We start from the raw sequence: 64,387 nt of genomic DNA, 5'->3' as shown, positions 1-64,387 counted from the left end.
AATAGTTGGATAGTGTCCAGAGGAAGGCCACAAAAAAATATCAGGAGGCTGGAGCACCTCTCCTACGAAGACAGGCTGAGAGAGTTGGGATTGTTCAGCCTGGAGAAGAGAAGCCTTCAGGGGAGACCTTATGGAGTCTTTCCAGTACTTGAAGAGAGCCTACAAGAAAGCTGGGGAGGGACTGTTTACAAGGGTTTGTTATGACAAGACAAAGGGCAATGGTTTTAAACTCTAAAAGAGTCATTTAGATTGGACATCAGGTAGTGGAACACAAACAGGTTGCCCAGGAAGGTGGTTGAGGTCCCATCCCTGCAGACATTCAAGGTCAGACTTGATGGGGCTCTACCTGGGGATGTCCCTGCTTACTGCAGGGTGTTGGACTAGATGACCTTGACAGGATCCCTTCCAACACAAACCATTTGATGATTCACTGACAGAACTGGCTCTGAGAGTGTCATTGCTATGATGGAGCTGCAATAAGTGAAGAATTACAAATCCAGTTCTTGAGGACTCTTTTTATTGACTGATAATTTTCTGTTTTTAAATACTATGTCAAAACAGAATAGAATAGAATAGAATAGAATAGAATAGAATAGAATAGAATAGAATAGAACAGAATAGAACAGAACAGAACAGGTTGGAAGAGACCTTTGAGATCATTGTGTCCAACACCATCTAATCAACTAAACCATGGCACCAAGCGCCACGTCCAATCCCCTCATGAACACCTCTAAGGATGGTGACTCCACCACCTCCTTGGGCAGCTCATTCCAACGGCTAACAACTCTCTCTGTGAAGAACTTTCTCCTCCCCTCAAGCCTAAACTTCCCCTGGTGCAGCTTGAGACTGTGTCCTCTTGTTCTGGTGCTGGGTGCCTGGGAGAAGAGACCAGCCCCCTCCTGGCTACAACCTCCCTTCAGGTAGTTGTAGACAGCAATAAGGTCTCCCCCGTGCCTCCCCTTCTCCAGGCTAAGCAACCCCAGCTCCCTCACCTTCTCCTCATAGGGCTGTGCTCCAAACCTCTCCCCAGCTTTCTTGCCCTTCTCTGGACACGTTCCAGCAAGTCAACATCTTTCCTAAACTGAGGGGCCCAGAACTGGACACAGGACTCGAGGTGCGGCCTAACCAGTGCCATGTACAGGGGCAGAATGCCCTCCCTGCTCCTGCTGGCCATACTGTTCCTGATACAGGCCATGATGCCATTGGCCTTCTTGGCCACCTGGGCACACTGCTGGCTCATGTTCAGCCTACTGTCAACCAGTACCCCCAGGTCCCTTTCTGTGTTATACTTGGAATATAAATCACTCTATGGGATTATAATTTCAACAGACCTCCAGAATAAAGTTTTGCTGGTAGGCAAGAGCAAGTCTACCAGGGAGAAATAAACAACTTCTTAAGCTCAGTGCTACCATTTGTATTGTCAGGGAATTCCCTGTATCCTTATATCATAAAAACATAGAGCAACGTAGCCCAGGAGTTAGACCAAGGATCTGTTAAATCATCCAATTTACCACAGCATTGTGTTTGGTTCAGTCTAGAGGTTTCTTTCTTTTCTCTTAGAAGATCATTTGAACTAAAATAATCTGGAGTCAAAAAATAGTACTAGCCTGTATGCTGCAGTTTATCCCATCTGTCTCTAATCTAATCATACTCATTAGCTGAACTATCATAAATATCATATTTTCCTTCTGTCATCGCTGTTCACATTCTCTGTATTTATCTGCAGATGCCATGAGCACTTATTTGTTCTTGGTGCATGGTAAACATTGTTATGTCAGGAACTCTGCTGTGATACAGCTGCTCTTAACAAACAGCCACCCTAAGGCAAAAAGCAGCACCCGCTGCACCCTAACAAGTGGCAACAGGCTATCAGGTGGCAACAAACACTCAAAGATTTACATCTAAGAGTTTGTCATATGTTAGCAGTTCAAAGCAAAGATTTTCAGGGGCCTGAGACTAATCTCAACTCCTCAGTTTAACTCTGTGTTATCTATTATGCACGGAGAAATTGTAGACCTTTATCTTTCAAGCTAATGTGATTAGATGTGGTACCATTCGGCCACCAGGTAGAAATGAATAGTGCCCCCAACCTCTTAGGAACACAGACAGGAGGTGCAGCAGATCAAAGAGAAGGAACTAGATGATCCTTGTGGTCCCTTCCAACCCTGAATGAATGATACTAAGAGCAAGAGCACTCTTAAAGTTGTGCTTAAAGTTGGAAATACTTGGGAATATCCTCCAAAACACAGTTTGTTGCCATTGCTTCTACACAACTCTTGTCTTGTAGATGTGATTTGTTTGGATGCAGCAGTCACAAAGTTTAGCTTGAAAAATGTTGCAGGAAAACATTTAAATTGCTTTGGTTTTCTTTGTTTCTTGTTTCTCTATTGATAGTCCATAAGATACAATCTGGTTGTGCTTTTTAAGGCTGCCTTTATCATAAATAGATAATGGAATAATTGAAATCAAATGTTCAGTGTCACATTTTGAGTTTTCATGCAATCCAGCTCTAATCCAGGTCATGGATTTCAAAGATACATTTTTTCCTATAAAAAAGTACATTTTGTATAATTCTGAAGTTTTACACAGAACTCAGATGGATAAAGATGTATAAATCAAAGGCAACTGATACCCTGGAGGGCAAAGCAGACAAAACAGCCCATCAGCAACTCAACCACATGAAAGACCACAAAGAAACTCCAAAGCCACCCACACAGCTGCCTAGAGGAGTCTGTCAAAGAAGGAGAGGCTCTTGTTCAGCTCATGTTGCTGCTGGAAATGTGTTTGAAGAGCTTGGCAATACATCTGGACTTTATGAGTGGCACACAAGGATGAGAAAAATGAAATGGGATTGGATTATGTGCTGCAGCACACTGGTGGTGTCACATCTCAGCTACTAGTATGAAATTGAATTTACAAGATAATGGAAGAATCTCCTGCATTCCTTCCTTCCAGAGGGCCAGCTGACAAACACATCCACAGAGCAAGTACAGACTGAACTAGATAGTCACCTGAAAGGCAAAGAAGATAGGATTCTTCTCACAGTATCTTAAACTATGTTTATTTTTTAAAGATATCTTGAAAGCCTCTGATTCTGAAAGCCTCTGATTCTGGAAGACTGACTGAATACTCACCCCTTGAACATCAAAGATGTCTAAAACCAGACCAGGTATTTCTACACCCTTCAGAAACTAACAGTACTTACTGGTAGAGTAGCAGAATAATGCATTTGTTATGTCAATGTTACTGCTTTCTGTTTGTTTCATATGAAGCTGACAGGAATGCCCCACCTTACTGTCTTTCCCCTTGCAAACCCAAAGACATCCCTTCTCGAGATTGCTTTGAAATATGACAAGAGAATTGCACGTTCAAAACCTTTGTCAGTAAAGGTTTAAAACAACCCATCTTAATTTTTCTTCTCTACTACAGCAGTGAAGCCCAGCTAGCTGCACTGAAAAGTGAAGAGTGTTTTCGATGAGAAAACACTCACAGTACATTTCAGACAAATTATTTTTGGATGCCTTCAAATTGCTGTGGGGAGTAGAAGGGAGAATGAGGAAAAACCTGGAACACTGAAGACACTTGTCTGCAGCACTTGTTAAATGCTCCCTTGTTTTGTTCATTTTGTGAATCTGTAGTAAAATGAACAGCATCTTAAATACAGATGGTGAAGGCTGTGAACTCCTTATTCAGTCTGTTTAATCTTCTACAACACTTTTTGTTTAACTTTGTGAGTGACTCATAGCAGTGGCTTCAGCCAAGCTTAGCACAGACAGACTTTGTGCATGCCCACACAAATACTGATGAGTCTATTCCCACTGTTGGCTTGTAAGATTCCCACTATCACTATCTCAAGCTTTTTTGAGGAGAGATTGTTCTTTGCATAGGGTTCTGCCAAAGTATCTGATGTTCTGGTGATGGGAATAGTCAGAGACAAAAGACTCTATATACCCATTTTCATTTATGACCTAACATAGCAGATTAGTTTTTGCATTACTTAAAATGAAATATTTGCCCTATGAATTATACTTTTATAGGTCCCTGTATAATGGTCTTTTCTTTACAGTTAAAAATCTCTCTAGGCAGTACCTTATATATATATATATAAATAAGAATATACTTAAATGCCATTGCTCATGGTTCCACACAGACAGGAGCAAAAAATTAGATTTGACCATGCGAATTAAAGTCTTAAATCCTCTTTCAGATGGGAATTCTCTTCCTCATGCAAATTTCCAGCACATGACAAGCATGTTTTGTACTGTGGTTGACTGTCCATTCCTGCAATAATTAAACAGCACACTTGTTCAGTATGTAGATCTTCTGTTCAAAAAGCAGGGAGGATGAGATTATCCTTACTATAGAAGGTCCAGCCTAGGGATCATTACTGTGCTACAATGATCTATGTTTTAAAAGAAAGGGTTCTACCCCACCCACTCTTCTGAGATTGATTCCTTTCTTCTGGTGACACAGTTTTTAGCCAGATCCATTCTATCATTTGGCATATTTCCTGGCTGATCATATGTCAATGTCAAGCCTCAGGGGGAGGCTGTGGAAATGCACACCTTGGGGCAGAGTAGGATCTCCCATTTTGGCACTGCCTCTCATCTTAGGTTGGTGTAAATGACCCTGGCACCATACCTCAGGGTTCTGGGTGGCCTATTATTAAGTGCAGCAGCAGCGATGAAGTGTAGCAGGGTTTAGTTGTTCTTGGAGTTTTACAGCAGTTCAGCAGAGTGCTCTGAAAATTCTCTTGCATACAGGGGCCTAAGAGCCAATCAGTTCCAACTGCTGGCTCTCAGGCCTTTAAGCATGCAAGTGTGTTTCATATGTGTTATATACTCTACTGAGGCAACAGGGAGATGTGTACTCTCTAGGATTAGGATAGGGTTGAATACATGAAATTTGACATCAAAATTGAGGTTGGAATGTCACCCTAAGAGCTTTTACATTGATTTGGATGCAAACCCTGCACATAGTATCATAATATCATTCAGGGTTGAAAGAGACCACAAGGATCATTTAGTTCCAACCCCCCTGCCATGGGCAGGGACACCCCACACTAGATCAGGCTGCCCAGAGCCTCATCCAGCCTGGGCTTAAACACCTCCAGGGATGGGGCCTCAACCACCTCCCGGGACAACCCATTCCAGGGCTTCACCACTCTCATGGTGAAGAACTTCCTCCTCACATCCATCCTGAATCTCCCCACCTCCAGCTTCATTCCATTCCCCCTAGTCCTATCACTCCCTGAGATCCTGAGCAGTCCTTCCCCAGCCTTCCTGTAGCCCCCTTCAGATACTGGAAGGCCACAATTAGGTCACCTGGGAGCCTTCTCTTCTGCAGACTGAACAGCCCCAACTCCTTCAGTCTGTCCTCATAGAAGAGGTGCTCCAGCCCTCTGATCATCCTTGTGGCCCTTCTCTGGACATGTTCCAGCACCTCCACATCCCTCTTGTAATAGGGGCTCCAGAACTGGACACAGTACTCCAGGTGGGTACTTCAGTGGGCTCCTACTGCACTGAAACATACCTGACAGTGTCTGTGTTACGGGTTCAAACCACCACAGTCTGACAACAGGCTGCTTCCAGCTCGTGATCTGGCTCATGGTGAAAAGCATGCTTGTGAAGCTTGTACTCAAGGAATGAATTAAAGCTGGGTGTTTTCCTGAAGAAACTTGCTGGCAACAGCTCTGATTTCAAGCTGCACATTTCAGGAATTTTCCTTGGCATTTATGCAGGTAGACTAAGGCTTTCTTTGTCTGTAAGGAGTCTGTTGTTACATCTGGGTCTCATAATGCACCTGTAGCACTGAAGATGTTCTGTCTTTATAGCCAAGATCTCAAGCAGATAAATTGTGAATTGATGAACCCTAAGTTTTGGTCCTCACTTCAGCTCTTTAAAGAAGGTTTTTGTTTCTCAAGCTTCACACAGGACAATTATAAATTCTCCTTTTTCATCCAAGCCACTCTAGTTAAACTTTACTCACAATTTTTAATTGAACCCCTTACCCTTTGGTTTCCCAATCAACTTAGGCTGATCTAATACTTCTGTGCACACAGCTGGAAGACTCCACAGTACCAAGAGGTGCACTTACAATTGACCAGCAAATTAAGATCTTTGAGCATACAGTGGCATGCACTAGGTCAGTCCAGACCTCAGGGCAGCAAATGACTCATTTCTCTTCTGATTATATCATCCTTTTTCCCGTTTTCAAAACTCTTTCTACAACAATTTGACTGAGAAATTGATTAAAATGTAGGGGAACTTGCTGTTATATGAGCACACTTAAATACTATACAGCATAACATATCTTACAGGAAGTGACAGTGGAAGAAGTATCTAGAAAATCTTCTGAGTTCCTGTCATTACTGTGTTTTGTTGTACAACACTGACTTGCAAAACAAAAGCTGGAAGATACTACTGCCCAGTGATGGAAATATTTCTTCTGTTCACACCCTGGTATACTCCAGCAAACACCAGGCTAGAACTATAATTTAGATGCCTTACACTGACAGCTACATCCCGTGATGGTAACCCAAGTAGTAAATAATTAGCCAGTTGCTTTTCTAGGTGTTTCTGAAATAAATGATGGTACAGATACTTAAACAAATCCATCTATGCATTTAGCTAAAGTTTTGCTGCAATCTGACAGCTTGCACATTCAAGCATCCTTCAGGCTTTCAAGAAGGCCAGAAGAAGTTCATAAAACTGCTTGCTGCTCATGCTATACCATGGAACAAGCTCTGGGCTTTGCATCAGTCACAAAGTCTCATCACAACAATGGAGCATAGTGAAAGAAGAAGGAAGTTGTTTCAGATACTGGTTGGGTTCACATCACCTGAATGGCTACCAGATGGGGCTCTGAGCTGCCTGGAGATTCCACCTGGGGGGTTAGAGTTGCCCATGCACTCTGAAGTAGGATGAATGGGTTCTCTGTGTGACCACTACCCTGAGTCTGAAAAACATCTGGTGAGAGTCCAGAGGTAGGCCACTGGAGCAGACATCCATAGGGAAGAGAGAAAAGCTGAGAGTGCTTCCTAAATTGCCCAGAAGCGATTAGGCACTAAATTTCTGCAGCTAGAGAGAGAAGGACCTTTTCAGAAGCTGCATGGATTTTAATGCCATCCTACCAGCCAAGGCTGGGGAAGCCTTCAAATGTTCTTTCTCAGTCAGAGGTCAGGAGTTACAATAAAGGGAATATGAAAAGAAAAAGATGACTGAAATCTAAATATTTAGGTTTCTATTAATCAAAATATAAAACACTAATACAAAAGCACACCAGGTGACCAATCTGCAATGCAGGGGATTTTAAGAGGAGTTCTCACATTTTTATTTTGGTGGATCAGCTTTAGCTGTGTGTCATAGAGCTAATATTATAGCTCATTTCCTGAGACTTGAAACATTTATTCTCGGGGCTGGCAAATGGATGTTTACCTGTAGTGAACTCAAAAATCAGACATACATTAGGCTAAATAAAATCCATAAAGCTTACTCAGTGCAGTTCATGTATTAGTCATCTATCAGAGACAATGTATCTCAAAGCACTTGAAAAAAGGAAAACTTAAAGCTACTATCCACACACAGGCTTTCTGTGTGAAAGCAGCTGTTCTAATAAGCTACTGCATTTAGAAATGAAAATTACTTGGGTATTATTGTACAATTAAAAAAATTCCAAAAGAAAAATGAGATCAGGATCTCAGGGAGTGATAGGACTAGGGGGAATGGAATGAAGCTGGAGGTGGGGAGATTCAGGCTGGATGTGAGGAGGAAGTTCTTCCCTATGAGAGTGGTGAAGCCCTGGAATGGGTTGTCCAGGGAGGTGGTTGAGGCCCTGTCCCTGGAGGTGTTTAAGCCCAGGCTGGATGAGGCTCTGGCCAACCTGTTCTAGTGTGTGGGGTGTCCCTGCTCATGGCAGGGGGTTGGAACTAAATGATCCTTGTGGTCCCTTCCAACCCTGACTGATACTATGATCATTTTTTAGCTGTAGAACTGTATATGGTGGGTTGTTTTGGTTTTGTTAAATATCTCATTGGCTATTTGCTATTCTGTTTCTTAGAATGCATCTTCTTGTGTATTCCTACTAGTGAAGTCAGGTCAAGAAGCCTGTCTCGTACAGATAAAAAGATGACAGTATGATGGGCAGGCAGAGAGGGACCTGGGGGTACTGGTCGATGGCAGGCTAAACATGAGCCTGCAGTGTGCCCAGGCAGCCAAGAGGGCCAATGGCATCCTGGCCTGCATCAAGAACAATGTGGCCAGCAGGAGCAGGGAGGTCATTCTGCCCCTGTACACTGCACTGCTTAGGCCACACCTTGAGTCCTGTGTCCAGTTCTGGGCCCCTCAGTTTAGGAAGGAGGTTGACTTGCTGGATCGAGTCCAGAGAAGAGCAACAATGTTGGTGAGGGGTTTGGAACACAGCCCTATGAGGAGAAGCTGAGGGAGCTGGGGCTGCTTAGCCTGGAGAAAAGGAGACTCAGGGGTGACCTTATCACTCTCTACAACTACCTGAAGGGAGGTTGTAGACAGGCAAAGGTTGGTCTCTTCTCCCAGGCACCCAGTACCAGAACAAGAGGACACAGTCTCAGGCTGCGCCAGGGGAGGTTCAGGTTGGATGTTAGGAAGAAGTTCTATACAGAGAGAGAGCGATTGCCCATTGGAATGGGCTGCCCAGGGAGGTGGTGGAGTCACCGTCATTGGAGGTGTTCAGAAGGAGACTTGATGGGGTGCTTGGTGCCATGGGTTAGCTGTTTGGGTGGGTTGGATTGGTTGATGGGTTGGACACAATGATCTTGAAGGTCTCTTCCAACCTGGTTTGGTTTATTCTAAATAAAGGTTTATTCTAAATTCTTAGGGGCCTTAGGAAGATTGTTGAGAAAATTGTGTCTCTCTCACTGATGAGTCTTAATTTGCTCATGGTGAGTATCATTGCATGGTTGAGCTGCACACTCTATCACTTATGTGCTGGCCCAAAGGATCAAATCCACCCTCAGTTAACTTTGAAGATGACATCAAGTTGGGCAGGAGTGTTGATCTGCTTGAGCATAGGAAGGTTCTACAGGGGCACCTGGACAGGCTGGATTGATGGGCTAGGGCCAATTGTATGAGGTTCAGCAAGGCCACATGAGTTACATCAACCCCATGAACACTACATGGGGCAGAGTGGCTGGAAACTGCCCAGTGGAAAAGGCCCTGGGGGGGGCTTGGTTGAGAGCCACTCAGTGTTTCTGAAAGGGTTCGAATCCTCCACTGTTTCCTTCACAGAAAAGAGTTTTATTTCCATTTTCCATTCAAATAACTGTTCTTGTGCATGATTTTAACTGAAGCTAAATAAGAAAATGGAGGAAACAAGTGCTTTTTGTGAAAGTCAGAGCTGTGCACTGCTGCAGAAACATCGTCTCCTTTCGACAAAGAGGTTTTATGTGTTTTCCTTACCTGCTGCACTATGGGGAAACAAACTGCCATTCACTTTGTGCAACTGTAATCATCTGTACTCTTGTTTTACTGTACCCCGTGCCCATTGCTGCAATTACAGGCATTTCACATTCCCTGAAGAAATATTTTATAGTTAAAAAATACACACACACATATACTCCAGAATATTTTGCAGGCTGAGAGAGAGGAAAGTCTCACTGGCTTGTCAGTTTAGGGGCTGAGGCTTTGACTTGGTGTTGCACAGAACAAAACTGATCTCTTCTGGGAGTTACAGAAATATGACTACACAGGCAGAGACTAGACACAAACTCTGAGAAAGAACACTTGGACAACTGAAATGAACATGGGCAATCAAATGTATCTTCCTACTTTCTATCTCATCCTATGGAATGAAAGTGTTTATTTTGCTGGCTGCTGTTTGTTCACTAAAAATACCAGCTGACGGAAACTGTACAAAATGTGACCTATTTGTACAAAGGTTGAGAGTGAGTTGAATAATTCAATGAGTAATATAGTGATGAGGGACATAATGGCTTATTTCTACCCTAGGTGACATCATGCATTAATTTTGTAGAATTATTCAGGTCTTGAAATGGGGCAGGGGAACAATCTTGGTGCCTCTCAAAGGAAAGGGTGTGGTAAACAGCCAGGAGAAAGGGAGCTGATAGCTACAGAAAACGTTCATGAAATGTGTCAAGGCAAGCACCGTGGGCTTCATTTAGTAAACCTTGAAGAAATAGCTATATCTCAAAAATTAAAGTTTAAAATGTTTTCTCACAGTGATGGAACAAAGATTTGTAGTTAAACATAAGAGAGAAGTTCAAACTTTAACAAGCAAGTGAAAAACTCTACAAGCTTCCATTATCACCAGTTTGTGGGTGATATTACAGATATTATGTTGGTGATCTGCAGATCACCATAGGGATAGATGACATCCAGACTTCAGGTGATACGGTAGCCCTTAGGCTAAATCTAAACTGGGAACTTTTCTGTTAGTGCAGCCTAGCTGGGCAAGTCCTGAGCCTAGTGCAGACCTCAGCACAAATTTGACAAGTTGGTCCAGCTTAGAGCTAGAGTCACCTGAAAAGAACTTTCCACAGAGCACCATACCTGAACCACAGATCACCACAACAACTCCCTCTCTTTGTCTTCGTACATACCAACAGCACTGACTGACTCTGCTACAGGACACTGAGAGCCAGAATGCTGTGAAGTAGTTAAAAGGGGACTAGGAGCTTGCTCGATTATTCTAAGAATGGGGACATCAAAGCATCAATGTGGGGGAGCCTCGAAGTAGCTTCACAGGAGAAAGTGGCAGTGGATGGTCTACTAATGAGGAAAAAAATTGAAGTCAAGGACAAGAATTCTGCAAGAAACAAGGAAATACCTACAGGTTAACTTACTGGCTAGCTGAAGAAATGTAAAGCACACATGAGATGAAGCAGAGATGGACTAGGTGGCTGACCCACATAAGGCCTGGGCCACAGACTTCCCAACATCTCAGGCTGTCTCACCCAAGTTTAACATATGTGGTGATCATGAGAAACAGAAATCAAAGGAAAAAAAAGGTGGGAAAAGTGTAAGAGAACAGAAATCACAGGGCCTCCCTTAATGGGCATGAAGATTAATGACAGAGAGAGAAATAATTTTCCCTCTTCCTTTCTTCCTTTAAAACAAAAAGGTTCTTGAGTCTGAAACTGTGTTAACTACTGCTTATAGAAAGGTATGTCTGTGTCCATGGGGGTGTATATATACATGTCTAGTTTGGGATTTGTGATGACAGGTTGTTTAGCTAAGGGGCAAGATTATGGTGTTAGGACCATATTTGGACGAGAAATGATTGTTAAGTTTCCTAGGCAATCCCTGATATCCTTTTAGTTCAAAAATTGTTATGAAAATGGATTTCCCCAAGCAGTTTTTATAGATAGGGAGGCAAATAACTGAGCAGAAAAAAGTTAACTCCTACTCAATCTTGGCTGTGGCATCACTGCTGCCATGAATTCACAACTACCACCACAAAATGGGCATTTGGTTTGCTATGTTCAGCTCCTGGTATTGCACTCAGCAGAACACACAGACACATGTAGTCTTAAAGACATACTTAACCCTTTCCTTAATAACAGTCTAGAATGCTCCTAGTATTCTTTCCAGTGCAATTACTGGATGAGATGTGTGGAAAGTGAATGGCATAAGGGAAGGTTCCTGTTCTAAGGGAGAGATCCTTTCTCTTAGAGTTTCTACACACACTATATTCTTCTCTGTCCATTCTTCCTCCATTAATATTAATAAAAGCTTGAGTATTCAAGACATTTCTAATACTGAATTACATTAGTCAGTGGCTCTAATTATGTTATTTCTTGAATTCCAAACTGCCTCCCAGCCTTACTCTTGTTACCAGGTTTAAATAAGAACATGATTCATCATTTACAGAAATCACATTACATAAGTTACGCAGTTTCACCACGGAGCACACTGACTGTCTGCACTGAAGCTACAAATAGGAGTAGTGAGGATTTTCTATCCTTAGTTTGAAATTAAACTTATCAATCACGTGAGCTCTGGCCGAAATGAGGACAGAAAACATTCATCACATGTTTCACATGTTCCAGACTAATAATAGTCAGGGGCTGGCTTTCAAAGAAAGACAGAGCTGTGCTTAGGAAGGGTGTGAAGCCCAAGCACAACTGCTGCAAATAACAGTTTTGTTTCTTTTTTCCTCATGAGGCAAATCTACTCCATATGTAGTACACATAATGGTTTTGCAATTCTAGTGAAAAGTGTTAGCTACAGGCAGATTGTACAGCATCAGAACTTTAGTGCATTCAGCAGTGTACTGTGGCCTACAGATGTGACTCCAATAATAGTAAGTGAGCTCATCCTCAGTGTGGAAGATTATTCTTTAGGGAGAGAATAATGTAAGTGATATGATCATTACATCACCTTTTCCTGTACATTATTCTCACTACAGCTGACAGGGCAAACATTTCTCAGTTTTAAGTTACATTATTTTCAAGTTTTGCAGAGTCCAGATAAAAGCAGTGTTTGAAAGTAAATGCACTTTAAGGTTTCATTTGATAACAAAGAAGGGCTAATGCTGCAGTGTTCAATTACTCGTTCAGGAGCTCCATCTGTTTTCTTCACAAAAAAATAGTTATCCCATGACATTACATCCCATGTCTATTAGCATTAGCTATTTCAACTTTTAGGTAAGGGTTCTGAAGAAAAGATGTTTCTAATCTGTAAAATCACAGAACCACAGGCCTTGGGTTGAAGGACAGGACCAATCTAATTAGTGTAAAAGAGCTTTTCATACTAAACTCAAAAGAAAATGGCCAGAAGTGACAAACTCAGAGAAATCTATGTTCAGATCAGAGCAGTAACATATTTTCATGAGGAAGGAGTTAACAGAGTCCAGGAAAAATAGAGAGGGACTATTTATAATGACCTGTGGTGACAGGACAAGGGGCAACGGTTTTTAACTAGAGCAGGTTAGATTTAGATTGGACATTAGGAAGGAGTTCTTTACGATGAGGGCATGAGACACTGGAATGGGTTGCCCAGAGAGGTTGTGGACTCCTCCTCCCTGAAAGTGTTTAAGACCAGGTTGGATGAGGCTTTGAGCAACCTATTCTAGCAAGAGATGTCCCTGCCCATAGCAAGCAGATTGGAACTAGCTGATTTTTGAGGTCCCTTCCAACTCAAACCACGATGATTCTATGAATCAGGAAATCTGGAAAGATTTCTTGGCTTTTCCCATGGTTTTGGTAATAATGGCTAATATCCCTATATTCAAGGATGAGAAGAAAATGATGTTCATTATGATTAGGATGGAATTCATCATGAAAGAAAAATACATTTACCAATATTCCTGCATAAAGGAGGGAATGATGTAAACCAACAGCAGGAGCCCTGCTGGTTTTGAGACTATGGTGCTCATCATTTTGAAATGATGCATACTTTGGTCTTATTTTTCCAGATCACAGTATCACAGTATCACTAAGGTTGGAAGAGACCTCAAGGATCATCAAGTCCAACATATCTCCACAGACCTCATGACTAGACCATGGCACCAAGTGCCACGTCCAATCCCCTGTTGAACACCTCCAGGGACGGTGACTCAACCACCTCCCTGGGCAGCACATTCCAATGACGAACGACTCGCTCGGTGAAGAACTTTCTCCTCACCTCGAGTCTAAACCTCCCCTGGTACAGCTTGAGACTGTGTCCTCTTGTTCTGGTGCTGGTTGCCTGGGAGAAGAGACCAACCCCTTCCCGGCTACAACCACCTTTCAGGTAGTTGTAGAGGGCAATGAGGTCACCCCTGAGCCTCCTCTTCTCCAGGCTAAACAATCCCAGCTCCCTCAGCCTCTCCTCACAGGGCTGTGCTCAAGGCCTCTCCCCAGCCTTGTTGGCCTTCTCTGGACACATTCAAGTGTCTCGATGTCCTTCCTAAACTGCTGCTCCACAATTCTCTCAGCACCTGCCATCAGAATAACTACTCTCAAAAGTGTGTAAATGCTTTTGCCTAGACTGTATCAGCACAGACACATGCACTCGTGTATCATGGCCTAGTTTCTGCTAAAGAAGGATGTTGTGAGCATTTGGAATGCAAATCTTCCATAGCATTTTTTGAATCAAATTAAGTTAGCAAAAGAAATCCCCAGTGTCAAAATGTAAACAGTGTTCCTGTTTGTGTGGCAGAGGTTCTTCAGACAATGAAGTTTTTAAAATGAACCCATTTGCTCCATTTGGTGTATTGGACTGAACATTGCACCTCTTTGCACAGCCACTTGCCACTGGCAGTGTTACCAGAACAGAAACATGCTGCTGGCTTGATCATAGGAGACTGATCCAAGTATTTTGTGTAAGGAAATCATCAACAAATATTTATCCTGGGTTTGGCTTCATTGCTATGGTATCTACCCCATGCACTTGTTGCATTCAGAGGGATTTCCTGCTTCACTACATGTGTTTCTGCTATTGTACTATATTGTTTTTCCTGCCTCAACAGTTACCAAGCAGCACAGTATCAGTCACCATGCAAGTGTAAATGCTACAACATCAGTGGACAAGTCTCCTAAATACAATGAAATTACATTCTGGAAACCTGCTTATAGGCAAAAGTAATCTATTTCCTTCTTCTTCCTATCATTCCCAGATGCAAATGGAACAGAAAATGTTTTAACTTTTAAAAATTCAGATATTTCTGTAGAGCTGTTTGTGAGAACTACAGTTAGTAGTTTAAGAAGGACATTGAGACACTTGAACATATCCAGAGAAGGGCAACGAGGCTGGGGAGAGGCCTTGAACACAAGCCCTACGAGGAGAGGCTGGGGTTGTTTAGCCTGGAGAAGAGGAGGCTCAGGGGAGACCTTATTGCTCTCTACAACTACTTGAGGGAGGGAGTTGGTCTCTTCTCTCAAGCAACCAGCACTAGAACAAGAGGACACAGTCTCAAGCTGCATCAGGGGAAGTTCAGGCTCGAGGTGAGGAGAAAGTTCTTCACAGAGACAGTCATTCGCCATTGGAATGTGCTGCCCAGGGAGGTGGTGGAGTCACCATCCCTGGAGGTGTTCAAGAGGGGACTGGATGTGGCACTTGGTGCCATGATTTAGTCATGAAGTCTGTGGTGACAGGTTGGACTTGATGATCTTTGAGGTCTCTTCCAACCTTGGTGATTCTGTGATAGTAAGTTGTCTTTCAATGTAAGATTTTCCTCATCTAAAGCATGGCAGTGCCCTCAGGGCAGTGCCTTCATCAAAGCAGATCCACTTGCAGCCTGGCAGTCTCAGAAAATGGTTTGCAGGCACCAAACCAAGTTGGTAAGCAGAGCAATAAAGACAGTTGTTTGCTACAAGCTGATCTCTTACTTTAGCTACCATTACTTCTCTCTGTCTCTTGGTGATGGTGGTTTGGTTTGGTTTGGTTTTGGTGCTTCTTTCTTCCCTCTACCTATTTCCCAGACCTCATATAGGTGTTCTGTCTGGTTTGGATCAGCAGGTGGCAATATGTGTTATGGCTGGTGCAGAGCTACTGCAAGCAGTTTGCCTCACTAGCACCCACACTGACTGGACAACCGACTACAGCTTCTTGCAAGCAAGAGGTGATGGGTTGGAACAGCTTTCTCCAGCCAGGCAGGCAGTGCATTTGGGTCTCCTAATTCACAGATTCACTGATTCACAGATTGCACTGGGCTGGAAGTTACCCTCAAAGATCATCTTGTCCAACCCCCCTGCTGTGAGCAGGAACACCTCCAACTAGATCAGGCTGCCCAGGGCCACATCAAGTCTGATCTTGAATGTCTCCAGGGATAGTACCTCAACCATATCTCTGGACCATATACCTGTTCCAGTATTTCATCATTCTCACTGTAAAGAACTTCTCCCTTATGAATCTAAATCCACCCTGTTACAGTTTAAAAGCACAGTTGTCTTCATAGGAGAGGTTCTCCCAGCCCTCTGATCATATTTGTGGCCCTCCCCTGGACCCACTCCAACAGGTTCATGCCTCCCTTGTGTTGCCTTTGACACCACCAATTCTCCATCAAGTCTGGTTTGAAGTTTTTTACAGTGGACTGGCAGCAACAGTCTGAACACAAAGGGCTTGCTTCCACAGAAAAACAGAACAGAAATGGAGTGGAGAATTTGAAGATCTGGAAGCACCAAGAACATAGAACCACAGGATCATTAAAGACTGAGACCAACTGTAACCCAACTACCACAACCACTAAATATATCCTGAAGCACCACATCTGCATGTATGTTGAACACCACCAGGGACAGTGACTTCACCTCCCCCTTGGGCAGCCTGTTCCAATGCCTCACTACTCTTTCAGTGAAGATTTTTTTCCCTAATATCCAATCCTGTCTTACAGGTGGACTTGTAAGAAAAATACCAAGTATTACAAGATCTTACAAGTGTAAAGGCATCCCTGACAGTTGTGAAATACTTCTTCTGCCAATGACAAACCCACACAGTTCATAAACTCTTAATTCAATCCTTCTTCATAGCAATGGGGCTGCTTTAAGCAAGAGATTTCAGGATGAAGTCTGGCTGCAAGAAGAAACTGATTAAGGGTAGTTTTCACATTAGGTATTGTCCATATACCTGACTGCTTTACTGTCACCTTTCAAAAGACCTCCCTGAGACAAGCAGGTCCCAGTTGTATCACTTCCCAGGGGTGGGAAGCAAAGACCTTGTTGCTAGCACTTGAACTGGCCCACATCTGCTGCCCATGCTGTGTCACCAGAGCATGTGCCCACCCAGGGGCCTTTGGCAGGGCAGCATGTCTATCCCGGTATGCAATCTTACTGGTTAAAAACAAGGATGTTATGAGTAGGAGCAGAAGATTCTAGGTGCCAGTGCTGTTATACCCTTAGCAGTGTGGTTGGTGGCTGAGGGCTGGTGTGGCATGGGAAGAGAGTTTCTTTCAAAGGAAGGGTCATGCTTTGCCAGCTTACAAACTTGTGTGGGAACACAATGCAACTTTTCTTAGTAAACTTTGTAGTGTAGATGAGGCCCAAGGAAATGAGGCTCTCTGCTTCCAAGGACACTTCTCACACCGACAAAGCTAGCTAAGTGCTTCCAGCCCCCTTTCCTCAGCACTGATCATTTCCAAGCCTGTGCTGACGCCCTCTTTGTTCCAGTGTGATTGTCTAAGGAGCTGAATAATAAACCAGACCTGAGAGTAGATCCAACTTTAAAAGCACTCCTTCTCCCCTCCCCTTTTTTTTTCCTATTTTTGAGGACATGCTGTTGAGAGAAGCATCCATAGAAGCAAGACCTGCAAAACTGGGGGCCAAATCCTTAATAACATTACAGCTTAAAAAATAAATTAGGTACCTAACTAAATCTGTGAATCTGATCTTCTATGACCTGTTTAGAATTCTGAGAATCCACAGGTCCTGGTTTGATTTAGAGCAGAACTAATTCTGTTCAGTGATTTTACTTTCCAGCTCAGTCTTTTTGAAAGTAACTGCGCTTTCAGAGCACGTTTTTGCACACAGCATCTGCTTCTGGCAGTGACTGTGCTGATGTTTAGAGTTACTGCCAAACACTGGTGTGCAAAAGGGCTCTTGCTTAGACATGCTCCTATGGAGACCAATTCAGTGCTCCATCTTGCGTGCCATGATAGGGATGCAGAGTAAAAGGCTGCACCTGTGGGGAGGAGTGGGCAGGAAGGGTGACCCTAAACTGACCAACCAGGGATTCCATCCCATGGATTTCATCTTCAGCATAAAGCTGAGGGATCACGAGGGTCAAGCCTCTTCTTCAGTTGCTGGTGTCCAAGGAGGACTCTCTTTTGCCTTTGACCCTGATCTGTGTGTTCCTGAATCAAGTTCCCACATCCAGCTCCTGAATCTGGTTCCTGTCTGCTGATGAGTCCAGTCTGGGACTTCCCTGGTGCCTGCTCACAGCATCAGTGACAGTGACACCACTGCCATCAGGGAGGTTGGGTTTGATATTGATTTTGTATCTATCTGTATATATTTCATTGTATTGATTTCATGAAAGCTGTTTCAGTTTTCTTTTCCAATCCATAAGTCTCTCTCCCTTGTTCCCTTTCTTTTACTCTTGGGAACAGAGAGAGGTTAGCAGGGAGTGTCTGTCACTCCAGTGGCCAACCCAGCCCTAACCCTTAACACCACATCATCTGATTCTAGCAGATACCACCAGATTCTGCTAGATTCTTCTGACACTCTAAACCACAGTTAATCTTCTTTTTCATCTAGTAAATGAATGGTATTTTAATCTGTTGTCTTCTAGATGCCAAAGTTACATATATTTCACAGATTTAGTTTCAATAGAGCTACTAAAAATGTTGCCTTAAGCCCTAGCTGAGGGATATGCAAATGCAGCAACATACCCAATATATTTGCATTAAGGATCTAATTGAATTAACTGCTCACACAGCTTCTACAGTCAGCCTGTTATGGCTTCCTTTGCAGCTTGACTACCTCCATTTTTAATAGAGAGATTGAAAAGCTTTTCTCCCTTCCCCTGGGATTAAAGCTAGTGATGAGCACTAATTAGCCACCTGCACCCACAGCACAGTGCCACAGCTTGTTTACCTTACAAAGGCTGCTGCACCCCTGGGGAAAAGTCAGTGTGGTGGGGTTTTTTTTTGTTATAAACATTTCAAGTTCCTTTGAGAAAAGTGTAACAGTTCATGCAATTTTTAGCATTACTAGGAGGTGAAAGACTTTCCTTTTCTCACAGTGCTACCTGAATTCTGTAGAAAAGGGAAATAAATGCTGTTTATTTGCCTTCCCTCTTTAAGTTTTCTTTTTCAACAAGCAAGTCACACAGCTGGTGCTAGCTGCAGCACTTTGCTTCTTACAGCACGTCAAAATCAGACTTGGCAAAGAGAAGTAACATTTAGCAACCATAAGAGCTTTACCCATGTTAGCACAATGTAGCATCCCCTAAACAGCCAATGAAAAGAAAAGTACAAAATCAGAACTAGGTAAAAGAACCCTCTTCTCAAATGCTTTAATACAGTGATGTTTAGGCAGGGGTTTTATTGACAACTTGTGCCTTAGAATGAAGCAGCATTTAGGACTAGCAGCTGGTACAGTTATAATTTAAACTGTTTTCTGACTCTTGTTTACTGTTTTTCCTTACCATGACTGGCTAAGAATGGGACAAAAATGTCCTGCTTGCTTTGTTTTTTATAAGTTCTGACTCAGTGGCAGGCAAGTACTACTTATGGGCCTGATGTAAAGCCTAGTGAAGTCAACTGGAATGTTTCCAATTACTTCATTAGACTTTGGATTGGGTCTGAAGTGCAGCAATTTACTCAACTCTGGAGCATAAATTACAGACATAAAAACCCCAAATTATTTGTGTGTTGCTGGATTACTGACAGCAAAATGTATGATGTCAGAAAAAAAATAGGCAGAGATAGCCTGCACAAGTTGGAAAAGCTTAAAATATTGCCAAAGATAGGGGAATAATCTGGCAAGAAGAGAGACAGTCTCTGTTCCAGTGCCAGTGGAGGAAAGCTGAGTAATTTGACAGACATTATGTGATTAATCTAGTAGGAGAAGACATTATCTGTCTCACTCAGTCACCACTCTGTTGTCTGATCATTGGACTAATACCTGGAGGGGATGATGGCCTGCTGTCACAACAGGAAGAGCTCTGCATCTCTAACAACTGATGGAAACCCCCATGGAAATGTTCAGAATTCTAGTGGCCTAAACTCAGAACAAAGGCCAACAGTGTCAGCCAAACACATCATCTGAGTTTGTTGCCAGGGTAAGGATGACACTGTTGAAGAGAACTGAATGTGAATGTTATTTAACAAGAAACCAAGCAATCTCCATCTGAAACATAACATTTAGTTTCAGAGAAAGAATTCCCAAATCCTGCTCTTCCAAAATTTCAGACTGTATGTTTTGATGAGTTAGGAGTAATACAATGAGCTAAGTACTTGTTTCAGTCAAAATTTACTGATTTTTCTCCTTGTTTAAAAACCTCAAGGTGCCAACATCTTCCCCTAGGTATGCTGGGCAAACTAAAGAGAATTCTTGTTTCAATGTGGTTGTGTGGTTGAACCAGCTCTCCTCAGGTGAGTGTTTTATTTCAGCATACAAACTAGCCCAGTCCATTGTAAAAAGATTGGTTATTTGGAATAAACCCATTTTTTTTCCCTCTGGAAGAGCCTATCCAAGCAAGAATTGTTATCCTGGAACAGCTGCTTGTACAACAGCTGTGTCAATCCACTTCTAAAGCTGCGTGAAACTTTAGCATTCAAACACTGGTTTCTCCTAGATCAGAAAGTATTGTTAACTTTTAGTATTGGGTTCAGGTTATTCTTTAGCTGGATATCTTCAGCTTCACCTTATAATCTCCAGCCACCTTAGAGTAGCTGGAGAGCAGCCAGGTGGAGAGGGACCTGGGGGTACTGGTCGATGGTAGGCTGAACATGAGCCTGCAGTGGGCCCAGGCAGCCAAGAGGGCCAATGTTATCCTGGCCTGCATCAGGAAGAGTGTGGTCAGCAGGAGCAGGGAGGTCATTCTGCCCCTGTATGCTGCACTGGTTAGGCCACACCTCGAGTACTGTGTCCAGTTCTGGGCCCCTCAGTTTAGGAAGGAGGTTGACTTGCTGGAATGAGTCCAGAGAAGGGCAACAAAATTGGTGAGGGGTTTGGAACACAGCCCTGTGAGGAGAGGCTGAGGGAGCTGGAGTTACTTAGCCTGGAGAAGAGGAGACTCAGGGGTGACCTTATTACTCTCTACAACTACCTGAAGGGAGGTTGTAGACAGGTGGATGATGGTCTCTTCTCCCAGGCAGCCAGCACCAGAACAAGAGGACACAGTCTCAGGCTGCGCCAGGGGAGGTTTAGGTTGGATGTTAAGAAGAAATTCTACACAGAGAGAGTGATTGCCCATTGGAATGGGCTGCCCAGGGAGGTGGTGGAGTCACCATCACTGGAGGTGTTCAGAAGGAGACTTGATGGGGTGCTTGGTGCCATGGGTTAGTTTAGGTGGGTTGGACTGGTTGAAGGGTTGGACACAATGATCTTGAAGGTCTCTTCCAACCTGGTTTATTCTATATTCTATAATCAGGAAGCATTTTTGTTTTGTGAGGTATTTGCATAAAAGAGTTTGTATTCTAAGAACGTTGAGAGAAATATGAAATTGGGCTTTCATGTGGGTAAATACCTTAACCCCAGTAGGCAATGCTATACTGTAAGCCACAGAGGTGAAAGACACAGATGGTTTGTTTATAAAGTTGATACAGCAAAATAAAATTGTATGCTAAAAAAAGATACGAAGTTGCAAGTTAAACCTTAAAACAAGAAGCTGCATGTCCTCAGTTAATGATGTTTGTCTTGCATCAATTTACATGCACAAGGGGGTTGGTCTCTTCTCCCAGGCAAGCAGCACCAGAACAAGAGGACACAGTCTCAAACTGCACCAGGGGAAGTTTAGGCTGGAGGTGAGGAGAAAGTTCTTCACTGAGAGAGTTGTTAGCCATTGGAATGTGCTGCCCAGGGAGGTGGTGGAGTCACCATCCCTGGAGGTGTTCAAGAGGGGATTGGACGTGGCACTTGGAGCCATGGTTTAGCAGTCATGAGGTCTGTGGTGACAGGTTGGACTTGATGATCTTTGAGGTCTTTTCCAACCTTATTGATTCTATAATTCTATGAACTTAGCATATGAATCAGTAGCATTTACTGATTTGGTTTCGAAATAATGTTTTGCTGTTAGAAGCCATCTCCCTCTCCCAAAAGCAAACCAACCCCTGTGCATAAGTTAATAAAAAGGCTTTAGCATTCCTTTTCTATTCAACTTCCTCCACATTTTGACTCTCTTTGTTTTCACAAACTGTTTTCACAACTGAAACAGGGATGGGCAGGGAGATTGGATGGGCAAATGGAAAATAAAGGCAAGAGGGTTTTTGTATCATCCAACCAGCTGACACAGCAACAACTACAGATAAGGTACTGGACAGACAAACCTTTCCTCAGATCACACCTGTGCCCTGAAGTATGGCCATTTTTTACCTACCATCTAATCACAGATTCTCCTCACATACAGCCTCAGATTGTCGTGGTCATTATAACACAATCCTGGCTGGAACAAAAAGAATGGGAAATGGGGAAGGGTATAGAGAAGAAACCCTTGGAATGCATGGAGAGTACATTTAAAAGTCACTACACAAGAAAAGATGCTTTTCCTTCTTATAGTGGCTATAGCAGAAACTGTCTTATTTTCTTAAGCAGCATCTATTTTCTGCTGGACAGATCCCATACCACCTCAGAGGTGCTGTGCACTCTTGTTCCAGTCAAACATGTGCTCAGCTTTACCTATGTATACTGTCTGTGAATTAATGTCAACAGATAAAAAACTATTTGATGCAAAAAAGCTTTGTTTAACATTATTAAAAGAGGGGAAAAAAAAAAAAGGGCAGGATTCCCAGGCAGGATTTTTGCAGACATTTTCCCACATAAGTTGGGAAATTAGGCAGTATGAAAAGTGACTTCCAGTTCTCAAAGTTTCACTTCATTTGGGAGCCAATATGATTTAGTGGCTAGACTAGCTAACAGACAAGGAGCCAGAAGAGTTTAACATTTTCAGGCAGGCTGGGCCATTCACTGCATTACCTTGGGCTAATCACTTCACTTGCATGTTCTTTAGTGAAACCATCTGTAATACTGTGTCAAAACAGTGCCCTCCCCCCCCCCCCAATGAAAAAAAAACTCATTGAAAAACAGATGCTAAGTCTGGATCTGTTCTCCAAAGTAAATAAGTTACAAAAGGGAGCAAGACAAATATGGCACAGGAACAAGACATTCCTTTAGCAACCTTACTAAGTCAAACTGAGATACAGCTGCAGTGAAAGCCTACTTGACTGCCATGTTGTGTATCACTGAGGTAGAAGCCAGCACAAAGCACACTCTGATGTCTACCTGATTATTAAATGCTCACTTTGAAACTAGAAGGCAAAATTCAAACTTCTACAACCATAACCTCATTGACTTGAGGGGGGAAAAAAAAAAAGAAAGGAAATCCATGGAGAAGCTGCCTAGGGAGTCTAAATTTCATGCACACAAAAGACACTTTTAAGTCAAGGAAACAGGCACTGAGTGCTTCCAGTACTTTGTGTTCTTTGCTGACACAAAAGCACTGTGCATTTTTATGTTATTCTATCAAAGAGCAAACAGTTGTCATAGCCATTGTTCTAACCTGGACACCAGCTCGCACTATCTCCTGGAAAACAGCAACATGATTACCACATAAAGATGGACAGCAAATGGAAAATTAATCTGGCAGCTATGGCACAAGAATAGAGACCAGGAACCCACCCAGCCAGATATGTCAGACGCTTCCTGGATGATCGCGTGCATATTGTCAGATTGGGACGTTCCAGTTTCCTCAGCTACAAAATGGATCTAGCAGCACTAGTCAAAGAAGTTCTGAGCTTTGAGATTGAGATGAAAAAAATGGCTTGAAAGGTCTGAAGTTAAAGGAGGAACTGCCCATTGCTAACTATGGCAGCCTTACTCAATTCTTGTCCTTTCCACCTGGAGAGGCGGCCCAGATGAACCTCATGAATGTCAACAAGAGGTTCTGCACCCGGGCTGGAACAATCCTATCAATACAGACTGGGAGATGAGGTGTTAGAAAGCAGCCCTGTGGAAAAGGATTTGGAGGTGCTGATGGATGAGAAGCTGGACATGAGCAGACAGTGTGAGCTTGCAGCCCAGAAAGCAAATCACATCCTGGGCTACATCAAAAGATGCATTGCCAGCAGATCCAGAGGTGATTCTGCCACTTTGCTCTGGTGAGACCTCACCTACAGTACTGTGTACAGCTCTGGAGCCCTCAATACAGGATGGACATGGACCTGAGGGAGCAGGTCTAGAGGAGGGCCATGAGAATGATCAGGGGGTTGGAGCACCTCTGCTATGAGGACAGGCTGAGGGAGCTGGGGTTCAGCCTGGAGAAGAGGAGGCTCCAGCGAGACCTAATAGCAGCCTTCCAGTACCTGAAGGGGGCCTACAGGAAGGATGGAGAGAGACTGTTTGCAAAGGCCTGCAGTGACAGGACAAGGGGCAATGGCTTCAAACTAGAGCAGAGCAGATTTAAATTGGATATTAGGAAGAAGTTTTTTACTATGAGGGTAGTGGAACACTGGGGCAGGTTGCCCAGGGAGGTGGTTGAGGCTGCTTCCCTGAAGATATTCAGGACAAGGCTCAGTGAGGCCCTGGGCAGCCTGGTCTAGTTGAGGATGTTCCTGCTGACTGTGGGGAGGTCAGACTAGATAAACTTTGGAGGTCCCTTCCAGCCTGGACCATTCTGTGATTCAGTTAACGTATCAGTCAGTTCATTTGGCACATCACTAAAAGCGTTCTGCAGCAGAGGCATACACAGCTTAATGCCTCTGTATGTCATCATCATCTGATTTAATACTCTGTCTTACACAGAACACACATGACTTTTGTACTTCAAAGCATGTAGAAGCCCAGTATCCTACTGAAGTGCAACACAAACTGTGGAAAGCCTGTAGTTTCAAACAACACTACTTGCAGAGGTTCCCAACCCCTAGGAACACAACTGTATTTTCAGTCAAGCAGTGTGCTGTTGGTTACACTTCTTTTCATAAACTTAATCACAGCTTCATGCTGCAATGCTGTCACTCCATACAGCAACAATAGAACTGGAGGTAGCCACAGCACGGGGAGCCACTAATGTATCACTTCAGCATACAAAGAGCCTCTCTCACTGCACCAGACCAACATTTCTGTGCCTTCGTACAGCTGGCAGAGGCAGAATAGATGGGAAAACAACCTGACAATCCCCTGCTGCTTTATTTACACCTCAGAGTTGTAGTACAATGCCAGGGAACAGACTGAGCTCAGAGTTGGGCATTTCTCAACCCTGTGCTCTGGAGGTGGGCTGCAAGCTTCATGTTTTCACTCAGAAATCTCTTTTTACCTCTTTCTTGTTTTTTTTTTTTTTCGGTGAGGGTGGGAGATGGAGGCAGTATGCATCGAGTGCACTGTGTTCCCCTAACAAAATACCCCTTCAGAAGCGCCTGCGTTCCCTTATCAGGACAATGAACATGTTCAGGGCGCTGATGCCATCTGAAGGCCACCACCAGAACTGCAGTGGATGGCCACCACACGGGAAACCTCTACATCTGACCGCTATAGACTGTCACTTACCCTGCTGCTGAGACCAGCACAAGCATCAGATGTCTTTAGCTGGCCTGGCGAAACATAAAAAGTTGTTACTACTCACCAAGATTGTCTCACACAAAGTCCACCTCTTTGTGCAGGTTTGTGAGGGTTTTTAAAACTCATCACTACAGCTTTATCAGTACCATGATTTACCCTGATCGTATGGATATTATTTCATTGTACTTGCACTTGAAGCACATCTGGCAGCACCATGAACTGCTGGTCACTTCAGAACACATCACAAGTCACAGAATTAATATTCTGCAGCACTAGTAGAGATTTCTATATCTGAATGGCATTTTCCCCCCCTAACTTTGCTAAAAGACAGGCTCCCAACCATGAACAGCCTTGAAGAAAAGTACCTGCTTTCTGGAAGATCCTGACTTTTGTGACTGATTTATGTGGAAGGTTATAAAAAGGCTCTTCCCTGGTAACTTCTCTGGGTCTCTAAAAGAAAATAGCAATAAGATCAATCAGGTTGGTCAATTTAAAGTTTAAATGCTTGCTTTACAAAACAAAAACCTACAGAAGTTGTATCATTAGCAGTATGGACTCTCTGTTCAAGCCATAAGGAAAGTCAGGCTGCTGAACATTTCATCTTGGTTTGCTGAAGTGTTAAACCAGTTTTTGTCACGATTGTTCAGCTAACAATTTGGGAGCACAGACAGAAGATGAGCATATTGTAGAGCAGGTCAGAGAGCTAGGAGTCTAATGGGGTGCCAGGGCAATGTGTGTGGCATCTAGAAAAAAGGGAACACGGCAGGATGCTTGTGCTGCTGTGGCAGGATGGGAGTGTGGATGATGTAAAGGCAGAAGACAACTGTGGGAAACCAGGATTCAATATTTCTCCTGCTCCAAGATGAGCTATGCTTAGAACACAACCATTCATGACTTCCAAAAGCTTTTAAATTACTCTTCTCACCTCACCTCTCAATATTTCTTGGCTACACAAATTATGACTTCAGACCAACATCTTCAAGACAATTTATGCAGAACTGTTCCTCAAGGGTAGAAGGAACAGCTTTTAACACAACACTTTTTATCATTTCTGTTGTATTGAATGGTAATCGTTTGTCTAAAAGAATCCAACCAAGGAAAATATTCTTCCCCAAATTAGAGACTGCAGTGGGACATTGTGGCCAGAATCTCAGAATACACCTCTTGCAGCAGCATCAAAAATACTTCTGGTAGAGAATTAAGAAATTGGCTGTTGTGCCACATGCAGCCCTTTCATCCTGTCTTTTTCATTCTATGTGGCACAGTCTGTAACCACTTGCTGTCACAAGAATTCATTCCACAGCCTCAAACCAACCCTTCTGCTACTTACCCTCTTGTGCTGGGCTATGAAGTATGCAGACTGTGCCATCAGCCTATAATTTTTTAGGTGCTTCCTACCTGAATGTTAAGCACCTGGAATCTGATGTAATATTAAATCTGCAGGGAAAGAAGGCAGTTAAAATGTCAAGCTGGGCTTCTAACCCTGACCAAAACTCTCCAGAAGGTAAAATGTTTCATGATCTCTGCATTTTGGAAGAAGAATGGTTTCAAACTCAAGTGGACTTCATTTTTGTTTCTGAGATGTAACGAGGGAACATAGGTCCTGGGAGTGTAGTAGAAAAATGTCCCTGATGTGAGGAAAGGCTGAGGGAGCTGAGTCTCTTTAGCTTGAAGGAGACTGAGGGATGACTTCATTAATGTTTATAAATATGTAAAAGGCAAGTGTCAGGAGGATGGAGCCAGGCTCTTCTCAGTGATGTCCAGCAATGGGACAAGGAGCAATGGGTGCAGGCTGGAGCACAGGAGGTTCCATGTGAACAAAGGGAAAAACTTTTTCACTGTGAGGGTGATAGAACACTGGGACAGGCTGCCCAGAGAGGTTGTGGAGTTTCCTCTGAAGACATTCAAAATCTGCCTGGATGTGTTCCTGGCCTAGGTGATCCTGCTCTGGCAGGGGCCTTGGACTGGATGATCTTTCAAGCTTCCTTCCAATCCCTAACTTTCTGTGATTCTGTGATCTTTGACTCATGAATAGGAAACAAAATTGTAGCCAGCTATAAATAGCGTATGGGAGTAACACCACCCTTCCTATATTCTGGGATGATTGCACTGCTCTTCTGCAAAATGGACATGAAATCTAGGTCTGTTCTTCATCAGCAGAGTTAAAAACAAGTTTATCTACCCACAGAGATCCATAAATATAATGGTTTGTGTTGAAGATGCTCTTATCCCTCTATATTTAAACCTAATCCATCACCCACTAACTGCAACAGTTAAATATTGAACTATTTATGCTACATCTGATGTCAGGAAATGTTGATTACAGAACTTCTCACTTAATGTATATACTTAAAGCTTCTGCATGAGGGGCAGAACTGTCAGTGTGAACACAACCTGGATAAGAAACTGCAAATATTCACAAAAAAACTCCAAATTCAAATAGTTGTGACCTGTGCACACATCTGATAGGGAACCATGGAAGGATTAAGCTAAAACTTTGAACAGGCTACTCAGGTTTGGTACAAGGCATGTGGGACATCTCTAACATCCTTGGTCTCTCAGGTTGAAGTTTGACAAGGATCTGGCCTGGCACTATACCAGAACCAAACCCTGTTATCTCATCTCCTCTTCATTTCTTTCCTACCCCCCCGCTCTCTGCTGCTGCTGTTTGTACAGCAAGTGCACAACAAAATGGTTTGAGGACCTGATCTCAATGAAAAATATTGCAGGGGAACACTTGGATGCCATCCAGGTCAGTTTTCTCAGTGTGATTCATTGTCTGGCACAAATGCAGACACAGGGAGGCACTACCAGCTTAAATGTGCACTGTACCATCATCTTGGAAACAAGATAGGGTTAAATGACTTGTACTGGATTGCTCTATAAATGTTGTCAAAAGTAGTGTTCACATGCTAGCTCCTATTTAAGATGTACAGATGAGAGAGACAGAATTGCACCCTAACAGATAAGGCCTAGTGGTTTATATAACCTCAAATTCTACTTCAACCAAAAATGGATAAAAATCTCACAGTGGACTACTAAGCAAATAGACAACCTAAAAATAGCCTTTGCCCTCCCTCAGGGAAACACTTATTTCTAAAACTGTCTCCTTAACCATCAGGCTTTAGTACCACTATTTGTGCTAGCTCCTTAACCATCAGGCTTTAGTACCACTATTTGTGCTAGCTCCTTAACCATCAGGCTTTGGTACCACTATTTGTGCTAGCTCCTTAACCATCAGGCTTCAGTACCACTATTTGTGCTAGCTCCTTAACCACCAGGCTTTAGTACCACTATTTGTGCTAGCTCCTTAACCATCAGGCTTCAGTACCACTATTTGTGCTAGCTCCTTAACCATCAGGCTTTAGTACCACTACTTGTGCTAGCTCCTTAACCATCAGGCTTTAGTACCACTACTTGTGCTAGCTCCTTAACCATCAGGCTTTAGTACCACTATTTGTGCTAGCTCCTTAACCATCAGGCTTTAGTACCACTATTTGTGCTAGCTCCTTAACCATCAGGCTTTAGTACCACTATTTGTGCTAGCTCCTTAACCATCAGGCTTCAGTAGCACTATTTGTGCTAGCTAGCCTGGAGAATTTTATTGATCTCCCTAAACACTTCGTCTTGATGACGTGTTTGAGTGATGATTTCTGTGACTGAGTCAGCACTGTATTTGGATACAACCCAAAACAACCCAGTCTGAATTTGCAGCACGCTTGACGACTCTCTGGTTACCAACCTTCCTGCTACTGTTTTATCGGCACTTTAACCTATTTCTTCATGGGTTTTTTTTTACAGCATTTCTGAGAAGGAGCTATCCGATCTGAACACGTCAGTGTAACAGCACACACATACCGAGGGCACAGTTTAAGCATTTTCCTGTCGGCAGCAGTGAGGCCGGCGTGACCCGCCCAGGCCGGCTCCTGTCCCACACCTGTTCTTCCGGGCTGCTAGCTCAGGAAAAGAAAAGATTCACCCCTCAGAAATAAAGTCTTAAAAACGTTCCCCGCTGCATGTCACAACCAGGGGCTCACAGCTAGACTAAACGGCTGGGGAAGCGAAGCCTTTAAACGGCTGGCATAAGGGCAAACCATCCCCCCCACTCCCCATGGCGGCGGAGCTGAGCGCTGAGGGAGATCTTCCTCGTCTGTACCACTGCGTGTCCCCGGGAAGGGGGGGGGGTGGGACGATGGGGCGAGGCGGGACGTCAGGCGACTGTCTCTCGCCTTGGCACTATCCAGCTCCTTAAAGCAGCTCAGGGACGAAACCAAAGAAACAGCTCCCTAACCTAAACGCTGCGCCCTCCTTCATCACCTGAGTGTTCTCCCCGCACCACTTCATCCCTCCCCTGTGAGGCAAATGGTACGAGCAGCAGCAGCCCGCACAGGTGTGGTCGGTGGGACAAACCAACAGCGGGTGGAGGGGGAGTGGTGTGGGCGTCAGGCGAAGAGTGATGAGAAGTGGCGAGGTGGGAGGGCGAGACCGGGACAGGGTTGGCAGCGGCTGCATCATCGGGGAGCGACGCGAGCAGAGCGGCCGCCGCGGGAGATTGAAGTGCCGGGGCCGCTGCGAGGCGAGGAAGGAAGAGAGGAGGTGGTGTCGCTGCCGCCACTGCACCCGTTGTTTAAGGGGAGGAGAGGAGGAGAAGGGGGCCGTCCGCCCGCCCGCCCCTCCGCCGGTAAGCGGTGCCAGTCAGCGGGTGGGGGGAGCGTGGAGCCCGGCCCCACAGCCCCGACGGTGGCTCGCCTGCCCGCGCATGGAGGGCCGCTGGGGAGGCAGGGCCCTCCTGGCGGTGCAGAAGCTGCTGGGCTGCAGGCCGAGGGGCCGCCCCTGCCCGAGTGCTTGTCCCCGGCGTGTGCCGAGCGGCCCGCGCTGGAGTCGAGGGCTGGGAGGAGGCTGCTGGTGAGCTGGAGCTGTCTGAAGCGGGAAAGGGCGAACGTGAAGCTGGGCCAGAGCTGGTCACCTCTCTTCAAGGTTGCAGCTTGATGAGTGCAGGCAGCTCCCTCAACCCGCAGTGGCTGCCTCCCCGTCACTTTGCTGGCCCAGCTGTGGGCACAGGCAGGCCCTCAGCTGAATCACAGAAAGAATTTTTTGTTTAAAAATGAAGTGTTGATATTTTTTCTCTCTCTTTTATTTTTCGTTTCCCCCCCTCCTCTTGCCCCCCCAGCTTGAGTCAGCTTCCTGCGCTGATTCAGTGCCTGGGCAGCAGAAGCACTTGTGTGGGCGACAGAGATTGGTGCAGAGAAGGAACTAGTGGCTGAAGCTGCTGCTTGTGGCAGAAGTGCTGGCTGAAAGTGTTAATAAACCTACTTGCTAATTAGGGCATCTGTAATAACTCACGAGTTATAATTTGGCCACTCGTATCTTGATGGAGCATTTGTTGTAATGGTTGAGGCATTTCACGTATCTTGGTGGATGCATTTCTTCTTATGCCTTAGAAACTGCATGTACAGGCTAGGTTTCTCCGGTGGGAACTTAACCTTTTTAGAAATGGATTGCTTCTTGTATAGCAGTACCTGGGAAAAGGCCACCTCTGGGCCACCATTGCTTGATGCACTTCAGAAGTCAGCTGCAAAAAGAGCAGGCTTTTAGGAAACTGACAACTGTATGATTTTAATTCCTTATTTTTTTTCAGTGTACTCACTGATCAGAACTACATTTGCATTTTGTCACATATTGGTATAGGCATTCTTGAGTCAAACATGATAAAAGGTATTTGCTTTTCCCTTAACTGGCCTTTAAACTCACAGTTAAAGGCTCAGATATGAGGAAGGATGAATTCGTGAGTGTGTTGGAGGATAGCTCTGTCCAACAGTGAGAAATAGCAAGGGGGAAAAAAAAGGGATGTTCCTAAAAAACTCTCTAACTGGATGTTAGTTTTATAGATCCCAAAAGCACCTTGCCAAATGATTTTTATCTACAGAAAAAGCACTTGCATGCAGGCCTCTGCTAATCTGAATTTCTTAAGAGAATGTGGCAGCAGCTGTTTATAGTTAATTCTTGGCTAGGTGACCATTCCCATCTTCTGGTGAGAAGTCTGAGCTGTTCCTCCAACCCCTTGTTAGTACTTTTACCTTGTGCTCCTTATCTCAAACATCCCCATGCAGGTCATGGTGTCTTGAAGGTTCAGATGCTGTTAGGACTTTACTTTCACTTATCTCAGTTTCTATTCTCCTTGTCCATGAGATCTCTGTAAGTAAATTTGGTTTTGTTTCTGCTAGGGCAAATCCTTCCTGGCAAACCTGGGCTTCTGTTAGAAGGGAGATTGATACTGCTTGTACAAAGCTGCTAGAGCAACTTGGCTTGTAACTTACTCCATCAATTATTGTTACATACAGATTTCAGCTCATTACTGTTGGCTGAAAGTAAAAACCAGAGTTTTCATTCCTTGTCTTCTTTCTTGCATCTACATTTTAAGTGAAGAAGTAGCTGCCAGTGTTTTATTTACTACTAGTGCTACTTAGAGCTTTGTAGCTTTCCTTTCTATGTAAGTCACACAGCCACAGTGAAAAAATGCCTTGCATGTTTGGAAAGCTTCTCTTTTCACATTTTGTGTGCCCAAATCTTCTGAAGCCCTTTTATAATGCCAAGCAGAATTTAATTGTGCAATTGTAATGTTTTTTTTTTTCCCTGCTTCTTACAAAGGGTGGTATATGGAAAAACTAGTATGTAACAAGTATTGAGTGGCTATGGGGTTTTTTGGTCTCTCTTTAATCAAGCCTTCTTTTTACTAACCTAGTTTTATTTTCATCTTTTCTGAAAATGGATAGATGTAAAAAAGACTCTAAAAATAGAATCTGTTGGTGAGCCCCCCTGCCACAGCCCCTCAGTGTCTATGGATTGTGTGTCAGACGTTCAGGCGGTAGTTATAAACTAACCAGCTATTAGGGGAGGCGGTGAGCCTTGCCTGGGTGCAGCGCTCCCAACCACCCCGCAAGCGGGGGTGTCACCTCCGGCCCCGAGGGTGGCGGCGGCCCCGAGCGCTGTGTCCGGCTCCCGCCGCTGCCTCCTCCGGGACTACCGCTCCCAGAAGCGCCCGGGCTGAAAGTGAAAACAAGCGCCAGGTTACGCCGCTTCTTTCCCTCCCTCCCTCGCTCCCCTCCCCGGCGGTAGCAGCACATGTCCTTTCTCTTTTGTTTTCCGCCTGCCAGGCCGAGCTGCGGGAGCCGCCAGGAACCGCCGCCCCGAGGGAGAAGCGGCACCGGGACCTCGCCGGGGCCGTGTCCAGGAGCTGCCACCAGGCCCTCTGGAGAAGCCTAGAAGCGCCGGGTGTTATGGAGCTGGCAGTCCGGGCTGCGGAGTAAAAACTTTGCAGTTTCTCTGCGGGATTCCCACATGCAAGTTGATAACGTGAGACCGGCTGCTTTCCCTTGTGCTGCTGCGTGTCCCTGGAGTGCTGCGGGGCAGCGCTGACCCCGCACCTGCTGTTGTTTCCTTTACCCGGCCCTGGAGCTGCTTGGAAGGTTTGCGGTGCCATGTGGGGCTAAGAGGGGTGCAGCGGCTCTCCACAGCGTGAGGCGGTAAACATGGAGGCGGCGTGCAGACCCGCCGGTGACGAGCAGAGCCAACAGGGCATGGACGGCCCTGGGGACACCTCCATGGACTGCTACCTGCGATCTCAGGGCTTGTACAGAAAGAGAGTCGCCAAGGATGGCTCCTGCCTTTTCAGGGCCGTGGCCGAGCAGGTAACTGCTTACATAAAGCCACTTCGCATGAAAGCATGGGAAGTGGCTCTCATTAGTGGGTGATAATTAGTGTTAAAATGCAGACAAGTATAGGTTAAGGCTACACAGTTCTCTGCCGGGGTGGAGGAGGAAAGAAAGTGATCTTGCGTGTAAGACAAGTTCCGTGTGTGCAGCCTTATGTCGTCAAGAAATTGTTACCTGCTTTGACCTTCCACTGCCGCCGCCTCAGCTTTTTTTTTCGGTGTAAGATTTCAACATTTGGGTGCAACTGCTTTGTATGAGACTCTTCAGGAAACGGAATGTAGTGGGAAGAGTTGGAAAGCGTTCTTCTTAGTTCCGTTAATTAGCTCACTCTAAAATGAGAGAAAGTGAGTAATTTTATTTCAGTTCTTCCTGTTGAATTCCCCTCCCCCATTTCGGTGTTACTGCTAAAGGGAAAAAAAGTGACAGCGTCATCTTGTCTTAAGTACAAACAAACAGCAGTGGGAGCTCTGGTGCTTCTGATTGTGGGAGCCCAGATTCCTCTGCTGATTATATACCCTTCACTCTTCTTCCCTTTTAATTTAACGAAAAGGCACTTTCTCCCCTCTAGAAGCTCAGGCAAGCAAACACTCTTGATCTGAAACGAGGGGGTTTTATTTCAAGGGAATCAACAATGAGTACACATTGATATTCAGATGTTCTTAGGAACTATATATAGCTTTCTCCAACACTACAGGGTGTATAGAACTTTTTTTTCCAAGCTGTTAATTACAATTTTAACATCTGATTCTTACTTTATGAAAGGGAGGGTCTTTAACTCAGGTTTACTAGATATTTACCCACAAATTTGGCCTAATCTCTGTACTTGTCATGCACAAAAACCAAAGTGAGCTGAATTTGGAAGCGTTTTAAGCTGAGGGCGGTGTTGTAAGCATTGTAGGAGAGGCTGCAACTCAAACTGATTGGAACTTCCCTACATTATAGTTAGGCTGCAGTTACATTAGAGGTAGCTCTGTACTGGTGCTGAAAGTAATATTTTTCCAGTAGGGATTTGAACAGGAGGTAGAATGCAGGTGTCATATGAATTCCTGGCTTCCAAATCGGTGTTTGGGCACCAGACCTACACCTTGTGCAGTCAAGAAAAAGTGAACCTGCACTTTCTTAGGTTTGGTTGGAGTTCCTTTGGATGGTACACTCTGGTTAGTGGTTGATTTCCTCATCCGATCCTTATGTCTTCAGTTAACTGCAGTCCTTTGCAAAGGAGTTGGTTAAAGACAGACAACAAATGCTACTCCCTTTATTCAGCAAATCCTCACAAAACTGAATGTTTGAATTTAGTCAATCTGTGAATTCTCTGGTTACTTAATTTTTTCATTAAGCAGTTGAGGTTCCACCTGCACAAGTGTGTTGTTACTCAATGAATATGCACTTTAAATACACTTAGCAATAAAACCAGAGTATTTCCAAGCTTGTATGGGCATTATTTGTGACTCTCATCAAAACTCCAAAGAACCAGTGTCACTGTCTTTCTGCCTTTGCAGGTGTTACACTCTCAGTCTCGGCACATTGATGTTAGGATGGCTTGTGTAGACTACCTTCGGAAAAATAGGGAGAAGTTTGAAGCAGTAAGTATTTCTGTTCTCTTTGTGAGCATTTAAAGAAATGTTACTTCACTCCTTTCACCTTCCCAAGGTATATTTTGCTGTTTGTGATCCTGCTTATCACACCTGTACATTCATTTTTGTAAGCCTGGAGAAAGACTTGTATACTGCTTGAACTGGAGGGATCACAGAATCAACAAGGTTGGAAGAGACCTCAAAGATCATCAAGTCCAACCTGTCACCCAAGACTTCATGACAACTAAACTATGGCACCAAGTGTCACGTCCATTCCCCTCTTGAACACTTCCAGGGATGGTGACTCCACCACCTCCCTGGGCAGCACATTCCAATGGCTAACAACTCTTTTCCTCACCTCGAGCCTAAACTTCCCCTGGTGCAGCTTGAGACTGTGTCCTCTTGTTCTGGTGCTGCTTGTGTGGGAAAAGAGACCAACCCCCTCCTGGCCACAACCTCCCTTCAGGTAGTTGTAGAGAGCAATAAGGTCTCCCCTGAGCCTCCTCTTGACCAGGCTAAGCAACCCTAGCTCCCTCAGCCTCTCCTCATAGGGCTTGTGCTCAAGGCCTCTCCCCAGCCTTGTTGCCCTTCTTGCCATGTTCAAGTGTCTCAATGCCCTTCTTAAACTGGGGAGCCCAGAACTGGACACAGGACTCAAGGTGTGGCCTAACCAGTGCTGAGTGCAGGGGCACAATGACTTCCCTGCTCCTGCTGGCCACATTCTTCTTGATGCAGGCCAGGATGTGGGGTGGGTTGAGTTTTTAATGCCTACTTAAAAAGCCCCCAGACTTTCTTCAGCTTTAGTAGTCTGTAGTGGAGCTACTGAAATCAGGATTTTATTTCACTATAATGCCTATTTTAATGAAGGTCATAAAATGTTCATACTGTGCTTTTGAATTGCTTTTACAGTGTATAAGGGCTTTGGTGGAGACTACTGAAATCTATTTCAGGGACTGCAATTTATTATGGACTGCCACTTTCCTTGTTTTCCTAAATATCTGTAGCAAAGTTCTCCATCAACTGTAAAATACTTAGATATTGATCTATATTTGGTCAGTGTCATCAGTGTTAACAATAGACAGTGGTTTTCTTTTGGTCATCCTTTTAAAAGAGCCATAAATAATGGTGCTCCTGTTTGTGTTGTAGGTGCTTTAGTGTATATACCCTTTAACTGATTTCCAGGATGGCTACAATGGGAGTATGTATAGGCATTTATTAGTAGAGGATTATTACTCAGCTCTCTCTTCTGTTCTAAATTCACCCAGACCCAAAATAAAAAAGCATAGAGATGAGAAGGATAGCAAGAAAAAAAAGTGTGTGTGTTGGCTATAAGTTTATACAGAGTGGCCTATGCTTAAATGTGACTGAGGACTTTTAATGTGGGAGTTGTCAGGAATGAATGACATAAAATACAGTGAATCTCTCAGGGGAAATGCAGCTCTAAGTTGACTGTTTCCATCTTCCAGGACTGCTTGTTTCCAGTCCATCTGAAGACTCCCCAGTTGAGATCTCTTTCCCTTCTTTATTACATTTTTTCACTGCTGCCTCTCTAAACCCTTTCTTTGTAGAATCACCCTACTCACATCAGTATCTGCTTTTATACTTCTGTTTTCTTGTTGCATTCTGTATTGTTGGAAATACAACCCTCCTTGACTCTGAGTGGTGTTTCCCCTCTCTAGTTCTGGGATCTCAGCTAGGTAACTGCTTTGTCAGCCCTAGCTAGTTTTACTATCTTGTTCTCTCTCTGAACTCCCAGTCTCATTTTCCCCCTCAGACTTTATTCATAGAATGGTTTACATTGGAAGGGACCTTAAAGATCATCTAGTTCCAAGCCCTTTGCCATGGGTAGGGACACCTTCCACTAGACCAGGTTGCTTAAGGCCTCATCCAGCCTGGCCTGGAACACCTCCAGGGAAGGGGCCATCTATCCTAGTGATATGAACTCTCAACTATCCATCTTTGCTGTCCTTCTGAAAAGTATTTTTGGAAAAGTTCTTGTCATTTTTCAGAATAGGAGTTTCATGTACCAGGTGGAGGTGTTTCATATCTCTTATTTCCTGTTCCTACTCCCTTGGGTACCTTGTTTCAGCTCTGCTGATTTCCTTTGCTCCCCATACCTCTTACTGTACTTTTGTGTTTTCCATCTGGAATATAGCATTAGCATACCTCTCTTAACACCCCAAAACAATGCAAACAACAGATGCCCCTTTCCCTAGTCTCTTATTTCAGCTATTGACTCTGAGTAGTTATGCTTTGCTGATGTGTTCTGGTTGTGCTCCTTGAAGTTTGTCTTCTCTCTATTGTAACCATTTATGACTGGATTTCTGTCTCTGTCATTCTATTGGTACTGTTGTAACCAAAGTTTCAGGTGACTGTGTGTAACCATCTTCATTCTCATCCTCATCCTTTCTTGAAGTGTTGCCTTTTGTTGCTGTCATGTTCAGTCTCTTTTTTAACTCTTCACTTTCCTGTGACAGCTTTCTGTGCCCTGTCTTTAGGCCATTTAATGTTGGCATACAAACTAATTTGTTTTATAATACTGTTTTACTGATCCCCTTCATACCTGATAGCTTCTGTCTGAATCAGAAATTTTGGGTGGATTTTTGATCTTTCTCATGAGCAACACTTCAGACAGGTGTTTAGGCTGGATGTTAGGAAGAAATTCTTCATAGAGAGAGTGATTGGCCATTGGAATGTGCTGCCTGGGGAGGTGGTGGAGTTGCCATCATTGGAAGTGTATAGGAGGAGACTTGATGGGGTGCTTGGTGCCATGGTTTAGTTGATTAGATAGTGTTGGATGATAGGTTGGATATGATGATCTTGAAGGTCTCTTCCAACCTGGTTTATTCTATTCTAAAATGACTAAAGCAGGACTTTTAATCTCAGTGCTTCACTTAGTTATTTCTTGCTACTTTGTTTTTTAACCCCTGTGAGTGAAGAGACCCACCTCCAGCTTGTAGCTTAACTTAATAATGGGGAATTGCTTCCTTGCTTGGGCCTTTGTGGATCTTTATTTTAACTAGTCATGGCACTGTTTTTAAATACAGCCTCTTTGCTGGCCAGCATGGCTGAAACAATTTAAATATGTCAAAATAAATGCAGCATCTTTCACCTTGACAAATGTGAGTGTGGCCTCTTCATGCATATTGAGTGCACCTGAAGGATTGCTTTCTTAACCTGGCCTATATAGTGCTGCCCAACTGTTTGCATCCTTGCAGTGCAGGTAAAAGCAGTGTTTGGAGTGCAACAGAGAAGAGGAACAAGTGCTTTATGATTTCTTTATACTAAGCACTAAAGTGCTACAGAAATGTAACTCCCATTTCTGGTTGTCCATTGCTGCCTGTTTGTTTTAACAAGGCACATGAACAAGCCCACACATGCTCTCTCCAGGGATGAGTTGTCCATGAACACCTGTTTGACAGCATCTTTGCTTTCAGAGTTCCCTTTTGGCTCCTGGATTTCTTTCTGGGTGTTTTTGGTTTGGGTTGTGTAATACCTCAAAAGTTGTTTTATGTTGTTGTTATTTTCTAGAATTCTGACCTACATGTCTGACCACCTATTCCCTCATTTCTAAGGCACTTTATACTTAGATTGCAATCTTTTAGAGGGCAGGCTAGTCTTAAATTTCCAGTGGCACATTCCCGTCGGTACAGTGGGTTAGAGGCTGGGGATTCCATGTGCTGTGCTAACAAAAATAACTATTGTTGTTTGTTTTTAAATGCAGTTCATAGAGGGGCCATTTGAAGAGTATTTAAAATGTTTGGAAAATCCACAGGTATGTCAAATACGATGTTTAACAGGAAGCAGGACCTTTGTTGAAGTTGATGGATAATTGAATTTCCCTTTCCTCCACCCCCCAAAATGTTTATGACTGAGCTTAAGATATCTTTGAGCTTCCCATTGGCCTCCTTGGTCACAAGAGCATATTTCTCACCCAGAGTGAACTTGTCCATCAGTACTCCCAGGCCTTTCTGGCAGGTCAGCTCTTCACCTGTACTGGTGCTGGGGCTTATTCCTCTCCAGCCTTCCTAGATGTCACTGCATGGCAGCACAGCCTGACTGTGTGCCAGCCATTCCTTCTGGTTTGGTATCATCAGCAGGTTTGCTGAGGGTACAGTCTGTCCCTTCATTCAGGTCACTGATGATGATGTTGAGCAAGATTAGACCCAGTACTGACCCCAGGAGAGCACCACTAGCTACTAGGCCTCCAACTAGACTCTGCAATGCTGATCACACCCCTCTGAGCTGTATCTTTCAGCCAGTTCTCAAACTATTTCCCTGTCCACACATCTAACCCACACTTCCTAAATTTCCCCATGAGGGTGTGATGGGAGAGTGTCAAAACCTTTGCTTAAGTCCAGAGAGACAATATCCATTGCTCTCCTCTCATGCTTAGCCAGTCACTCCATCATACAAATACAACCAAAGTGTCTCAGATGAACTCCAGACTCAATGTTAACACATTTTGGACAATGATTTCTTGCATCTCTTGATCTACACATGAGAGAGTATAAGAATTGTGTGTTGGTGTGAATTTAATTTTCTTTTCTTTTTCCTTTTTAAATGCAGGAATGGGTTGGACAAGTAGAAATAAGTGCCCTTTCTCTTATGTACAAGTAAGAAAAACCTTTAAAATAGTTCTGCTGAGATCAGTTCCGTTGTTTTGTTAATGAATCAGTTGGAATAGCAAAGATGGAATTGGGTGTTCTGGAGAACTGTAGTTCTCCAGAAAATTACAAATATGCTTTGAAAATTGAAGCTGTCAAGGTATTAAATAAAAGCAGAGAAGCAAGCTTTGGAAATGACATTTAATCTGGGATTTGGCTAGGGGTTTGCAGTAATGTTATGCATCTCACCTGCACAGCTTTGCATTTTGTTAAGCTTCCTGTCTTAATTCTTTTGGTTAACATTGCCTTTCTCCCTATTTCTTTCTTCCTCTCCTCTCAGTTGCTTTTACTGAATTGTAGAAATGTTGTTACTGTTATTTTTTAGGTTTTTGTTTTAAATTAAAGCCCTGCACCTGTGAATATACTTAATTTTGCAACCCTGCTAAAGCTTCCTTGCATGAACCAGGAAGGAGCTGAAGTAAGCAACAGGTTGTTGAACAAAGAATTCAAAGGGAGGGTTATGGACAAAAGAAGATAATTAAAGTTCAGGCATGAAGGAGAGTAACTGTAGCAGCAAAACAGGTAGCAAATATTGATAGCCTTTTACTGCAGGGCATGGTTTTCAGAAGTGCTGCAGACTTGGTTACAGTATCTGATCCTCAGGCATTGCTTGCTGATGGCCAGGGCTGGCTTTTGGCATGCTTTGTAGCATGCTGTGGTAGCTGGGTCACCATTTAGGTGCAGAAATGTTTTGTGGATCAGTCTGAGCACTTGAACTTGGTTTGGGAGGTAAGATTTGTTTCAGAGCAGGGCTGTTCTGTTAGTTGGCCTCTGTGCCCAAAAGGGCTCTCGCCCGCCTGTGATCAGTCTGCTGGTACAGATTTACCCTGAGCCAATTGCTCACTTCGTGGAAACTCAGCACTGTTTTCTTGTCTCTGGTCATAAACCCAACCTCCTCTGTTCTGGTGGGTTCCAGATGGCAGCCTAATGAATTTCTCTAGGACTGGGAAGACATCATCTTTCTAGAGTGAACACCAGAAAGTAGTGTCTTGAAACTTTTTCCTGTGCAAGGCCCTGTGCACGCTGGGCCAGCACATCTTGTTCTAGGATATTGTATCATAGAAGCAAGCCCTTTTTGACTATTAGAGATAGTGTTGCACTAATCTTTGAGGGGTGGTCTTTTTCACTGGGTGTTTTCTGTGCTTCTGTGTGTTCCTTGCACTGAAACATTCCAGTTTTTATTGATCACTAATTTTGAAATGCATTCTTAACCACGACTCTTTTCTCAGGAAAGATTTCATAATATACCGGGAACCAAATGCTTCTCCTTCACATGTAACTGAAAATGGCTTTTCTGACAAGGTAAGCAATGTGGCTGTTGTGAAAGGCTGACTTAAGACTGTTGTGCAAAAAGCAAGTAGTGTCATGTGACTCTTGCCATCCAGCACAATGAAATGTTCTGAGAGTTCAGTTTTATACATGTGTATGTAGTTAAGGCAGCTCTTCCATGAATACCTGTGGCACATGTCTTCAAGCAGATGTCCTTGGGGGGTGGTATATTTTCCTGGTAATCTAAAATTCTGCAAAAATCAATTTACAAGTTCTAAGTCACATAGCTACCCCTGCCTTAAGTCCTTTTTGACTTCCATCCTTTTTGATCTAAAGGACATCTGCTGAACACTTTATTCTGTTGGTACTGAGAGGTAACAGGGGGGACATTGGTACATAACTAATTAAAAAGGTAGTGCTCATAGGAGAAATCAAGTGAGATGCAAAACCTGAAATATCTGTGTGGTTTTTTTACTAGGTATTGCTGTGCTTCTCAAATGGAAACCACTATGATATTGTTTATCCCATAGAGTATTCGGAAAAGGCTGCTCTGTGCCAGTGTAAGTATTATGTTGGTCAGTTAAAAGCACTTATTTTTACCAAAACCCTTAAAATTATCACCATCAGGTTTCAGGAAAAAGCTGTGTACAAAACCATATTATAGTCAGTTTTTAGCTAATTGTTAGAGTGCCAGGCAACCAGCACCAGAACAAGAGAACACAGTCTCAAGCTGCACCAGGGGAGGTTTAGGCTGGATCTTAAGAAGTAGTTCTTCACAGAAAGAGAGACTGTCCATTGGAATGTGCTGCCCAGGCAGGTGGTGGAGTCACCATCACTGGAGGTCTTTAGGAAGAGACTGGATGGGGTGCTTGGTGCCGTGGTTTAGTTGATTAGATGGTGTTGGGTGATAGGTTGGACTCGATGATCTCAAAGATCTTTTCTGGTCTGGTCTATTCTATTCTATTTGTCAATGACTCTGCTTTTTGCAAGAGCATCAGGTGCTACTCATGTCCTGGTTCTTTGCAAATCAGAATGTACCAAGAGAAGGCTTATCTGCCTCTTAGAATCTGGGTGGTCTAATGTAAACTGCTGGTGTACTTACAATATCTGGCATTGTCTTTGGTCAGCATTCTGGTTTTACTTTTGTTTGTTTTAATTTCAGGCTATCTTAAACTAATTGCCTGTGTTGAAATTATCCTTGCATGTGTAAATTGTCACAGAAATTAAGGAGGCTGCATGTGCAGAAGATAACTGAGTGTATGGATTGCTGCCACCTTTACTAGATTGCAGAAATGCCCAAAGGTCCTAATCAGGTTTGATAGATCACTGTGACAGTTCCTTACAAGCATTCTAACACTTCATGAAATCTCTGCCTATGTGCAGAGTTACAGGGCTAGATTTTCCTGTTAAGAGACCAAATTTCTAGTAGTTTCATGCACACCCATTAAACCATAGTAGCTGCAGCTGGTTTTGCTTTTATCAGTTAACACAGCAAAATGTTTACTTGCTTTGATTGCAGTAATTTGAAATGCATTTGTAATGGTGGCACAAAATGTCATTTACCTTGTAATTTGTTTTGCCCCTCCACTTTGTCCTCCTCCTCTTCCCCAGCTCTGCTGTATGAGTTGCTTTATGAGAAAGTATTTGATACAGATGTGAAGAAAATCATAGCAGAACTGAGTGCTGTTGGTGCAACAGATGACAGTAATGGCAGCAGTGAAGTATCTGCTTCAGATTCAGATGATGACAACTGCAGGTAAATGGCATTTAAAAGCTAATGGAAGATGCCTGGGAGCAATACATGTTTAAAAAAGCTTTCTGAATCTGTGGTTGTTAGTAGAATCTAGCAGGGCTGAAAAACTTCACACACTATTAAGAAAAGGAAGACAAAGATGTAAGCTTTGAGCTATGAAAGAATGAAAAGTGTAATCTTCACTGTACCTAAAGACAGGGTTCTGGTTCCTCTGCTTTTTGTGGCAGTCTATCTTTGGGTCTCTTTCCATATGGAGCATTGCCATTGCAGTATGTCCCTGTTCAAAACAGCAGAATGCCCTGGGAGAACTGTCAGTGTGCCAGCCTGGCACGGTAAATTCCATGAGAATTGGCTCGCTCTTGCAGCTGAGTAGAGTTACAGGAATCTAATCCAACTTGTGTTGCTTCCACATCTGGGGGCTGAGATGCCTGCTTGAGATGTAGCTGATGGAGAAATACAGCTACAGCTTGCTTTATTTTGTTCCTTGATCACTATACAGTGATGTTTGTGGGTTTGTGTTCCTTTTGCTGGCCCTGGATGCTCCAGCTAGCTCTGAGATTTTGACCTACTGAAGCCTTTAGCACAGTAAGTCTTTCCCAGTGCCATATTTGCATTTACATACTGGCAGGTTTTCTTCTGTTTAGGACTGTTCTTAAAGCCCTGGCTTGTGTGAAATTCCATCCAAGCCATAGAAATGATGCTACATTAGTGCACCACATCCCCCCCCCCCCTTCCCAGTGAACATCATTAAAACCCTTTCTGGGGGCTCTGCTGCAGTGTGGCAGGAGAAATTCTTTGAGATGTCAAAGAGCTGAGATTTTTATCTCAAGCTGAAAACAGCAGAAAGGAAGGGTTTGGATATCACCACAGAAAGCAAACCCAAGTTCTGGGAAAAGAATTAGCTTCCTTTCTTGTTTGGAAAAAAACAAACACACAAAAAACCAACCTAGGGAACATTTCCAATTAAAAGACAGAATATGTCTGCTTCGGGGGACAATTATTGTAGTTAAATATCAGAGGGTGGAAACCTTCCTGGTTTCGGAGCTTTCCTGGGCTTCATATGCAGTAGCATTGGTCTGGGTCTTTGGGATTCATAAGAACATACACTGGTAGCCTCCACAGCACCTTAGTAAATGAAGATCATGTACTCAGCTGAGACATCAGACTCCATGTTTTTGATTTAAACCATATGTCTTGTGACGTGAGAGCCAGCGTGTGTGACTTTTCACCTAGTTAGCCCAAATTACAAAGGCTTTGTGTTCATAAAGTCTGAAACTGTTTTTGCCTGTCTTCAGAGTTGGCTTCAGCTTGTTTCATTACCTAGCTTTCCAAAATATCATTTGCATTTTCTAAATGTGAACTCTTCAGTTGTGTTGTTATTAAATGTAGTAGTTCCATTTATTCTGGGGAGAAGTGAATGCTGACAGTTGCTTACAGCTGCTGTAGGGGAAAAAATAAGTTGTTGGGGTTTTTTTTCTCTGTGGAAAGAAATTTTTCCAGTGATGTCAGGTGTAGAAAATAAGAGCAGAGTGCCTGATTCCAATTAACAGTGGTTTTTTTGGGTTTGAATTGTGGGAGGATTTTATGTCTGCTTTTGCTATCTTGTGTAGTTGCAAAATTAACAGGGGGAAGTTTTTATTTCCTTTGCCTTCCCTGCCTCTTAATCTCTTAAGAGATTAAGATACTTTGTGGTATGCTTATTGTGGGGGGAAAAAAATGCAAGGAGTGGTAGTTTCAGTATTTTTATCTACTTCCAAGATGTTTCTTACCTGATTTCCAGGCCTTATTAGTATTCTGTCACCACAACTCCCTTTTGTCCTTTTGCAGAAGTAAAGCTGCTACAGTTAGTGATATGAATGGATTGAAGTCTCCTTCTGACAACAAGGTATTGATATGTCAAGATTTAGCTAATTTCTAGTAACTCCTACTCTGCTCTACTTTTCAGTGTCTGGAGAGAATCTTGAGTTTTCCTAGCCTGTAATAGAAGTTCTGCTTTCTTTGCAGTGTAGTGTTTGCTTTTGAAGTGCCAATACGTGGACAGTGTCCTTTTGAATGCTCTTTAGTTCATAATCTTCTTCTGCTCCAGAACACCACTGAGTTGTTATTATTGTTCTTTTTTCCAAGCTCTGTATGTATTTTCAGCTTCTTTATATTTGAGTTTAAAGCTTGAGCATTGTAACTGAAAAAAATGGAAGACTGTGTGCATCTTTATATAATTGAACACTAAGCACTTTGTTCTGTTTCATACAGCACCTTAAGAGCAATGGGAATCCTACCTTGTTGGTCTTACCTAAGAAAGTTCTGAAATCACTCAATCCATCAGTTTACAGAAATGTTGAGTATGATGTCTGGCTCCAATCCAAGCTGGGTAAGTAACTCACTAACTAAAAGTTCCAAACTTTACAAGCTGATCTATGAAATGAAGTCTTGAAGAACAGTGGTGCAAATGACAGTTTGGGTTTAAGCAGTTGTCTTCCTCACGTGGGTCCATGTGCAGATTTAGGGCCTGAACTTCTGCTGTGCGTTTTTCCTGTATTAAGAGAGTATCACAGTATCACTAAGGTTGGAAGAGACCTCAAAGATCAAGTCCAACCTGTCACCACAGACCTCATGACTAGACCATGGCACCAAGTACCACATCCAATCCCCTCTTGAACACCTCCAGAGATGGGGATTCCACCACCTCCCTGGACAGCACATTCCAATGACTCTCTCAGTGAAGAACTTTCTCCTCACCTTGAGACTAAACTTCCCCTGGCACAGCTTGAGACTGTGTCCTCTTGTTCTGGTGCTGGTTGCTTGGGAGAAGAGACCAACCCCTTCCTGGCTACAACCACCTTTCAGGTAGTTGTAGAGGGCAATGAGGTCACCCCTGAGCCTCCTCTTCTCCAGGCTAAACAATCCCAGCTCCCTCAGCCTCTCCTCACAGGGCTGTGCTCAAGGCCTCTCCCCAGCCTCATTGCCCTTCTCTGGACACATTCAAGTGTCTCAATGTCCTTCTTAAACTGAGGGGCCCAGAACTGGACACAGGACTCAAGGTGTGGCCTAACCAATGCAGAGTACAGGGGCACAATGACTTCCCTGCTCCTGTTGGCCACACTATTCCTTATGCAGGCCAGGATGCCATTGGCCTCTTGGCCATCTGGGCACACTGCTGGCTCATGTTCAGGCAGCTGTCAATCAGCACCCCCAGGTCCCTATCTGTTTGGCAGCTCTCCAGCCACTCTGACCCCAGCCTGTAGCCCTGCATGGGGTTGCTGTAGCCAAAGTGCAGCACCTGGCACTTAGACTTGTTAAATGCTATCCTGTTGGACTCTGCCCATCTGTCCAGTCGGTCGAGGTCCCTCTGCAGAGCCCTTCCGCCCTCTAACTGCCCAACATCTGCCCCCAAACTCTTTTATTATGATTATAATTGTTATATAACTCTTTTATTATGTTTAAACTAACAATGTGTTACTGCTAATGTATTTACAGATCAGCAAAAGCAAGATTTTTCTATTGCTGCTGGCATGCAATACTCAGTTGGAGATAAATGTAAAGTAAGTAATACAGAATGAGAGTTTACAGAGATATTACTGTTTGGCTCAAGATGCCACTTGCCTCCTTTTTGTTAACAGTTCTGATACATAATGGCTGCTTTCTAAGTGTTCAATCTTCAAATGCAGGTATGCTCATTGTTGCATTGGTGGTGGTGCTCATGACTTGGGGCATACACGTAGGGAAGGCATGCAGTAGAACATCTGGTCAATGCAGTTACAAAGCCAGTTGGGTTAACTTCAAGAGTGTATTTCAGAAGGTGACTGTAATCCTCAGTGTTAAGTGTGTAAATAAGTTTTTGTGCAGCCTTGCCTCCCTGGTGAGTCTGTGCTCAATGTTGTAGGGTGCTTGTCTCTGTGTGAGAAGTATTTAGGGCTGTGTACTTGGTGCAGGCCAAGCTTCTGGTGAGCTGTGATTGGGTAGGTTTAGACTGGACATTAGGAAAAACTTCTTTAGGGAAAGAGTGGTCAGCCATTGGCACAGGCTGCCCAGGGAGGTGGTTGAGTCCCCAACCCTGGATGTGTTTAAAGACCATTTGGATATGATGCTTGGGGATATGCTTTAGGGGTGAGCCTTGCAGAGTAGGGTTATTGGTTGGAATTGGTGATCCTGAGGGTCTATTCCAACATGAATGTTTGTGTGATTCTGTAAGCTAGCAGGTTGTTCCCCTGATGTGCAGAAGTGTAATATAGATCTGTTGGATAAACCAATCATTACCTCCTTGGCATCTTTTGCTGATGGTTGCACTTGCTTTGTCACATTGCTGTATTGAGGAAGTGTTTGTGGGTACAGTTGGAGAGTGATGAATGAAATGTTAGAGCTTTCTGTCAGAAGGGCTTTTCTCTGGTGAGACCAAAACCAACATGGTAGCTCCATGTCTGTGTACAGCTCTGGAGATAGTGGTTACTGTTTGCAAATTGGCTTTGTTATAATCTCCAGTCTCACAGTGTAACTTAGGCTGGAAAGGACCTCGAGGATCATCGAGTCCAACCTATCAACAGACCCCATGACTAGACCATGGCACCAAGTGCCACATCCAATCTCCTTTTGAACACTTCCAGGGACGGTGACTCCACCACCTCCCTGGGCAGCACATTCCAATGATGAACCACTTGCTCGGTGAAGAACTTCCTCCTCACCTCGAGTCTAAACCTCCCCTGGCACAGCTTGAGACTGTGTCCCCTTGTTCTGGTGCTGGTTGCCTGGGAGAAGAGACCAACCCCTTCCTGGCTACAACCACCTGTCAGGTAGTTGTAGAGAGCAATGAGGTCACCCCTGAGCCTCCTCTTCTCCAGGCTAAACAATCCCAGCTCCCTCAGCCTCTCCTCATAGGGCTTGTGTTCAAGGCCTCTCCCTAGCTTTGTTGCCCTTCTCTGGACATGTTCAAGTGTTTCGATGTCCTTCTTAAACTGAGGGGCCCAGAACTGGACACAGGACTCAAGGTGTGGCCTAACCAAAGCAGAGTACAGGGGCACAATGACTTCCCTGCTCCTGCTGGCCACACTATTCCTAATGCATGCCAGGATGCCCTTGGCCTTCTTGGCCACCTGGGCACACTGCTGGCTCATATTCAGGCAGCTGTCGATCAGCACCCCCAGGTCCCTCTCTGTTTGGGAGCTCTCAGCCTCTCCAACCCCAGCCTGTAGCTCTGCCTGGGATTGCCGTAGCCAAAGTGCAGCACTCGGCACTTGGACTTGTTGAATGCCATCCCATTGGACTCTGCCCATCTGTCCAGTCTGTCGAGGTCCCTCTGCAGAGCCTTTCTACCCTCTAACTGACTAACATCTGCTCCTAACTTGGTGTCATCTGCAAACTTGCTGATGACTGACTCAATCCCCTCATCCAGATCATCGATGAAGATGTTAAAGAGGCTGGGGCCCAGCACTGATCCCTGGGGGACACCACTGGTGACTGGCCGCCAGCTGGCTGTGGCACCGTTCACCACTAGTACTTCCAAGTAATGAAATACAGCTTGCTATAGTTGCTGTAGGTCCCACAGGTTCTGAGGTTTTGGGTGATTCTTCCTCTTTGAAGTGCTCCATAGTGCCTTGCACAGTTGTTCTTTAAATTCTCTGAGTTGCTGCTTCTGATGAAAGATTTTCCATTAAATTCTCTGGTACTCAAATTTTAGATTAATCTCCTAAGGTATATTAACTAAAGTGGTGGTACCTGGCTAACTAGGGCTCTTGTTAGGATATTTGGCCATCTATTGCAGTTATCAATGTTAATGTGAAAATACTCAGGTTTATCATGCAGCATGGGGGCTATTTCAGTTTGCACTTCTATAATGAAATGAAGCACAGTGAATAAATCATGAACAAACTCCAAACTCTCCAAACCCCACACAAAACAGCAACAAAACCACTGAAATAAGAGTTGATTACATACTGCTTAAAATTTGTGTTTAAGACCCTAACACTGTCTTGTGTACTATTTACTGAAGTGCACAGATAATATTAGTAGAAAAAACTAGCAATGGACATATTGTCCCTGTCAAGTTGTGTATGTTGCAGAACATTAAATATGTGGAATGAAAGCATGAGAAGGGAAGATCACAGAATCCCAGAATGGTGGGGGTTGGAAAGGACCTCTGGAGATCTAGTCCAACCCCTCTGCTGGAGACATTTTTCTTGATGCAGCTGGGTAGACTGCTGGCCTTGTTGCCCAGGACACTTTGCTGGCTCATGGTGAAGTCTACCAGCACACCTAGGTTCTTTTCTGCAGAGCTGCTTTCCAGCAGGTCACCCCCTCACCTGTGCTGGTGCAGGGAGTTATTCCTCTCCACTTGCCCTTGTTGAACTTGAGGTTGCCCACTGCCCAGCCTGTGCAGATCAAAGAGTGAAAAGTGGAGCTGACCAAAGGAATACAACTGGAAAGCCACATGTTGGAGCAGAATGTTGCGAAATCTATTTTATATTTACCAGGAGAATTGTAGGCTGTGGAATGTCAGTCAGACAAATGACACCATCCGAGAAACAATAAGGTTGGAAAAGACCTCAGAGATCATCATCATATCTGAACAACTTTGTTTTGGTTCTTCTAAAAATCTTTCCAAGAAATACCTTCAGAAGCAATTGGTGTTGATTATGTTCTTAATGAAGCTAACCTCCAGCCTAAACCTCCCCTGGTGCAGCTTGAGACTGTGTCCTCTTGTTCTGGTGCTGCTTGCCTGGGAGAAGAGACCAACCTCTGTCTGTCTACAACCTCCCTTTGGGTAGTTGTAGAGAGCAATAAGGTCTCCCCTGAGCCTCCTCTTCTCCAGGCTAAGCAACCCCAGCTCCCTCAGCCTCTCCTCATAGGGCTTGTGTTCCAAACCCCTCCCCAGCTTCGTTGCCCTTCTCTGGACACACTCCAGCAAGTCAACATCCTTCCTAAACTGAGGGCCCCAGAACTGGACACAGGACTCAAGGTGTGGCCTAACCAGGGAGGTTAGGAAGAAATTCTACAGAGAGAGAGTGATTGCCCATTGGAATGGGCTGCCTGGGGAGGTGGTGGAGTCACCATCACTGGAGGTGTTCAGGAGGAGAATTGACAGGGTGCTTGGTTGCATGGTTTAGTTGATTAGGTGGTGTTGGTTAATAGGTTGGACGCAGTGATCTCGGAGGTCTCTTCCAACCTGGTTTATTCAATTCTAAATTTCACTGAAGATAAGTAATGGATTTTGTTTTTCTCCACATGGGGTTTTAATGAAGAAAAGCTTTGGGTCATATTCTAAGAGCTAAAGCTGACAAAAGGTTAGTTTTTGGCTCCATTGTGTGGTTCTGAGAGCCATCTTTCATTAAGTTAAGCTTTCTGGTTTGGGGATTGGTTTTGAATAGCGGTGTTATTTCTTTTTGGAGAAGCCCTATGGATCAAAAGCTTTTTATACATGTACTAAATCTTCTGATGTTTTTATTTGGTTGCCCAGACAAAGTTCTGGTTTTGACATTGCTGAGAGTTGTGTCCTCTCACTGTCCTCTTGTGAAATCAATGCACTTTTGTTTTCCTTCGTTCCTTTTCCTCATAGGTGCGCTTAGACCATAATGGGAAATTTTACAATGCCCATATCCAAGAAGTCTGTTCAGAGAACGGGCCAGTTGTTGTGTTTGTAGAAGAGCTTGGAGCAAAGTAAGTGCTTAATCTCTTTGGGAAGAGTGGCAGTCTGAACCTTGGTTATGGCATTATTGCTGCAGTTCAGAGCACACTTCGGTCCCTAAAGGGTATCTGCTTTTTCACTTCAAGCAGTACTACCCCAGAATTGTTAGAAACAAACAGAACTGAATTGGAAAAAAAAAAAGGGGGGGTTCTGCATTAATTTCAGACACTTAGTGCTAAATGGCCTGAATATTACTTGCAGAGTGACACAGGGGGCTGTGGGTTTTTGGTGTTGTGTTGGTTAGCTCTTTTGTGGTTTGTTTTTCTTTTGCGGGGGGAGGAGGTGGTTTGAGACATCTTGAGCTCTGCTGTAAGTTCTGCAGCTCCTCTGTAAATGAGGGATGGAGAAAGCTACTCATTAATCTCAGGTGATGTCCTTCTGTGATCCAAAGAATACTGTTATCTGAAGATTGTCTGGTGATTTGTTTCCTTTCTAAACTGAGATTTAACCTAATTGGGACTGTCTATTAGAGCCTGGAATCCTGTCCTTTTAAATAAACAGTTGCCTTGCCATCCTCCAGCACCCACAATTAAAAACACAGTGAATTGCTCTGGATTACAAACCACCAATACAATGTTTTTTTTTCATCCTGATACCTATTGCAGTGTTTGTGATAAGTTTCTGTGGGTATATCACTTTGTGGTCATTCTCCTGTTCTGTCTGCCCTGCAGACATTGTAGTACTTCACAAATCCTTCCTTACTGGATAAGTTTGCATTGACTTATCGGAGAGTTGTTACCAAAAAGAAACCATACATGGGAAATGTTTGTCATACAGATTGCTGGAATGTACTCACACAGAACAAAGGACTTGGAATGGAGTGTTCTCAAGAATGGAAAGATGCCTTAGTCTCAGTAAAGATATGGTATTAATTCATGCAAGCTCCAGTCTGATCATTAAGATATAATTCCCTGTTTTGTAGGCATACTGTCTCACTGAAGAGCCTTAAACCTCTTCCACAGGCCTCTCCTATGGAGGGCTGGAACACTGTGCCAGGGAAGAAGATGAAAAAGTTTTTCCCAACGTGGGGGCAGAATGCTCAGCCTGGTAGGACTGTACCTGTCTTTGTGTGGCAGAATCTTTGTTATCAGGTGTCTTGCCTCAAAGAGCTTGATAAATGGTTAAACCCTCTCTGTTTTCATGTCTTCATCATAGATGCAGATTGCAGAGGGCCAAAGAATCAGAGCAAGTCAATAAAACCCCAGCCAGCACTACCTCCTCGACTTCAGCATACTGTGGGAACCAGGCAGCATCAGTTCTCATGTTCTGGACCCCAACCTCATCAGACCTCAACAGAGCAAAAAGCTCCAGGCAGGAATCCTTCCCAGACTGTAAGGTAAAAATGCCAGTAACATCTTCCTTAGCTTGAACTCTAGTCAAGTTCTTGGAGCCCAGGTGGCTGCTGCAGATGCTTCCCACATGCTCTTTTGAAATAGGTTGCCATTGGAATCTTATGAAGTGTGTTTCAGGTCCTTAAGAGCACAATCAAGCACAGGAGAAAATGTATTATTTTTTTAATTGGTTTTATTTCTACACTTTATTCAACATTGCTACCATCCTGAGCTGCCATTTGTTTTCCTGCATGGCAGCATCTCCCCTGGAAGCACCATACTCCAGTCTCTACTCTCTTCTTGCAAAGTGGATGTTGTTGAGTGAAGTAATGTTGCACGTAGCACTTCTTGGGCATTACTGAGACTCTCCCTTAGCTTCTACAGAACCTGTCATAGAGAACTGCTTCATGTTATGGCTGGTCACTTGAAGGAGTCTGAGAACAGCATTCTGCCTGCATTTGGTGGTAGTGATTCTGGATTCATTGTGCTACAGCACAGTTTCTGTTCTCGTAATTGCCGCTTGTTTTCTATCCTATCCAGCAGGCTGTCCTGTACTTGGCTGCAAACACAAACTCTTCATGGTCTCTGTCTCTCTTCTGTCACTTCTGTATCAAAATTCCTTGTGGAATAAATGGGGCTGTGGTGCCTTTGGAGTTGTGCCACGTGCAACATTTTAAAGGCATTTTTCTTCCACCTTTAAGTACATGAGTATCCTAAAGTACTCAGCTGAGTAATTCAGAAGGCTGAAACAGTGATGCTAACTTTGTGTAGTGATTTGCCAGGCATTGGAAATTGGCTTTTGTTTTTTCTTGTTGGATTTATAGAAGTCTTCCTCAGCTTTCTTTTGCATGTTCACAGATAGCAGATGGGTTTGGTTTGTCCTCAGATGGTACAGAAATGGGTTAGATCACTTGATATGGGCACCAGAACAAGAGGACACAGTCTCAGGCTGCGCCAGGGGAGGTTTGGGCTGGATGTTAGGAAGAAGTTCTATACAGTGATTGCCCATTGGAATGGGCTGCCCGGGGAGGTAGTGGAGTCACCATCATTGGAGGTGTTCAGGAGGAGACTTGATGGGGTGCTTGGTGCCATGGGTTAGTTGATTAGGTGGGGTGGATTGGTTGATAGGTTGGACACGATCTTGAAGGTCTCTTCCAACCTGGTTTGTTCTATTCTAATAATAACTATGTGTTTTAAGGTCTTTCAGAATTGTATTGAGATGGAGTAAATCCTGAACAATATCCTTTCTTTCCCTTCCTTAAATTTCCTCTACAGAAAACCAGAGCGGGAGAGAAGTGAGGACCTGAACCCTGGCAGCAGAGACTGTAACTACTTTGGCCTGTCCCCAGAGGAACGCAGGGAGAAACAAGCTATAGAAGAATCTCGTTCACTTTACGAGATCCAGCAGAGGGATGAACAAGCTTTCCCTGCTCTTTCCAATGTAAGCTTTTTGGCACTGTAATTCATAATGTGCTTCTTCACACTCGTCCTTGAACTTTTAATTAGCAATTGATGTTTTGCTGTCCTTGCATTACAATGCAATTTAGAAGTGAAGGATATTTTCTTCACACTCAATTTGTACTGGAAACATGAATCTATCAAGACAAGACATACAGTAGTTTCCCCTGGGACCAATTGATGTCCACCATACACTCTTCTTTGTGCATGGAAACACAGTAGATGTGAGCTTCTGTAGCCATGAGCTTCTTGGTTCATGTTCCTGCTGTCTTTGGAAGGCTTTCCAGTTACTCAAATGTCATCTTGTGTGCTGGGATCAAACTTCCAGGTGAAGACAGAACTTGCTCTGAAGTTTAACTTAGCTGACAAATAGCTCAGTAAAGTGTCACTGTGGTGCTGTACTTGGTATCAGAGGTGGCTAGGAGATTGCTTCTGATCTGGTTCACAACCAACCTGGTTTATTTAGAAGTGACTTTTCTTAGCCTAAGAACTTCACTGGTGTGAGAACTTGCCTGGTGTTAGAAGCAATGCAGATTCTTTGTTAGACCTGCTCTCTTCCTGGTGTGGAGCTGAGCTGGCTTCAAAGGAGTGAACAGTGTCTAAGGGAAGAATGTAGCCTTTGGATTTTGAGGTTTTTCTATTGATGCAGTTTTTCCAAGAAAATGGATTGGAATCTCAGTACATCCAGGGAGTGGAAAGAGCTGCTGTCCAGAGAGGTGTATTCTAGAGACAGGAGGGCCTTGTCTGAGTGAAGCAGGCTTTGTTTGGGGTGTAAACATGAATGCTTTAAAGGACACTTGGTGAAATGTAGCAATGAATGAAAGAGGGTGAATCTGACACTGCTGGGACTGCTCCCCCTGCCCTTCCTGCCTGTCACAGAGCTCAGTGTCATGAGGGTGTAGTAGTCGAGTATCAGAGGGTGGCAGGGTCATCAGAGGCGTTAAAAAACCTCTTATTTCTGTTTTTATAAACTCCTTTAGAATCAGTCAGTCTGCCAGGCTGCTACACAGACTGTGGATAATTTAAACCAGAAAAAGCTCTCAAATAATGAGAGAAGAAATAGCAAGTGGACAGCAGAGGTGGAGGAGCAGAAGGAAAAAGGTAAGAAAAAAGAATTTTTAGATTAAGGCCTTTATTTTGTTTGCTTGCTTTTATTGCCAGCCTCAGAAATTGTTCAGGATGGGGCATCTGGTTAAGCAATGAGGGGAAAATTGTAAGTAACAGTGCCAAGCTAAGCCAGGCTTAAGGCAGCAAAGGTGTGGTTTGGGAAGGAAGTGCATATTTTCCTGCTTTGTGAATGTGGCTGAGCGAGCAGGCTCCTGGCTGGGATTTTTGTAGTCAATGACAATAGTAATGGGAGAAAGAGAAACACTTAGCAGAGGGGCCCTAAATTAGATCCTGTTGAAATTGTAGTGAGTGTGGCAGAAAGTGCCAGTGGGAGCAGCATTAAGATGCTTACTGAAGGCAGCTAAGAGAACAGCAGGTAAAAAAATGTTGTGTGGCATGCTCAAGAGTTAGCATACGGTGGCACAGAAAGAGGGGGGGAAACGGCATACAGGAGAGCTGAAATGCCCTCCCCACTAACAGGAGAAAGAGCTGTCACATGGGCAAAATAGTTTAGCTTTTCTCCCTCCCACAATCTGTTAGAACACTCTTTAGCTTCTCTTCACTGACTCTTAAGCATTTCCTCTTCTGTGAGGAAGTAGAGTGTGGTAGTAATGGGTGGAAGCCGTAGCTGTCAGGAGGAGGCCAGCTGTGAGGACCCGTCTGTGCTAAATGCAGCTGGCAGTGGTTTTACTTTTGTGTGGTTGTGTCCTGCCAGCTTTGCCATAACTAAACCCTGAATTTGTTCTTGGCTGCTTCCACTTCCCCCCCCCCCCCCCCCCCCGACTAAATAAAATCCTAACTCTTTAGCCTCCTCCTAGACACTGTTCTTTGCTTTGTGCAATAACAGTGAAGGCATTTTGTACTTTAGCCCCTCTTACAGCAGGCAGTGCCACCTTGAGTGGTCTCACAGGGACTGATGTTACTTGTGTTTCATGCTCCAAACATCTGAAAATGTAACCTTGAGAACTTGGTTCATCTTCAGTGCCAAAAAGAATGTTCACACAGAGAAAGCTCTTTACTCAGTGCCATGATAGATGTTGCTGAAGTGCATGGCATGTGCAGCCTTCTCTGGCTTTTGTGGCACCCTTCTGAAACTAGGTTGCAAATGCAATGGGAATAAACCCTACGTTCTTCTGAGTGGTTAGAGGTTCCAGCTGGTGCTTGAGGAATTGGCAGGAATTCTCATAATCAATATTGTTTTAACAGCTATTGGTGTCTGCCTGTGGTGATGCATACACTAAGCACATATCTATTCACTGGCTACTGTTGAAGTGTATGAATTTGATTGCCAAGCAGTGTTAGCCAGAGTGGGACACATGCTAGAATGTGAATAACTTGTACAGGTCTTACTGTATGCAGACTACATTTTTCAACAGCATCTCCCCCTCAGGAGTTTGCTGGTGCTTGAGAAATGAAACTTCCTGCATCAGTCTGAAAACTTGCTAGATCTTTTGTACCGCTGAAAGCTTCTAAACTGATCTTTTACCCCCTCAAAAGCAGACATGACTTGAAGCTTCTGTGACTTTAACACTTGAGTATGGAGATGCAAATCAAAGCATTTCCACTTCAAGCAAAGTACAAACTTTTTGCTTTTTCACTGGGAGGTGTTATAGGATGGATTACACATGTTCAAAGAGGCAGCTACATTTATTTCCTGCTTCCCTCTGGCATCACTGAGAGCTTAATCAACATCAGTAAAGAACTCTTGCATAGTTTTGAAAACCCAGGTTGAAGTCGCTGCTCTGGTACTGCCCTGACAACTGTTTGGTTTTAGGATGCTTTGGTTAAAAATAGAATTTTAAGTTTTCTGAAGTAATATGTGCTGAGGTAGGCTTTGTTTTGAAGGTTTAACTTGGGAAAGACAAACTTGTAACTGGCTGAAGTTGTGATAGCCATCAGTGGTGTAATGGTTATGTCTTGGTGTTACAGAGTCAAATTCCAGGCAGATCCACTTAAGTCAGAAGCTTGAGCCAAATTCATCTGAGGTAATCTTAAAGAAAAGACCAAAATTTTTTTCTTAATGTTCTTGCTTCTCTGATACATGATTAGCAGAGCACTAGCTGCCTTTAAAGCTGTGATTGCTGCTGCTTTACAGCTTTCAGTAAAATACTTCTAAGATTGGAAGCTTGTGTTGCTGTCAGCTTTCCTCAGCCCCTGTCACCCCTACTTATACTCTCTCTCTGCAGTCTGAGTTCTCAGATCTGGGCTATTGAGAGCACTTATGAATCTGGGTTTGTAATTGCGTAGTACAGTCTGTACTGTCAGTATAATGGGACCACAGGAGATTTGATGTTTACCAATAGCTATTGTGCTAACAGACCACGATCTCTGAAGTTCAGCGAAGATTTGTGGCTTCTTGTTGGCTTTTAACCTTGGCTGTCCTTTCCATGAGCAAAACGTTACACTAGTGCAATAGTGACTGGGTGCTTAGCCCACTTTGTATGTAGAGTGGTTGAACATCTTTGAATGGCTCTTTGATAAGTACACCTGCCTATTGGACTAGCTGTGTCTGTTTCTAACTTTGCTTTAGAAGAGTAGCCAAGATGAGAGTTATCCAAAAGCTTCATCTCCCGTGGAACAAGTAAAAACAGAATCTCCTCCGGTTCTTGCTGAGCAAGTAAGAAATGTTTGTTTGATTTCAAAGTCTTCCAGTCAGGAGACTTCAGACAAAGGGGAGCTTCATCACAGCCACGTATGTATTACAGTACTGGCTTTGAATTACCTAGTCAGTGCTGTGGTGGTAATGCAGAAATGTCCAGTGTACAGTTAGGAATCTGATGTCCAGTGTAAAGAATGTGAAGGCACAGCCCCTGACAGCAAAGTTAAAAGCATATCCTTTTTCTTCTGAGAGGGGTTATTTCAACCTTTCTGCTAAGACCTGAAGTGAAAAGTGTGGTTGTTATTCACCTTTTTTCAGGCTTCTCCAATTTATTGGTAGATGTTGGTGAGGGAGGGGTTTTGTGTGGGTGGGAAATACTTCACTGTAAAGCTGGTGGAGGTGGTTATAGCAATGAGGGCTGTCTGCACTGAGCTCTATTCAGCATGTAGCACAGAGTCCTTCAGAGTCTCAGATCTCTTACCTACACAGCCTGATGTCTTAGTGTGTTGCTGTGGTGATGGTGGTAGGCTGGATAATGCTGAGTCATCAAATCTGTTTTGGTAGAAGTCAGGCTCTTTAGGGGTCACCAACAATGGTGATTTACAATAACTTCCTGTGACTTCTTGTTTTTACAGAATTTGACAGAGTGTTTACCAAGTGTAACTCCAACACCCTCACCAGTCTTCTCTGAGGTGCATTTACCTCCAGCAGTGCCTTCTGTACCAGCCATTGTGCCAGCTTGGCCAAGCGAGCCAGCAGCTTATGGAGCAGCAGGTTTGCAGAAACTCCTAACCCTGAAATATACTTTGTCTTGCTGAATCGAAGATGCCTCCAGGAGATTGTTTCATGTAACTTCACATTCCACAGGCATTAAGCAATAGCAATATAGTTTCTTACTGCTGAAAGCTAATGAAGGCTCTGGTAGATCTTTGGTTGCCTGTGTGTACAATTTGCTTTACTCCCTATCTAAGGGTGGAAGAGGGATCTGTTTTCAATGCTGCTTTTTTGTCTCAGTGGGATAGCATGTTTTGAGAGGGGTTGTTCTGAGGGTCTGCTGAAGTTAGAACATGCTGGCAGCATGTTGAAGCTTGATATGTGTTTGTGCTCTGTGTCCCATGTAATAAGCTTATTGATTCACTAAGGACTCAGGTCTAGCATGTCTGGAACTAATGAGATCCATCTGGGCCTGAACTGCAAAGCCAGCATAATGTTTTTTTCTGTGCTGTGTGTATCTTCTGGTAGATGGAATTAACTTAGACTCAGTATTGCACTGTTAAGGTTCTGTAGAAGAAGCAGCTTTCAAATCAGCATCCTATATTCCCATGACACAGTGATAATCCTGTCGTGCTTGACCACAGCTGTGACAGAAGAGGCATTGCCCAGTTAATCTGAGCTCAGGTTCAGAGGTGACTGTAAATGGCTAGTCAGAATGAGAGCTGCAAAGATTCACATAGAAGTTTGTTCCCTCTTTTCCCTCCTTCTTAGATAGAACCCTTCTAGTATTCAAAATATAGAACAGAAATGGAGGAAGGATGTAGCTGTTTCTGGAAAGCTTGTTCCACTCTTTCTGAAAGCTATTCTCAGCATTTAGCCACCTCTGCTGTTTGTCACATCCTGACCCAGGGATTCCCTCCTATGTCTTCCTGAGTGCTGTGCCTTTTTTTCCCCCCCTTTTCTCCTGTCTTTTGAAACTTGCTTTCCCCCTGTCATTTTCTTTGATTGTCTATAGCTAAGAGACATTCATTTATATATATACTTTTTCCCCCTAGGTATCCCAGCTCAAATACCTGCTTCTACATTGATGCCAGCCCCAGCAGCAGGACCTGACTCTATTGTGTCACAGGCTCAGGTAACATCTGCTCCAGTTGCTGGAGTTCCTGTGTCACTACAAGCAGTTAACCAGCCTGTAATGCCTTTGCCTCAGACTCTGAATCCTTATCAGGATCCACTATACCCTGGATTCCCTCTTAGTGAAAAGGGAGAAAGAGCCATTGCACCCTCTTACTCCCTGTGCAATACTGGGGAAGACCTGCCTAAAGGTGAGAAGCTAAAAGAAGGTCTGGGGTTTGTTCTGTTTTTCCTGTAGCTAAAGATCACTTCCTTGGTCCTGTTGTTAATCTGTGTCAAAAGATCTAGATGTCATCCTGTGACGTAAGGTGTGGGAGGGAACACCGAAGAGTGGAACTCTTCAGGCTGTACTGCTAACACTGCCATTCTTCTAAGTGGTTACACCTGCAGTTCTGATCATTTTGTGGTTCTCAGCTTGAAGCTTTGTAAATGTAAAGGGTTTTCTGTGCTGGAACCCCTTCCCTGTACGCTAACAGGTTTTATTCTTGTAATCAAAAGCTTGAAAATTGCAGAGCATTTCTTTAACAGCCTGGGAAAATACAGGTTTTGGCATACTATGGAACATGCCCCTAAAGAGCATAGCATGCCTGCCGTTTGTTTCCTGAGCTCTTCTTTAGAAGGTCAGTTCCACAAACTGTTACAAGGGAAATTTACACTGCAGTTGTGGGGGGGGCAGGAAACAGCCAACCAACCAACCCCAAGCCAAATCAAAGGCATCAAACAGCACCTGAGTATCACTCCTCCTCTGCTGAAATGGAGCTTTATGCAGGAATTAATATTTTAAGTATTATTTTTGTCAGATAAATGTAACAGTTGAGATCTTCATGGATATTTCTTTTTCTCCCTAGATAAGAACATTCTTAGATTTTTCTTCAATCTTGGTGTGAAGGTAACTCTCTTCAAAACTTTTATGGTGGTTTTTTTTTGGTGGCTTGTTATATCACAAACTGTGCTTGTACTTGGTAGTACTGAGAGTGTTAAAGCTTACTTGCTGCAGCTGTATTCAAGTCCATGTTTAAATTTGAAATGCAGTTTTTTGTCTTCAGTTAACTGGGATCCCAGCAGTGGTTCCCATTGCAGTTCCAGTCTGCAGAAATAAATTTTCCTTCAGCAGTGATAACAAAGCTGGCTTCCAGCTGTGGCTATACAGTCAGCAGATTGGGCTTTACAAACCCCCAGGTAACTGATGAGAGTTTGAAGGTGCATTTTGGAAAGCAGGGAGCAGTAAGAGAAGAGGCCTCTGCCCCTGTTTGGCTGCTGGCAGAGCCATTGCAGTACACACCCTGTGGATGCTCTCCTAAGTAACTTAGACACCTGTCCTCAGGATAAGGACGGCAGCATTGTAATCTTTTAAGTCATGACAACAGCAGCTGTGTGTGTGGTTCATAGTATCATTCAGGGTTGGAAGGGACCACAAGGATCATCTAGTTCCAACCCCCTTCCATGGGCAGGGACACCCCACACTAGATCAGGCTGCCCAGAGCCTCGTCCAGCCTGGGCTTAAACACCTCCAGGGACAGGGCCCCAACCACCTCCGTGGACAACCCATTCCAGGGCTTCACCACTCTCATGGTGAAGAACCTCCTCCTCATATCTAGCCTGAATCTCCCCACCTCCAGCTTCATTCCATTCCCCCTAGTCCTATCACTACCTGAGATCCTGAGAAGTCCTTCCCCAGCCTTCCTGTAGGCCCCCTTCAGATACTGGTTGGGGAAGAGGCTCACCTGACAAAGGCACCATTTACCATTCCTCAATAAGGACTAGTGGCTTGCTTGGTTTCTCCTCTAGCTTCTGCACATTAAAATGCTCCTTATTCCTTCTCCTTCTGTCAGGCAATTTACTTGGGAAAAGGTGCTTAGTCTAGATGACTTCAGCCATCAGTAATTTTCTTCAGTGTCCATGCATAGAAAGGGGGAACATTTGGCACAGTGTACAAAGTAAATTTAGATTTGATAACTGTGTGCCTAATGCAAGTGTCTGCTTAATAGAAATCCATAAGTCATTAGCAAGTGCCAGTGCAGTCTGTTTAAACAGCGCTGGCTTCCTAAACCTTCTCTCCCTGCTGGTGCTTTGCATCATTTGGGATCGAGTCTGTCGTTTTGGTGCTTCGGCGCCATCTACTGGTCAAAGTAGTTGTGCTCCTCAGCTGGTGACCTAAGGGAGACCTGGGAACTACTTCCACGTTACTCTGTGCACCGCTGTGGTACCAGATGATGCCATGCTGTTACCCACACCCTTCCAGCTGCTTGTTCAGACTGAACCCACTAGTTCCTGTTGGGTTAGCTTCTACAAATGGAGCAGACAAGACCATGCCAGGTTTTGAGCTCAGCCCTCTATCCACTCCAGTGTTTTCTTAAATGCTCTGTGCCTCTAGCAGCCTTCATGGTGTTCTGTATGGCCCAGAACAAGTTTTATGTGGCATGTTGTGTTCAACACAACCTCCAGGTTGCTAAAGCTTGACTTCACAGCACCATGTCTTTAAATGAACTATATACAAATTGTCACCAAGTTTTCTTAGTGGTCCTAACTGTTGCCCATTGCAACTGCATTTGGAAGGGGACCAAACAAAGGGTGACAACATCCAAGAGTTCCAGATATGTGGAATGAAGGGCAGTCACTGTAAACAAAATTAACCTTTATCTGCTCTAATTAATTGTTTCAAAATGGTGAATGACTTGTGTGGTTAGATCTGTCTGAACATGCAAAAGACCAAACACTTGTTTTTATCCCTGTCTTGCAGGCATACAGCTGTCCCATGTGGGCACCCCATTCCTACTTGTACCCCCTGCACCAGGCCTATTTAGCTGCTTGCAGGATGTATCCGAACATGTCCCTTCCCATGTACCCACACAGTGCTTGGTTCCAGGAGGCTCCGGCTCAGAGTGACAGTGAAACTGCACGGACAAACAGGCACTTCCCTGTGCCCGGTGAGGCCAGACCCAACGGTCAGATCCCACAGGTTGACAGCAGAGCTGCGTCGCTGCCTCTGATGATACCTACAGCTCAGGTGTCGGAAAGTCAAGGGCAGGTCTGTGTGGAATCGGAGAATCCAGTGCAAGCTCTTCATGCCAACTATGAGGAGTCCCTGAGAGGAAAAAATATGTTCCCACAGACCCCCTTTGGACACAACCACTTTCTAGGAGCTGTTCCAATAGCACCTCCTTTCTTCCCTCACTTTTGGTATGGATACCCAGTTCAGGGCTTCATTGACAATTCAGCAGCAAGACCTAATGTAGTCCTGTCACCTGAGGACAAAGAGGCAGCAGCTAACACTGTGGTGAACATGTATGTGGCGAAAGAATGTCTCCCTCCAGTTCCTGTGGTGAACTGTGCAGAGCAGCTTCCAAAGGTTGGCAGCAGCTCAAACACCATGCCTTTCCCTGTGGCTGGAGCAAGCAGTGAATGCAGTGCCCCAAAAGAAGCTTCAGCCAGGGCACCCCAGTTGGAGCACACTTGTCCTTCGGCTTCATCTACTAAGCATAAACCAGCTGGGCAGCAGAATCGTCCTCCACTAACACAGGGGACTGAGAAGCAGACAGCAACGCCCAACACTCCTCCCCTGGCAGCAGAGCCACCTAAGAATGAACTGAAACACAGCATTTGCAGTCGTAAGGACAAGTCTGACAAAGGCAGAGATTGCAGGGGCATGGGCAGTCTGCAGGCAGAGAGCAGGGTGCAGAGAGCTCGGGAGGAGAGCTCCGAAGATGAGAGTGAAGTCTCCGATATGCTGAGGAGCGGCAGATCCAAGCAGTTCTACAACCAGACTTATGGAGGAGGCAGAAGGCCTCGACTTGAGTGGGGCTATTCCAGCAGGGGAGGATACCAGTTCCAAAGGAATGAGGAGGCCTGGAAAGGGCCACCCAGCAGAAGCAGAGATGATGGCCACCAGTATCAGCGAAACTTCCGAGGGAGGCCCTATAGGAATGACAGGAGAAGGGCAACGCTGGGAGATAATCAGAGGGGGCATCAAGCATAGAAGGGAGGGAGAATGAAAACTTTTGAAATACAGGAAATCATTTGAAGTAGCAGTTTAAAATCTGAAATCTTTTTTTTAGTAATGTTCATGGCTATGTTTAACTTTTGGCAAGTGAAGACTAGGAGGATGTCAGCACCTGCCCTCTGGTTTGGAGGATTCTAGAGTGAGTTTGGCTTAGTGGTGTTTTTCCTCAATGTCAAATTAGAACAAAAAATACAATAGAGGTTTAGTGTTTGGTAATGGTTGGGTTTTTTCCCCTCAGAGGTTTTGTGATAGAGGATGGAGATGTCCGTATCCTAGTGACAAATTAAGAGCATTTGACGTGATCCGAAGCCGACAGTGACGTTGCACCAAATCCAGACGTGTATCTTCTTATCCAATGCCTTAGTTCTGAACTGAGCTAAAGGGATTCTCAGCCTACTGCACTGTTGTCTTTGATACGCTTCCAACCCAAAGGCCTTTCATCTCAAAACAATCTGTCAGACTTGAATGTTTCTCTCCAGTGCGTTACACGTACAGCAGCCAGCTAACCCTGTGTCTTAGGGATGTTGTATATAGTTCTTTTAATATTCATAGGGTATATTTTTGAATTGAAAAGAAGAAATAAAAAAAAAAGCATTTATTTGTTGAAATCGAGATCAAGACAAGCAGTCAGGAATAGCTGTGTGTAAATGGATTGGAATGGCTGTTTCCACCAAGAGTTCTTAATGCTGGTGTGACTAGAACGGTGCCTATGCCAACTAAATAATAACAAAGACAATACCAATGTAGATGCTATGCATTTCCAAAAGAATTCTGCAGCTGTTATAATAGCAGAAGTTTTTTTAATGCCACTTTAACACTACTGCACTGACAAATCCTAGATACTTTGTGAGGAGAGATGCATAAAGTACCTGTTACGTGTTTTTAAGTGTGTATGATTGAGCTACTGTTCAGTATTCTTTTGGTGTTGCACTGTTGATGCAAAGTTGTGTTTTGCATGTACAAGTCCCTGCTGGAACTACTTTTAAAATCCAGGTGGAGCGTCCTGGTGTGCTCTGCTCTTCCCTACACTTCAGAAGAAAGTGGCTTCTGCCTTATATTTTTACACTGTGTCAGCATCCTGCTGCTGTTTCTTCTGCCCCCGACAATGATCTCTGCAGTGTTCCTGTTGCCTTTGCAGTTGGGATGTTGAGCTGCCAGGAGCCGGACGTTCACTCAGCTCTGCTGCCAGAGGAACTGCTGTGTATATTTTGATACCTCTGTACATACTGGTGTAGGTGACGGTACCCTGCCCCTCCTCTCCCAGACTGTCTGCCCCTGGTCAGGAAACTTGAGTGCTAGTTCTGTGATGAAGAATTTCTTTTCAGATGCATGCCATGTATAAAACCAGACTTAAATAAAATAAATGTTTGTCTTTTCACTTTCTTCCTACATTGTCTTTGCCTCTTGGAAACTGTTGCAGTAACACTAACTGTAGGGATTTGGTCTGATAGAGCCCCTTGCAGAGAGCAGCAGAACCATGAACCGTTAGTCAAGATGGTGGAAGGATGCAAACTGAAAAGGGATGTAAACTGCATTTCCAGTCCTTAACTCAAAGCAGTAGTGGTAGGGACCACACCGTGGGATTGCTTAAAAATGTAAATGCTTTTCCTTTCAGAAATGTATTCTGGACTGCAAACAAGACAAGCTCCAGTTTTTCAGGCTGAGAAGCAAGCACTGAGGGGTTAAAGGTACCATCTATTGTGGGCCCCCGTTTACCTCTGCTGCTTGCACAGACTTAAAAGGAGCTTCTTGTCATCTTTCCTGGAGGGTTCTAAAGTGTAACTCCCACTTCTACCCACAGCTGCCCAGCAGTCATGGCAATAATTCAGCATTAGGGCAGGCATTTGAGTGTGAGCTTTGTTGCAAGAAGGCAGATTCTCTAACAGGAACCTCTTGGGAAACGAGACAATAGGCACAGCACTACCTCCTAGGGCTGTGCTTCTAGAATTTAGTATTTAGAACTGATTTTAAATATTTAAACTGGGCCAGCGCCCTGGGGCAGTTAAAAACTGAACTATGCAGTTGTACTTTCTCTGCCTCCACTTTAGAAAAGGTTACAAGGAGAAACCTCTCTAAGAGTTGTAGATTAGTTAGCCAAAACCTTTACCTAGGCAAAATGTTTAAGACTGCAGCCTCCCACAGGTTGCTAGGGGACTGGATGGAGTAGTTAGCATATAATGAACTGAGACACACAGCTTCAGATGTTTGCTAAACCACTGTACCTTGTCCTAATTAGGACAGCCAAAGGGATTTCTACTCATCTGCATGACT

General features: G+C 44.0%; 1 protein-coding gene across 5 annotated transcripts; it reads left to right on the top strand.

Annotated features, from left to right (window-relative positions):
- Positions 1-29,557: 29,557 nt before the first annotated feature.
- Positions 29,558-63,494, top strand: OTUD4 (OTU deubiquitinase 4). Of its 5 annotated transcripts, XM_068154069.1 has the most exons (23): positions 29,558-29,807; positions 32,281-32,814; positions 34,338-34,421; positions 38,137-38,187; positions 38,982-39,028; positions 40,309-40,381; positions 40,827-40,908; positions 41,960-42,104; positions 43,929-43,986; positions 44,352-44,469; positions 45,576-45,640; positions 49,645-49,745; positions 50,696-50,820; positions 50,929-51,109; positions 52,380-52,545; positions 53,543-53,663; positions 55,599-55,654; positions 56,200-56,361; positions 56,904-57,042; positions 58,038-58,117; positions 58,193-58,307; positions 58,965-59,005; positions 60,857-63,494. In XM_068154069.1, exons 2-23 carry the CDS (start codon positions 32,656-32,658, stop codon positions 62,090-62,092), a joined length of 3,405 nt encoding a protein of 1,134 aa, XP_068010170.1. In that variant the 5' UTR covers positions 29,558-29,807; positions 32,281-32,655; the 3' UTR covers positions 62,093-63,494. The 5 variants fall into 5 exon arrangements, with proteins under 5 accessions (XP_068010170.1, XP_068010171.1, XP_068010166.1 ...); XM_068154070.1 differs by having other exon boundaries at positions 56,200-56,286; positions 58,038-58,307; XM_068154065.1 differs by having other exon boundaries at positions 58,038-58,307.
- Positions 63,495-64,387: the final 893 nt, after the last annotated feature.

The sequence above is a fragment of the Melanerpes formicivorus genome, unplaced genomic scaffold (genome assembly GCF_026170545.1).
Source record: "Melanerpes formicivorus ecotype bairdi unplaced genomic scaffold, bMelFor1.0.p_v2 SCAF_27, whole genome shotgun sequence".
NCBI lineage: Eukaryota > Metazoa > Chordata > Aves > Piciformes > Picidae > Melanerpes > Melanerpes formicivorus.
Note: the sequence above shows the minus strand (reverse complement) of the source record. Positions and strands in the feature narration are given on the sequence as shown.

Excerpts from the sequence above, each read along its gene's own strand:
- OTUD4 (XM_068154065.1), top strand. The coding sequence starts at position 32,656 with ATGGAGGCGGCGTGCAGACCCGCCGGTGACGAGCAGAGCCAACAGGGC. Across the intron at positions 51,110-52,379 it reads AATCCTTCCCAGACTGTAAG|AAAACCAGAGCGGGAGAGAA; the intron begins GTAAAAATGCCA and ends TTTCCTCTACAG. Across the intron at positions 52,546-53,542 it reads CTTTCCCTGCTCTTTCCAAT|AATCAGTCAGTCTGCCAGGC; the intron begins GTAAGCTTTTTG and ends AAACTCCTTTAG.